Below are 72,089 nucleotides of genomic sequence, written 5' to 3'. Positions count from 1 at the left end.
TGGAAATTAGACCATCACCAGGATATTACACAATTGAGAAGTACTTCCTCTTGTGTAAATTATTTACATAGAGATAATGTATTATATCAATGGGATTATCTTACATAAAACAATTTGTAATAAGAGGTATGGCGCAAAATTTACCTGCATCGAGGTTATGAGGATAAGAGATTCACTGGGCTGTGCTGTCCTAGAGACAGGATTGTTTCTCTTACACTCAGGCATTGAGCCCACGTCATATACATTGCCCTCTATATGAAACATAACCAAATAAATAAATCTAGCTTTTGGAAACCAAATCATACAAACATTGATTTTTCTACCCAACACAGTTATTTAGCTTCTCCAATTTTTTTAAACTATTATTAAACTCTTATTTACAGTTCCTACTATTTTTGACTGGCATATGTCAAAAAAACCTCTACTCTCAAAGACTATATAGTATCTTAAGTAAAAATGAATAACTTCTATAAGGCAGATATAGACTTATCATGTGCTATATGCCATGAAATTTTATTTATTTTTATTATAAATAAAATGCTTATATTTTAATATAAGTTGGAAGAGAAAGATTGATTCTTTCCTGAGCAACAGCAGAAACCATTTTAGAATAGGCTTTACCATAGCTTAATCAGGGAAGTTGAGTCGGATTGTGATAGGCAGAGGTAGCAACAATGTGTTTTAGGCAGAGAAGATATTAGTGGGCAAAGTATTAGAAGAGAAAAATGAAGATTACTCATGATTTTAGTGGTTTGAGCCTCTGCTATTTGGCAAGGACCCTGGGAGATGAAATTGAGACAGAGATACACCAGATCACAGAAGAACCTTGAATCCCTAGTTAAAAACCCTTTAATTTTGATGATGACAGCTTTGTAATAGAGCTTGAAGTCCGGAATTGTGATGCCACCAACGTTGGATTTCTTTTTCAATATCCCTTTGGCTATTTGAGGTCTTTTCTGGTTCCATATAAATTTTAGAATTATTTGTTCCATTTCTTTGAAAAAGATGGATGGTACTTTGATAGGAATTGCATTAAATGTGTAGATTGCTTTAGGTAGCATAGACATTTTCACAATATTTATTCTTCCAATCCAGGAGCATGGAACATTTTTCCATTTCTTTGTGTCTTCCTCAATTTCTTTCATGAGTACTTTATAGTTTTCTGAGTATAGATTCTGTGCCTCTTTGGTTAGGTTTATTCCTAGGTATCTTATGGGTTTTTTTGTTTTGTTTTGTTTTGTTTTGTTTTGTTTTGTTTTATTGGTTAAGCTTTGTTAAGCAGGAAGGCACTCGCACTTATTTTTCCCTTGGGTAGCTGCCCCCTCTCCCCCGAAATGGTAATCTTGGGAGACAATGCAGATAATGGAAATAATGGGATTGTAGAATTTAGAAGTAAAAATCTTGCAGAAGCTTTCCCCCCAGATTTAGGGCAAACCAAATAATGATTTGTTTGAACTAAATCACTGACCCAGGCAAAACTGCTTCCTTGTGATTTTAAGACTTTGGCGAAATTTCCCCTCCTGTTGTACTGTTACCAAACATTTAAGAAGCTTCTCCTGAAAGTTATAATTAAGCTTCAAAGGAAACAGGCACAGCCAGACATTTAGTTGGGCTGAAACTGTTTCTTTTTTTCCATTGTTACCAATATGCAATTCACCCTAGCTTGTTTTCCAGAGGGTGAATGTTTCAATTTAGGGTGGTAGGAATAGTCAGTGTGCCAGCAAGAATTTTTATTACTGTCTGATTCAGAGCTAGCTCTAAATCACCTTGGGCCACCACACACTCTGAAAACACCATGACATTCCAGGAACTCCTTCATCCTGGCCCCGTTTTCTGTGCTCTTCAACCATCTTGATCAGGGAGCTTGTGTTTCAGCCCACAGAGCTATTTGGTGTTCATATAGTCAATAGCCTTCCCACACTCGTGTGTTTTTGCCTGCGTTCTAGTTCAGTTGTACCCCTACCTGTGGTGTCCTCCTCCTCTTCTTCAGCATCCCATGCCACTACCCCCCACCCTGCCCCCAGTCTTAATTTGCCACAGAACTCTTTTTAAAAAATTAAGTGTGCTTTCTACATCTTCATTGAAGTTAGTTATGAAAATACTGACTGGGACAGTACTCTATTCTTCCCAGGTGTGTTAATTCATCCATCAACACCTTTTGTTCCGTTGTTGAACCAGTCGAAGGAGTCTGCTCTAAAATCTCTGTCCCTTCACAATTACAGCCTGAGAGACTCTCTCGCGCCTTGCCACTGTTCGGTCCACTGCGTCTACTCTATCCCCACATCTACCAGTCTACTTACCTGTCAAAGAAGGAAACAAGATGACCCTGACCTTTTTTTAGGATGCCTAAGGAATAGTGTCACCCTTTCAGCATTCCGGAATTCAGCATTCCTGAATTTATGCTATGGTAAACTCTTCTTGAATCTTCTCCAAATGAATGTGAAACTATAATACTTAAGTTAAAAAATAAGACATTTGAGGAGGCTTAATATGAAAACACGTGCAAAATTGAACCACAGAATTGAATTCTATGGAGAAATATACAAAAACATTAAAAAGAAAGAAGATCAGGAAGACAGAAATCTTTGAATGAGATAGAAATTTTCCTGATACTATATTAAGATTCATAACATCAGTTAATTTCTTAAAGTATACTTGATAACTTAGTTTGACTTCTCTTGCAGCCAAAGTGATATAAAAAACATAATAGCAGGGGCACCCGGGTGGCTCAGTCAGTTAAGTGTCTGCCTTCAGCTTATGTCATGATCCCAGGGTCCTGTGATTAAGCCCTGCTTCTCCCCCTGCTCGCTCTCTCTCTCTCTCTCTCTCTTTCTCTCTCTCTCAAATAAATAAATAAAAGCCTTAAAAGACAAAACAAAACAAAACATAATAGCCTTGGTCATAATGAAATGGGATATGAAGGGAGTGTGGGTGGTAGAGCAAAGGCAGTGACTGGAGATGATATGAACTGAAGAGACAATTGCCATTCAAGGATCTGCAGGTTACAAAATCTGACTCCCAGTTATGTGATTGGCGGGCTATGTATTCTTGCGTGAGAGTCAGTGAGTATTAGGATGTAGTTCCTCTATCTTATTAGGAAATAGGTAAGTATATAGGGGTTTATAAGTGAGATTACAGTCCTGTTGAAATATATCTGTAGGGAATCAAAAAAGTGAAAGAAATGATAGGAAACTAGAGAGCAAACATCTACATGTGTAAAGGAAGAAAGAGGATAGATTTTGAAAAATGTTGTCTACAGGTAATTAATGATCTCTGATGAATATATAACACTAACTTTTAAAAAACCTTACTTGAGGGTCCATATCTGGGCTCTCTACTCTGTTCCACTGGTCTATGTGTCTGTTTTTATGCCAGTACCATGCTGTCTTGGTGATCACAGCTTTGTAGTAAAGCTTGAAATCAGGTAATGTGATGCCCCCAGTTTTATTTTTGTTTTTCAACATTTCCTTAGCGTTTCGGGGTCTCTTCTGATTCCATACAAATTTTTGGATTATTTGCTCCAGCTCTTTGAAGAATACTGGTGGAATTTTGATCAGAATGGCATTAAAAGTATAGATTTCTCTAGTCAGTATAGACATTTTAACAATGTTTATTCTCCAATCCAAGAGCATGGAATGGTCTTCCATCTTTTTGCATCTTCTTCAATTTCTTTCATGAGTGTTCTGTAGTTCCTCGAATACAGATCCTTTACCTCTTTGGTTGGGTTTATTCCCAGGTATCTTATGGTTCTTGGTGCTATAGTAAAGGGAATCTATTCTCTAATTTCCCTTTCTGTATTTTCATTGTTAGTGTATAAGAAAGCCACTGATTTCTGTACATTGACTTTGTGTCCTGCCACGTTGTTGAATTGCTGTATGAGTTCTAGTAGTTTGGGGGTGGAGTTTTTTGGGTTTTCCATATAAAGAATCATGTCATCTGCGAAGAGAGAGAGTTTGACTTCTTCATTGCCAGTCTGAATACCTTTATGGGCAAATAATCTTCGACAAAACAGGAAAAAATATACAGTGGAAAAAAGACAGTCTTTCAATAAATGGTGCTGGGAAAACTGAGCAGCTATATTTAGAAGAATGAAACTCAACCACTCTCTTACACCGTACACAAAGATAAACTCAAAATGGATAAAAGACCTCAACGTGAGACAGGAATCCATCAGAATCCTAGAGGAGAACATAGGCAGTAAACTCTTCAATATCAGCCACAGCAACTTCTTTCAAGATTTGTCTCCAAAGGCAAAGGACTTCATCAAAATCAAAAGCTTCTGCACAGCAAAGGAAACAGTCAACAAAACAAAGAGGCAACCCACGGAATGGGAGAAGATATTTGCAAATGACAGTACAGACAAAAGGCTGATATCCAGGATCTATAAAGAACCCCTCAAACTCAACACACACAAAACAGACAATCATATCAAAAAATGGGCAGAAGATATGAACAGATACTTCTCCAATGAAGACATACAAATGGCTATCAGACACATGAAAAAATGTTCATCATCACTAGCCCTCAGGGAGATTCAAATTAAAACCACATTGAGATATCACCTTGCACCAGGTGGAATGGCCAAAATTAGCAAGACAGGAAACAACATGTGTTGGAGGGAATGTGGAGAAAGGGGAGTCCTCTTCCACTGTTGGTGGGAATGCAAGTTGGTGCAGCCTCTTTGGAGAACAGTGTGGAGATTCCTCAAGAAATTAAAAATAGAACTTCCCTATGACCTTGCAATTGCACTCCTGGGTATTTACCTCAAAGATATAGATGTAGTGAAAAGAAGGGCCATCTGTACCTCAATGTTTATAGCAGCAATGGCCACGGTCGCCAAACTATGGAAAGAACCAAGATGCCCTTCAACAGACGAATGGATAAGGAAGATGTGGTCCATATACACTATGGAGTATTATGCCTCCATCAGAAAGGATGAATACCCAACTTTTATAGCAACATGGACAGAACTGGAAGAGATTATGCTGAGTGAAATAAGTCAAGCAGAGTGAGTCAATTATCATATGGTTTCACTTATTTGTGGAGCATAACAAATAGCATGGAGGACATGGGGAGTTAGAGAAGGCAAGGGAGTTGGGGGAAATTGGAAGGGGAGGTGAACCATGAGAGACTATGGACTCTGAAAAACAATCTGAGGGGTTGAAGGGGTGGGGGGGGGTGGGAGGTTGGGGTACCACGTGGTGGGTTTTTTTTTTAAATATTTTATTTATTTATTTGACAGAGATCACAAGCAGACAGAGAAGCAAGCCAGAGAGAGGAGGAAGCAGGCTCCCCGCCAAGCAGAGAGCCCGACTCTGGACTCGATCCCAGAACCCTGAGATCATGACCTGAGCTGAAGGCAGAGGCTTAACCCACTGAGCCACCCAGGTTCCCCAGGTGGTGGGTATTATAGAGGGCACGGATTGCATGGAGCACTGGGTGTGATGCAAAAATAATGAATACTGTTATGCTGAAAATAAATTTAAAAATAAGAATTTAAAAAAAGAAATTAAAAGAAAAAAAAAACCTTACTTGTATTTTGAATAAATGCAGAGTAATTGCTAAATACAAGACAAAGATTTGGAGGATAGAAGATTAATAAGATTCCAATTCTGTTCATAAGGAGCATCTAGACAAATAGAGATGTCAGATGAGCATAATTTTAAAAAGAAGAACGGTTTCACAAGAAAAGTAAAGATAATGCCAAGAGAATTCAGAAGAATAAGTAGTATTACAATCAAAGGACGTGATTCTCAAACTCAAATGCCTTCTAGGGCCAGCAACAAGTAAGTGAACCAATGGCATGTGCAAATGAAACGGTCACCCCTAAACTTCAGCTGACTTTACCCTGGCAGTGAAGGGCCTCAAATTTTCAGAAATCTTGTGCTTAACATTTTATTATATATTCAAATTTTAAAAGCTGTAGACTAATTTAAATTTTTAAACCATTAAAATACAAATAAAATACATCAATAAGTGAGAGTCCATCTTCATGCTACCAGTTTAGGATGTCTACCTTAAGGATTAAGATATGTTCTGTAAGGGGCACCTGAGTGGTTCAGTCAGTTTAGTGACTAACTCTTGGTTTTGGCTCAGGTCATGATCTCAGAGTCATGAGATCGAGTTCCATGTCAAGCCCTGTGCTACATTTGGAGCCTGTTTGGAATTCTCTGTCTTCTTTTCCCTCTACCCCTACCCACTTATGTCTCTCTGGAAGGAAGGAAGGAAGGAAGGAAGGAAGGAAGGAAGGAAGGAAGGAAGGAAGGGAGGGAGGGAGGGAGAGAAAAAGAAAGAGGAAGAAAGGAAAGGGAGGAATGTCCTGTGAAGAGTATTATAACTTGGACTTATTGTATGATATGTAAAATTTGGACATGTAGCAATTAGGGAAAAGAACATCCCAGGCAAAAGCAACATCATGACTTAAGTTAGGAAAATACAAATGTAATGCAAATAAATGAGAAACCATGAAGAACTTATTTTGAAAGCTGTGCCAAATCTGTGACAGGAGGAGCAGGAAATATGATATAATATGAGCATTTAGGAAAGAAGGGGAGGATGACCAGGAGTGTACATAGATTCTTTAAAAGCAAGTCATGCCCAATAGCCTCACTGTATTTCGTAAGTGTGAGAGCTTGATACCATGCCAAAAACATGAACATCGACTTCAGTAGAGTAACTTTGGAGAGAAGTTGGTGAAATAAATATCTTCAACCCTGTTTTGTTCAACACTTTGTCAATGAGATTGATGAAGATTGAGAAAACATTTATTAAATCTGTAGTTGACACAAGGTTGAAAGGGATCACTAATATGACAACAGACTCAAGCCTAAACAATTTTGAGACGGAATGAAAATTTTTGACAAAACTTAAACGTGTTTCTGAGCCAAGAAAGTGAAAGAAATAAGTGCAAGATGCATGAAAAGAACAAAGAAATCCATCTTATTAAAAAATATCAAGATTCGGAAAAGTTAATTAACATCAATAATTAATTAACCTCAAATAATACAGTGCATGGCAGAAGTGGAAAGTGCATTCTGGGCTTATCTGGAATCAAACTCTATCTCTTTCCCTCCCATCACAGAACCAGTAAGTGTAAAAGTACTATGTACTTCTCTTAGGAGAATGTTAGCTTGAATTTTGTATTGAGTGGGAGATGGAGGTAAATGTCCTTGAAGATCACCCTTAATTATAAAATATATTTTTTATTTTCTTATAATAAAACATTAATGAAGTTTGGACCTAACATACTGAGTAAAGTGGATTCAATTTTATATAAGCTGAGATTTCTGTGTCCAAGAATGAAATTTTATTTTTGTTGTTGTTTTATTCATGTCACAATAATAGCAGAACACATTGGTCTTGCCATTTAAAGATAATTTCATTCTCAGTTATATATTAAACATTTTCTGAGCATATATTAATTGCTAAGAATATTTGGAAGCCACAAAATTTCTTCCCATGAAGCATTCAAGAAAAATTTAAATATAGTTGTTAAGGTTGTTGATTAGTTGTCTTTGAAACTTTTAGCGACCCATCTGACCCATAACCTTCTGCAAAGGACTTCAAGATGATGTATATGTGAGTATATATGTGTCTATACGTGTGTTATACCACACTCCTTAGAAAGAAAATAATGAGTACTCTGGGGCACCTGGGTGGCTCAGTTGGTTAAGCATCTGTTTTGGGTTCAGGACATGATCCCAGGTCCTGGGATTGAGCCTCACATTCAGGTCCTTGCTCAGTGGGGAAACTGCTTCTCCCTCTCCCTCTGCCTGCCACTCTCCCTGCTTGTTCTCTCTCTCTCTCACTCTGTCAAATAAATAAATAAAATCTTTTTTAAAAAAGAAAGAAAATAGTGAATACTCACCAACCACCTCTCTTTCTTACCTGTACTCTCAACCCTCCCATTTCCTCTACCCCTCAAGTTCACATCTTTCAAAAATGGCAGAGAAGCAATTAAAAGAAAATAATTCTCGGGGCACCTGGGTGGCTCAGTGGGTTAAGCCACTGCCTTCGGCTCAGGTCATGATCTCAGGGTCCTGGGATCAAGTCCCGCATCGGGCTCTCTGTTCAGCAGGGAGCCTGCTTCCCTCTCTCTCTCTCTCTGCCTGCCTCTCTGCCTACTTGTGATCTATCTCTGTCAAATAAATAAATAAAATCTTAAAAAAAAAGAAAAAGAAAATAATTCTCATTTTTATTACGGTCATGCTTCATTTCTTATAAAACAGCAATATTTTATTTGATTACCAAATTCAATGCAATATGTTCACACTATTCTAATTTTTGACAGAAAACACATCCTAAATTCTGAGATGCATCATATTAATACTCCTGCCATCCAAGTACTAACCAGACCCAACCCTGCTTAGCTGCTGAGATCAGATGAGATTGGGCACGTTAGGGTGGTATGGCCAAAGACGCAAATTAATATTCCTAAAAATGTGTAAATTTCCAAAAAGAAAAGAAATATCCTGAAATAAAAGGAACAATATATGAACTATGTATATATTTTCTCAAAGTAATTACTAGAAAAGGAAGCCCATTGTTTAGAAGTATAATTTCTGAGCTATTTGTACATGTAACACATTAATCACTTGTGTTTATTTTTGTATTCTTTTGATTTTTTTTTGTTTGTTTGACTCTAGTTGACATACAGTGTTACTTCGTTTCAGGTGTACAAAAGGGTGACTCAGCCTCTCTATACCTTACACTATACTCACCACTAGTGTCTGTTACCATGCAATGCTGTTACAATGTCATTGACTGTTCCCTCTGCTGTATCCCTTATTGCTGTGATTTACTTATCCATAACTGGAAGCCTGTACCTCCCATGCCCCTTCACCCATTTCGTTCAACTCCCCACCCCGCTTCCCATTGGCAGCCATCATTTTGTTCTCCATCTTTATAGGCCCGGTTCTGCTTTTTGTTTGTTTATTCATTTGTTTTGTTTTTTAGATTCCATATAGGAGTATTTAAACTGGGCACATTTTGCATGTTCTTCCAACAATTTAAAGTGCTATATTTTTCTTCATGGTATTTTAAGTAACTGTTTGTGATTTGAGACAGATTTTCTCATTATCACTATAACCATTGCTTATATTTGTTGTTGTTCCCACAAAGAAAGCTGTGGACATCCCATCCTTTGATATCTTTTGCAAATGAATTGGCCATGCTAGTTAATGATTCATCAATGTATATTAACTATACATATATACTATATATATATATATATATATATATACACTTATAAGATTTTATTTATTTATTTACTTGACAGAAAGAGAGAGAGCACAAGTAGGCAAAGTGGCAGGCAGAGGGAGAGGGAGAAGCAGGCTGTCCGCTGAACAGGGAACATGATGTGGGGTTCCAACCCAGGACTCTGGGATGTTGACCTGAGCCAAAGGCAGCTGCCCAACGGACTGAGCCACCCATGCACCCCTGAGCAGTATATTTTCAAGGAGCTAAAACAAAAAGTTGTATTATGACTACTTTTCTACTTTACAGAGAAAGAGAAAATAGTTAATATTCCTTATTTTAAATATTCCTTGATTCAGTCACTTTTAAAAATAATTTTTTAACTTTTTATTTAAATTCCAGTTAGCTAACATACAATGTAATATTAGTTTTAGGTATACAATGTAGTGATTCAGTACTTCCATACAATATCATCAATTAATGAATGGATAAGAATAATTTTTTTACAAATAAAAAATACATTGACTCCTTTCTTCATTTTGACTTCAGAATTGAAAGTTACATATGATATACTATATGTTGGCCAACTGAACAAAATAAAGAAAAAAATTTAAAAAAAGAATTGAAAATCACTAGCATTTGACTACAGTAATAATTTTTAAAATTAGCAGGCTGATTCCTCCCCAGAAAATGCTTTTGCTAATGCAGTTCTGGTGACAATGTAGAATACCTATTTCTTTGGGGTACACCTTGGATGACGTGGACTTTGAAAATCCAAGTTACACCCTAGATTCCATTCTCCTGTGGTTACTCATCTGGACCACAGACATGCAGGACCTGCCTAAAAGGGACCTAGGTATCGAGCGGGCTTCACCAATGAATCATCCCTTTAATGTAGCAAAACCTTAGAGGGAAGAGTAGGGAGGATATATTGGTTGTTAGGAAAACGTAGACTACAGGTAGAAAACGTCATCCTCAGTTAATAAGATCTAAGGTCCGACTCACATAATTGTTCTAATTTTTAGGAATTATGGAAAGCATGAACCATCTCTTTAAGTTGGTAAGAGGTCCCAATAAATGCCTAAATTGTATAGATTTGCATATGGCTTTAGAATGTGATTTATAAAGAAGGTGGAGATCCCAGGTCCCTTGATCATGTCTATATATATCTCCCAGTATGTGTTTTAGTATCCTGGGAAGTGTCTTGGCACAGAATCTGAACTGGACGAAGGAGCCTTAAGCTGAGTGAACTAACTGGCACCATGAAAATATTGAGTGTCTTTCTGCTCCTCTCTCTGGCTCTTTTCAGCATTTTCTCAGGTGAGTTCTTTTTTTCCTTAAAGTTATAACCCAGTATTCATTCAGAATTGGAAATAAGGATATTTATCTACCATATTTCGAAATCCTAACAATTTTGAGGTCACCATAATGGTGATGATTGTGAAGATGAGAATGGTGATGGTAATGATAAAAATAATTTTTGTTGAGCATATACTGTATTCTAGACATGTACTGAGGGCTCTTCTGCAACATCTCCAATACACTCAGCAAGGTATTCATATTTATACTCTACGTATTAAAAAAAAACGTGGCACAAAATACTTAAGAAAATTGCCAAAGGACCTGCAACCAGAAAGTAGAATTTGGAATTCGAATCCACACTTCTGAACATTACAGATGCTTGTTTCACAGAACTAGGCTGGATGATGGGTGATTGTTGTAACTAGTAGTTCGGCTTCCAAAACAAAAGAAAGATTTCCTGTCCTCATTATTCTTACACTTGGGATTCAAAGAACTGAAACTGAAACTAGGAGGAAAAAGGCAACTCAGCGAATGCTTCAGGAAAGCTATGGAATCTTAAAATGCTGAAACATATATACTGGTGGTGAATTCTTCAAGCAGGAGAATATCTTCGGCCACTTTAGTGAAGAGAGTCATATATTCTATCAATTCACGTTGTTTAAAAGGATAATTACAGTTCAATTATTTTTTACCGCAGCGTCATTTGAATGAACAGGTACACTGTACCTATTTCTTTCCTTTATTATTCTACTCTTTGCTGTTGCAGTGGACAAAGCCCAGGCTAAAGACTCTAGACCTAGCACCTAGGCCCACCTCTTCCACTAATGACCTGTGTCACCTGGAGAAACAGCGCAGCATTTCAAGATCTCTCATTTGTAGAATGCCAGAAATGAGATTGTGTCCTGGGAACTTCCACGTCAAGATACAGCACTTTGGACAAAAGTAGTTGAATTTTGCAGCTGTCAGAGATTTTAAATGGCTGAACATGTAAAAACAAGCATTTTCCATTGAAACTGAGCAGATGCAGAGGTCATTGTTGGGAACTAGTCCTCTTTACATAACAAATACAATTGGAAATATCTTTTTTAAAACTGGAAAAAGTTTTTTTTTAAGATTTTATTTATTTATTTGGCAGACAGAGACTACAAGTAGGTAAAGAGGCAGGCAGAGAGAGAGAGGGAAGCAGGCTCCCTGCCGAGCAGAGAGCCTGATGCGGGGCTCGATTCCAGGACCCTCGGATCATGACCTGCACCGAAGGCAGAGGCTTTAACCTACTGAGCCACACAGGCGCCCCTGGAGAAAGGTTTTCAGTGATATTGTAGAATAAGTTTGACTGCTAAAATCAAGTAACTTGCATGAGTGGTTCAGTCAGCTGCTGAGGTGCCATAAAAAATAGATCTATAACATTAAAATAAAATACCATTAAGCTGCCCCTGGGTGGCACAGTCAGTTAAGTATCCAACTCTTGATTTCAGCTCAGGTTATGATCTCACCGTCATGAGATCAAGCTCTGCATGCTTAGATTCTCTCTCACCCTCTCCCTCTGTCCTTCCCACCCCCACCCAACCCCACTCATGCACTTGTGTGCACTCTCTCTCTCTGTCTCTCAACTAAACAAATAAAATAAAAACATTATATTTTACTTGCAAATATAGTCTTAGAAATTAGCTGATATCCTCTTACTGCTTCTCTTTACAAAAGCTAATGGATATTCTAATGAAATCTCCTTGACCAATCCCAAATATTAATACAAAACAGGATCCTTCACAGACATATCAGTATTGGGGAAGGCACAGTGCCCAAGAGCCTTAATGTTGAGACAAAGAGAAAAGAATTTAAGTTCTGTCATTTCCATTTTATAACTGTGAGATAACCTTTTTGTCTTTCATTTTCCATGTCTGTAAAATGGAGGTATAAAAGAACTAGCCCTATATGGGGAAGTTTAAATGAGAAATTGCCTGCAAGATACTTAACATAGTGGGTGGGACATAGTACGAGCTCAACAAACATCTATAATATTGCCATTATTAAAGTTTAATGATAAGAATACTAAATTGTACTCGGACTTTGTAGATATTAATTCTGCTTCTGCCCTGACATTTCTTACCTATGGGACTTTGGGCAAAATCCCTCCTCTTTCGATCAAAAATTTATAAAGTGGAGAAATGACTAAAAGTTGTAATGATGTATTTTCATAAACATCACTTGATCTGGTTATAGAAATAGAGGCTTCCAGGTCCTGTTTGATCTTTTCTTTTTTATAAATTATTTATTTATTTATTTAGAGAGTGTGTACGGGAGAGCATGAGGCAAAGCAGGTGGGTGGGAGGGGTGGGTAGAGGGAGAGAATCTCAAGGATCCTTAACTCCCCACTGAGTGTGGAGCCCTAGGCGGGTCTCAGCCTCATCACCCTGAGATCATGACCTGAGCCGAAACTAAGAGTGGAATGCTTAACTAACTGAGCCACCCAGACATCCCAGGTCCTATTTGATCTTATAGAATGAAGTTTTTGAGTGATTGTCCAAAGAATCTGTATTTTTTTGTTGTTGTTGAAATTGTGATTTTTTTTTTTTAGTGCAGAAATCCTTTTTTTTTAAAATTATAGTTGACCCGGAGTGTTACATTAGTTTCAGGTGTACAACATAGTGATTCACCAAGTGTATACATTCTGCTGTGATCACCACACATGTAGCTCCCATGTAATAACCCAGATGGCTGCAGTAAGTTTGGGAATTACTACAGCAGATATTCATTAACTTCCTTTTAAATTCAAAAGCCTTGTCTCTCCTTCCCCCCCACCTTTTTTTTAGATTTTATTTATTTATTTGACAGAGATCACAAGTAGGCAGAGAGGCAGACAGAGAGAGAGGAGGAAGCAGGCTCCCTGCCAAGCAGAGAGCTTGATGAGGGGCTCGATCCTAGGACCCTGAGATCATGACCTGAGCCGAAGGCAGAGGCTTAACCCACTGAGCCACCCAGGTGCCCCTCTCCTTTCCCCTTGAATAGAGAGTGCAGTTGAAATATTTCCAGGTGTTCTCCCGCAAGTGCGGGCCAACACAAGAGAAGGATGGCAACCATGCAATTCTGTCATCAAAGCACCCTTGGGCTTACACGTGAGAAGTGTTGTTGGCACTAGGTGTTCTGCAGCCATGGCCAGATAAGATTCAACAGCTCATACCAGAATTCAACCCAAGACTTTTATTATCAGTATTTTAAACCACTGAGCTAATTAATCACAACTTAATATCACATACATAATCCTAAAGATGGAGGGAGAGAACCAAGACTCTATTTATGGACTTTTTTCTCTTTCAGCAATTTAGAAAGATGTAGCAGGAGAAATAAGTCATAGAAAAGAGCAAGAGTTTGTCCTTATGAGTCGTATTTGGGCCAAGTCTTTAGAGCTGGTTGAGTATAAAGGGCAGAAGAGCACTTTGGGGCTCAAAGAACAAACAACAAATGTAGTGTCTTCCCCAGCTGGCTGGGACAAAAGCTTTGGGGAGGGTCTGCATGTGCTGAATCCTGAACACTAAAGTGAGAGGAAAGTTTCCAACCCAACTTCTCTATTGAAAAGCTAGAGATGACCTGGTCATTCCCATAGTAAATTCGTGACTCAGCCAGGACTATCACATGAATCTCCAGATCCTTAAACCATTTCCTCTAACTTCTCCCCAAACTGCCAAGAAATATTACCCATCATGGCCCCTTATATCACTTTAGAAGTTTCTGCTGTGCCCGGAGAAGTGAACAGGTGTAAACAATAAAACTACCAAGCCATGACTTACTTGTTCAGGCAACCAAGAACAGAGAAAAGGTATCATTCCTAGATTGGGGCGGGGTGGGAGGGGGGAGGTGTCGTATTTTACAAATCCTGCTTTTTGCACATTCAAAGACTACATTGTTTAGATTTTGTGCCTTTTTTTTTTTTTTCCAGGTGTCTCCAGTCAAGGAGTACAGGTCAGTGTATATTTTTTATCTGTTCTTCAGACCTGGGTGGCATTTGGCACAGAAGTTCGCCTATGGGTGAAACAGCAAAAACAACGAACAAAGGGCCCAAATGCAGAAATCAGAAGTAATTCATTTTCTTAACTACAATATCTACTTGAGTATACTTTTTTCAGTTTTAAAGAGCCTAAATGCCCATTCTCAGATTTTGTTAAAGTGAAATGAGTATAAACAAAAATCAGGCAAATCTATGATAGTGTTAATGCTTGGTCACTGATTTCACTGTGTGATCTTGGGGGAGTTACTCAGCTTTTCCAAGCCATCATTTCCACAACTATAGAAAAGGAATAATATTATTCACCTCACAGAATTAGATTTAAGTTATATAAACTATGTAGGAGCATTTGGTAACTACAGGAGGATGGCTTATTGATCCATCATGAGCAGCTTCTACAGGAGATAGTAAGCCAGAGGCTCTTCTTGCTTAGAGAGCAAACCTGTTCAGTGTCTTGGGCTGAGTATATACAAACAGGTTCACTCAAGCTTAAATATACTTGGGCTTGAAAATTGGAAAAAGCACAAGTTATCTTCTTTATTTAGCTATTCTTTTTTTCCAAATCAATTCACCACTTTTTCTCCAGTTTTCTCATTCTACTAAAAGACAACACAAGTAAGTGGGGTTTGTTCTGCCACTCTTGCCCCTGTGTCTATACCGAATGTGTTTACTTGACTTTGGCCTTGGTTCTTGGTTAACCTCATTGTGCTAAGGAACTTTTGGCATCAAAATTTCCCAGACACTACTGCCAACTAATTGGAGGTGGCAAAGGAGCTGAAAAATATTTTCCAGTCATAGTATACAGACCACTTGCATAAGACTTTTTTTTTTTTCAAATTTTAACATCTTAGAAATTGAGATGCATCTCCCAATGAATGATACCTTAGAATTAGCTATCAGTGTTTTGTGTGCATGTGTACACGAGGGCACACATGTGCACTTGTGTCCCAGTACATGCACACGTGTTTGTATTGCTATATGTAATTATACATATTAAAATTGATTTATTCTTATGTTTAAATGTATATGGTAGCCTAGTCTATGTTATATATCAAAACCAACAAAGAACATAAAATCCAAACAAATATTCCATATTCCACTAAGTAGTAAAATATGATAAAGCCATTATATAGAGATTTAAAACAAATGGAATTTAACCCCAGTTTTCTCATTAACACACAAGTTCCTTTTCTTCCTTCAGCTTGGGATTTCAGATTGGACATTTAGTGTTTCCTAGGGTTCATTGACTATCTGCTATTTACTGGTTCTGTTCCTCGATGGACCCAAGTCATAGAGTCTGCTTGCCTGAGGATTCTGTGGGCTGCTTCCTCAATATGCAGAGCCCCAGGCACCATGCCAGGCTTACTGAGTAATAATCATGCAGCTGGGGAATTTTGAATCTACATTCTAGGTAATTTTCTGATGCTGGGAAGCACTGACTTTGGAATGCTCCAGCACCCTGGAGATAGTACAGATGAGTCCTTGTTTGAATATTTGCTGGCTGTGTGTTCCAATGGGTGTCTCTTCCTTTCTCCTTGCCTCTATTTCCACATTTCTAAAATGAAAATATGGATTCAAGGATCTCCAGAGCCCCTTTCTGGCCTTAGGTATCTAGATTCTTATGAACCAAGCCTGCCTGGCCAAGACTGCTATCTCTTTTGCACTCAAATATCAAGAGCCAAGAGAATGCCTCCCATCTTTCAGATGGCACAAAGCCTGTGTTTCTCTTCTGTGTGTCTGGAGGGCTGATGGCAGTCCCAACAAGAGGCAGAAGTTGCAACTATCCTTGGAAACATGCCTGCTCAAGTCTGACCCAGCCAGTACAAAAGTGAGAGAGTTTTCTCTAACACCAAAGTCAATAATCTCATGCCAGGAAGTGTCTCCATAATGGAACAGCTGAGGGGAAACTAGAGTGAGCAGTTTAAATTATTGATTTGTAAAAGCTTCACATTCTTTCAAAAAGAGTGTTAAAACTAAATAAAAAGCATGTTCCTGGACTTAAGGGATTCATAGTCCTGTAAAATTTTCCCTGTAAATGTAAGTGACTAATAAGCTGCCAACTTTTAAATTTGCCAAGTTGGAACATTAAGTAATATAAAAATTAAGATATAATAACAATAATTAAAAATGAAACTACTATTTACCATCATCAGTCTTTATTAAAGAAATTATAGTATAATACCAAAATGCTTGAAAGACATAATCTCCAAACAAGGATAGTTTTTTGGTCAAAATATTCATTGCTTTCTCTTTCTTTTTCTTATTTCTCTATCAGGCTGGGTATTTGGAAACCACACCCTTAAGGAGCTGTTTAAGCTAATATTCCAGTTTGTAATTAATATAACAAACTGCTCAAAAATAAATAATTGTCAGTGGTTTTCTTTTACAATAATTTTGAGATATCTAAGTTTATTTTCATTAGTATTTTAAGGTAAAGGCATGGTAGATTATAGTATAGTTAGTAAAATAATGCTCCATGGCTAAGACATGTTTGGGGCTCTTCATTATTCCTAACTAACTTGCATTAACTTTTAATCAAGATACTTACAGGATACCTAAATACAGCTTGGCCATGTTAACCAATATCTACACTTTAACTATAGATAGGAAAACTCAAGCTTCAGAAAGAGGACCTACCCAAGCTATACAGCAGTAAAACTATGTAGTCACCACCTCAGGACGCTTGACTCCATGTTGAGTGACCATATGTGGCTCCATGTGTCTTCTTTTCTTTTTTAAAAAATATTGGGGGTGTGTGGGCAGAAGGAGAGTGAATCTTTTTTTCTTTTTTTTTTCATTATTTTATTAACATATAATATATTATTTGCCCCAGGGGTACAGGTCTGTGAGTCATCAGGCTTACACATTTCACAACACTCACCGTAGCACATACCCTCCCCAATGCCCATCACCCAGCCACCCTATCCCTACTCTCCCACCCCATATCAACCCTCAGTTTGTTTCATGAGATTAAGAGTCTCTTATGGTTTATCTCCCTCTGGATCCCATCTTGTTTCATTTTTCCCTTCCCTACCCCCATAACCCCCTCCCCTCCCTGTCTCTCAAATTTCTTATATCAGAGAGATCATATGATAATTGTCTTTCTCTGACTGACTTATTTCACTCAGCATAATACCTTCTAGTTCCATCCACGTTGTTGCAAATGGCAAGATTTTATTTCTTTGGTGGTTGTATATATATCTATCTATCTCTCTATATATATTCTATATATATGTTATATATACCACATCTTCTTTATCCATTCATCTGTTGATGGACATTTAGGTTCTTTCCATAGTTTGGCTATTGTGGACATTGCTGCTGTAAACATTCGGGTGCACATGCCCCTTCAGATCACTACTTTTGTATCTTCGGGGTAAATATTCAGTAGTACAATTGCTGGGTCATAGGGTAGCTCTATTTCCAACTTTTTGAGGAACCTCCATGCTGTTTTCCAGAGTGGCTGCACCAGCTTGCATTCCCACCAACAATGTAGGAAGGTTCTCCTTTCTCAGTATCCTTGCCAGCATCTGTCATTTCCTGACTTGTAATTTTAGCCATTCTGACTGGTATGAAGTGGTATCTCATTGTGGTTTTGATTTGTATTTCCCTGATGCTGAGTGATGTTGAGCACTTTTCATGTGTCTGTTGGCTATCTGGATGTCTTCTTTGCTGGAATGACCGTTTATGTCTTCTGCCCCTTTCATGATTAGGGTCTTTGTTCATTGGGTATTGAGTTTGATAAGTTCTTTTTAGATTTTGGATACTAGTCCTTTATCTGATAAGACATTTTCAAATATCTTCTCATTCTTTGGGTTGTCTTTTGGTCTTGTTGATTGTTTCCTTTGTTGCACAAAGGCTTTTAATCTTGCTCAAGTCCCAGTAGTTCATTTTTGCCCTGGCTTCCCTTGCCCTTGGCGATGTTTCTAGGAAGAAGTTGCGACAGCTGAGGTGGAAGAGGTTGCTTCCTGTGTTCTCCTCAAGGATTTTGATGGACTCTTGTTTCACATTGAGGCCCTTCATCCATTTTGAGTCTGTTTTTCTGTGTGGTGTAAGGAAATGGTTCAGTTTCATTCTTCTGCATGTGGCTGTCCAGTTTTCCCAACATCATTTGTTGAAGAGACTGTCTTTTTTCCATTGGACATTTTTCCTGGTTTGTCGAAGATTAGTTGACCATAGAGTTGAGGGTCTATTTCTGTGCTCTCTATTCTGTTCCATTGATCTATGTGTCTTTTTTTTTTTTTTTTTTTTTTTTTTTTGTGCCAGTACCATACTGTCTTGATGATGACAGCTTTGTAATAGAGCTTGAAGTCTGGAATTGTGATGCCACCAATTTTGGTTTTCTTTTTCAACATTCCTCTGGCTATTTGAGGTCTTTTCTGGTTCCATATAAATTTTAGGATTATTTGTTCCATTTCTTTGGGAAAAAATTCATGGTATTTTGATAGAGATTGCATTAAATATGTAGATTGCTTTAGGTAGCATAGACATTTCCACAATATTTGTTCTTCTGATCCATGAGCATGGAATGTTTCTCGATTTCTTTGTGTCTTCAATTTCTTTCATGAGTACTTTATAGTTTTCTGAGTACAGATTCTTTGCCTCTCTGGTTAGGTTTATTCTTAGGTATCTTATGGTTTTGGGTGCAATTGTAAATGGAATTGACTCTTTAATTTCTCTTTCTTCTGTATTGCTCTTGATGTATAGAAATGCAACTGATTTCTGTGCATTGATTTTTATATCCTGACACTTTACTGAATTCTATGAATTCTATGTATGAGTTCTAGCAGATTTGGAGTGGAGTCTTTTGGGTTTTCCACATAAAGTATCATATCATCTGCAAAGAGTGAAAGTTTTACTTCTTTGCCAATTCAGATGCCCTTTATTTCTTTTTGTCTGATGGCTGAGGCTAGGACTTCTAGTACTATGTTGAATAGCAGTGGGACAGTGGACATCCCTGCTGTGTTCCTGACCTTAGGGAAAAAGCTCAGTTTTTCCGCATTGAGAATGATATTCGCTGTGGGTTTTTCATAGATGGATTTGATGATATTGAGGTATGTACCCTCTATGAGGGAGAGTGAATCTTAAGCAGTCTCCACGCCTACCACGGTGTCCAGTGTGGGGCTCCATCTCAAAACCCTGAGATCACGACCTGAGCTGAAATCAAGAGTTTGACAGGTAACCACTGAATCACCCAGGTGCCTCTCCATGCTACTTCCGATCAGCAACAGAAAGCCATTGTGCAGGGCATGTGAATGCATATTGAATGGCATGAATTTCTGAGCAAATAAATACATGTTAGTGTTCACTATCCTCACTTCTTAAGCAAAGAAGTACTATAATGAAAACAGTTATTTAGGGGCACCTAAGCTAGCATTTTTTAGTAAAGGGGAGAATAGGTAAAGTACTACACTCTAGGGTATTTTTGTATGATTGTGTGTGTGTTTGCAAATTTTCATTGGCTTTATTTGTAGAACTGAAGTGCTAGACTAAAATATCAATGATCCTGACTCTTTGTTGATTGAGTTACTGTACAAGCTCATTTTCCAGACAAGTTAAATAATTTGGTAGTCCCCATTAGCAAAAACAAAACAAAAAACAAAAATACAACAACCCACTGATTAGGGTACTAAGTGTCCTCCTATTCCAGAATATTTCAGAAGGCACAGTTCTTTGAAGAACCACAAGAGGTCAGGCTGATACCAAACACTGGCATCCAAATGCCTAGACATGGTCTTCAGAAGCTAAGCTCAGGAAATAAATGGAGGTGCTTGTTAAACCCAACGACAATTATAAAAACATCAAAAAAATTCACTAAAATAGGATAATAAATAACAGGCGCCAAAAATTGTAGATTGTGATATAATTTCCATTGTTACTATTCATAGTAGCAATCTTGCACATACTTGGAGATTTACAAAGTGTTTGCAAAGGATTTATCACTATGATAACCTCACAAGATAGGCATGGCTAGCCCTGTTAAAGATGAAGAAAGTTAATCTTGCAGCAGTCAAGTTTTTGCACAAGGTAATGAGCTAATCAGTGAAAGAAGCAAAATTCAGAGGCAGGTCTGTCTAATTGCATCTACAGGACAGTGCCCAACATGACAGAGCAGTAGGGGATTCTAAAAGATTGGAGGAGGGGAGAATTTCAGCTCTCCTTGGTGTCCTAAAGCCCTCACAGGGGAAAATTTCAAGGAGGAAAACACAATCCCACCATCCCCTTAGTATAGACCTGCTTTGACCTCCACTGAGAAGCCATTAGTTTGGATGCCATGTATAGAAGTCGAAAATAAAAACATAAAAGGGGAGAGGAAATTTAGGCCTAAGAAAGGCAAGATATTCAGAAATCTTAGCCCACTTCTCCGCCAGTTGTGAGAGCCCTGGCCTCTTTCTAGTCCCAGCCCTGCTAGGCCCATGCCTTGCTCTTTGCCTCACAGAAGGGACTTCTGGCTGTCCCTGCAAAAGCATTCTTTACCTTCCCTGTCCTCCAGGGCTCTCAGAGAGTGGTCCTTTTCTGTCCTTGGTCACCATGCTAAAATTTCACACATACTGAGTGAAGAGGGTCCTCATGATATAAAAGAAGAGGCATTTGGGTATAAGTTGTTTCTCCCACCCAATGGAAGAACTAAGGACTTAGCTTTATTTAAGCCACTTTATTGAGAGAGGTCACTCCTCAAACTTAAACCATCCAAGGTGGAAGGGTCTTCAGAGACCATCTAGTTCGATGGTACAGTTCAAGCAGGCCTATAATCGGAAGCTTATTTTCCACACTCCTTGCCTGGGACTGTTCAAATATTCTATCCTGACTTTCTGCAATTCTTCTATGATCACCTTTGATCTTCATAACAATGCTCGGAATGAAGCATGGAAGGTGTTATTTTTTCCAAGTCTCTAGTGAGCAAATTGAGGCTTTGAGTACTTTGTCCAAGATGACACAGCTAGTTAATGGTATGTGGCGGAACAAATTCCCTAACAGGATTCCTCATCTCCCTTCAGGGATCCCTGGAGGCCTGGACAATGAAAGAATGCAAAGTATGTCTATGTTGTGAAGGAGTCTGTTCCTAGGCCATTTGACTGTTTGGGTTTTCATTGTTGAAATCTTATATTCTGCCTAGTCATTCCCAGGGGAGCAGAGGAAGGGACAAGTGGGCTTGAGGAGGGAAGTGGCATCTAAACACTCTCAACAGTGAACCATCCCCAACTCCCTCTTTCATATCGGCTTTCTCAAGGGCAAAAGAGGCTGGATGGCAAGATCAGAGGGCCAAGGGCGCCTGGGTGGCTTAGTGGTTTAAGCCTCTGCCTTCAGCTCAGGTCGTGATCTCAGGGTCCTGGGATAGAGCCCCACGTCGGGCTCTCTGCTCAGCGGGGAGCCTGCTTCCCCCTCTCTCTTTGCCTGCCTCTCTGCCTACTTGTGATCTCTGTCTGTCAAATAAATCAAATTAAAAAAAAAATAAAAATAAAATAAAATACATTAGCTTTGGGGAAAATTATCCTGTGGGGTTTTTTTTAAAGATTTTATTTATTTATTTGACACAGAGAGATCACAAGTAGGCAGAGAGGCAGGCAGAGAGAGAGGAGGAAGCAGGCTCCCCACAGAGCAGAGAGCCCGAAGCGAAGCTCGATCCCAGGACCCTGAGATCATGACCTGAGCCAAAGGCAGAGGCTTTAACCCACTGAGCCACCCAGGTGCCCCTTATCCTGTGATTTAAAAGACCCCAAAGATTTTCCAGCCTTTTTCCTGTTTGGAGACCTAAAGGAAAGAGTACTGTCTGGGAGATAGGAGATATCTTGAAGAACTGTGGGAAAAAGTAGAACTTTAGCTGGAACTATGAGAAGCCTATCTTCTCGAAGCCAGGCTCTAAGATCTCTGGTAAGTACCACACCACCCAACCTCAACAGTACAAGTGTCAAATTTCAACAAGAATCTATATTTAATAGTCTCAGGTGCCCTAAACCTGAAATATGTGATAATACTTTTAAACTCAGCTGTGTGATTCTTTTGCTGAGGCTTTCTCCATGCACTGTCAGAGGACTTTGTCAATATATAATCATTTACTGATATCTTGAACAAATGATTCATCTCACCTATGCCCATGCATGTCTCTAATAAGGTATTTTAATGAAGTCTACAAGTCGTGACTGTAAGTGTAGTCAAAAGTGCATGGTGGCCATTGATCTTTATTTCTCTAATGAGGATGTGTTGGAAATCAGCCATCATAGATTGTGGGATATTCTAGACCAGCAATGAGGAGGAATATGTTCAAGCACTGGTTTCAATGGTGTCTGCTCTTGCGGCATTGATAAGCCACATAAATTTCCCAAGGATCACTATTCACATCTATAAACTAGTAAATACAACATCGTTCACTGTATGTTTCAGGGTTATTGTGAGTCTCAACTCAGCTAATCCATATAAGAGTAGTTTAAATATTGTGAATTAGTTCATAAACATGAGCCGGTGTTGTTTTAATGGAACTGGGATGGAGTAAAGTGTGGTCTCTGTGCTCATGTTTAAATGTTACTTTATCCCACACAGCTGATATCTGGAGGAGTTCAAGTTTACCTATCACATATTGCCTGTACTCTGGAATAAAATGCCTCAAATGTCATTCGCACACCAAGTATTTACTCAGCTGACACTGAATTGAAAAGAATCTTAAAACTCCAGTCTACTGCTGAGAGACCACTAAAACTAAGGAGAAATATTAGTGCATAGGTGCTACCTTCCCTTCTACAGGACCTGTGATGATAATTACTAATTAGTCATAGCATGTGTACTCCCCAAGGCTGGATGCACCTTCAGGATCCTTCTAAATAGAGCAGCTTAGGCAGCCATTACTATGTTTTTATAGTACATGCAAAAGTTCGAATTCTACAAATAGACCCTCAGACAGAGTAAGTTAATAATAAAAACATTAGACCTTTGTTTTCAAGAGATAGTAAATAGATGTCGCAGCCAACAGGGAAAACTAACAAGCCATCGGATAACATATGGGAACTCCTTGCAAGAATCTTCTGTATCTTTATAGCAATGCAGAAGGAGTGCAGTTAGAGTTAAATTAAGAAGAGAGAGAGGGAAGGAAGAAAGAGAGGGAGAGAGGGAGGGAAGGAGGAAGGGAGAGAAAGGAGGGAAGGGAGAAAAGAAAAAGCAAGCAGCACTTAAAGTTGAAAACCTACTCTCTGAATAATTAGGTGTTGGAGCAAAAAATCATACCTATAGCACTTGTCTCACTCCTTATATAAGGAGTAAGCATCTGCCTTCCATCATTAACTTACTCCTGAATGCCGTAACTACAGAAATGAGTTTCATGTGTCTCAAAGAAAAAGTCTCATTTACATTTAATAAGTTCTGGTTAAGCAGATAAGGAAAGTTGTGTTTCTATTTCAGGAAGCTTTACATCCAGAGGGCATGTGTGTGTGTGTGTGTGTGTGTGTGTGTGTGTTTAAGCCTGCTGCCCGAAGTTTCTGTTCTGAGGGACAGTCCACATAGACTAGGATGCATTAATGTTGATGTGGCCATGCTTATGTTGGTAGATTGACTGTGGTGAGTTCCAGGATCCCAAGGTCTACTGCACTCGGGAATCTAACCCCCACTGTGGCTCTGACGGCCAGACATACGGCAATAAATGTACCTTTTGTAAGGCGATGGTGTAAGTATCATACTCATCAAAATCAGAAATATGAAAAAGCTGGGGGAAAATTTATCATCACTGAAAGTATTATTTCCAGACATTTTCTTTTATACCAAATTACATTTTACTAAGGTACCAATTTCCATTCATTCCTCTTTTTTTTTAAGATTTTTATTTATTCATTTGAGAGAGAGAGAGAGCACAAGCAGGGGGAGAGGTAAAGGGAGGAGAAGCAGACCCCCTGCTGAGCTAGGAGCAGGACTCCTCTCAGGAACTTCTTAGGAGACCTGAGCTGAAAAGGCAGATGTTTAACAATCTGAGCCACCCAGGCTCCCCCCTCTCATTCCTCTTTTATTTTGATGAAAATAAGCCATTGAAAAAAAAACCCTTTATCAAAGAATAGAGGAAAAGATTATCCTTTAGAATGCAGTCTAGTCAAACTTTACTAGGATCCTAGGAAGATTCCTTCAAAGACCATATGTATTGATTGAATTTACACGTTTGTAAGGAACAGAACAGATGCTGTAGATTTTAGACACTAAACTGTGACCTTCCCAAGGGATCAGTTTGTAATTAATAAAAATTTATCCAACCAAGCAGTCTTTTAGTCTAATTGATTGCCCTAAAACCAAGGATTTTAACCCTTGTTTAAGCGAGAAAAAAGTCTCATACTCACCACGGTCTTCATTTTCTGATATTAGAGTTTCTTCCATGAATGTCTTAATTTCACTCAACTTTGCTGTAAAATGACTAAACACAGGGATTATATAACTCCCTATTAATAATAACAGGGCCAGGCACATAGAATGAAATTAATACATTAATATGGGCCAACTTGCTTATGTAACATATCTGATGAACACCAAACTTTCCCAGAAGAAAGGCAGAAGGGTAAACAGAGGTTTGATTTAATGGGCACTTACTGCTGAGGAGAAATGAACATATGGCCTGCTATAAAGTACCAAATGGCTGAATATCTGGTTCAACCTCTTACATCTTCTCATGAGGACTATGACACTGGAGTCCCTTTGCCATTATCTCTGTCACTTTAACCTTTTCTGGTTGTATGCATATTTCCTCTCAGAGAATGAACAATTGAAACCAGGATGTCAAACCTGGGTAAAACGATGAAATTTGTTTAAGATTCATGTTTTCTATAATTTGTCCAGATGTCATATCTGAGTACATTTAATTAACCTCTGCCAAATGATAAATGTGGATACCTGTAGAATCAAAGGATTGCAGGGAACTTGCACTGTCAAAGCTTTTTCCAACCTTTGTAATGAATACTAATGATAATTCACTGAGCACACATTTGTCTTTCTCTTTTATAGGAAAAGTGGTGGGAAGATCAACCTAAAGCATCAAGGAAAATGCTGAATTTTGTGCAGTGTTTGTGCTGACTTCCAGCCACCTCCTTTCTCATTTCTATTTTTCTCTAATGGATCCCTTAAATTTATAAAGATGTGCCTTCTACTCTGCTGCCTGGCTTTTGGGTAGTTCAGTATGTATCAATTTCCCTGGATTTGCTTGTCATTAAAGTAAATTCTGTAGAAGCATTGCTTGGGTTTCTAATTTGAGATCAAGAAGATACACGGATACATTATGGAACAATTGACCTGGCACAAACTTGGATAAAAAGACTTGTTTTTTGGATCTAAATCAACCAAGCAGTCATTGTGGGATCTTGGGAAAATCCCTTCCCCTTTCCTGTTTTTGGAGTTGCCATATAGATGATGAGAGATTTTTAACAATGTGACAATACATTATGTTTATCATTATTTTACAATACCTATTATTTAGGTGGTAGATCCCGTGATACCACTTCTTCCTAAATTCAGGAAAAGTGCTTTATATAAAAATAAAACATTCATCCTCCCTAGACCACAGTTTTCTCATCTCTTTGGAATGGTAGAGTTTTGTACATAGATGTTACCCTTTGTGTATACAATGGAATGGGACCTAATCAAACTGGGGTTGCATCTGAACTTTAGCTCAAGAGCCAGGGAGATTAGGTTACATTAGTCAAAATATACACCTTCTACTCTTTGAAGTATGGGATTTGTGCTCTTCCATGGGTAAAGACTATTCCCCTTGCAGGAGAAAAATGCCCACGAGATACATAGTTCAGGTAAGGCAGCTAGAAGAGGGTGGACCGTGGAGTCACACGGACCAGAATGCGAGTCGTGGGCTCTCACATAAGCTATGTGTCTTTGAACAAGTCATTTGACTTCTTTCCTTTACAATGTATTCATCTGTAAAATGGGGGGATTAGTATCAACTTCCTAAATTTATCGTGAAGATTAAGAAAGTGGTATATGTAAGCAGTTAAACAATCTCTGATGAGTAAGGAGAGCTCAAAAGTCAGTAGCTTACCCCACTATGTTCATTCATCCATTTCAGCATGACACAGTCTTCACCATCCAGGATATTTTTTTTCTTTTTCTCAGTATTTAAATAGTTTTTTTTTTTTTACATGCCTACCTTCCATTCTTTCAACATTTTTGAAAATTCTTGTCATGTGGGGTTTTTCTCTGTCCTGTTTTATCTGTATACTAAGTGCCCTGTTCATAAGCAAAATTATGCTCTTTTCTCCTCTTCAGTTTCTACTCCCTGGTATAATTTAGTTACTTCTTATGTAGACATGTAGGCACTGTGTGTACTTTGGAAACTGAGTCATTATGAGTCTTTGAACATATTGTCTCTTGACGTGGTCCACTCGTCCTTTCTCCTGTTGGAACTGTCCCCTCCAGCCGGACCAGGTTCCTGTTGGCTGTCCCAACAAAATGTCTATTTCCACCACTGTTCCCGACCCTGCTGGAAGGCCTCTTGAGCCACCTTGGGCCCCTCCAGCCACCCTTCCTTCCTTATACAAATCTCTTGCCTACCTTACCTCTTAAGACTACCATTTATTTCAAGGTTTATTTCAGGTGCCATAACTGGGTAAATAATTCAATTATTATCTCTTGAATAGTTCTGAACTATTCTTTGGGGGTGGAAGAGAACCCCCAAAAAAATAAACCACAGAAGGCCAGAGTAGTATATTTCTTAGAAAGAAGAGGCAAGTCACATATAAAATAATCAATGACCAGAATATAGGAGTTTGGGTTCAGAGATGTATGTGTTTGTCAAACCTCGGTGAATACACACTTAAGATTTCATATCATAGTTTGCAAATTTAAGATCCAAGGAAAAGAATGTAAACATGTCATGTAGTCTTTTCTTTACATGTAGTGTGGTCTTAATTCCAATATGCATAGTGAAGTTTTTCAGACAATGATACTGAGGTCTGCAATTTACTTTGAATTGCATCAAGGATGGATTAATGGACAGATACATGACAGAACTAGCATAGTAAAAGAGCAATGGTACAATCTAACACGTAGGTTTCAGGGGATTCACTCTAAAATTATTTTTGTATTGCTGTACGTTTAAAATTTTTTCAGTAAAAATGTTTCTTTAATGAATTTTAAAAACACAGAGTTTCTTCCAACAGAAGCAAATATTCATAATTGTGTCTCTGTTTCTCATTATGGTGAGAGCCAGGACAGAACACACTGTTTTGAGTATGGCTTGTACTCTTCTCTTGAAAGCATAAGAAAATAATTCCTTTGATCTGAACACTCCTATCTGTCATTAAATCTTCAAATGACCATGGGAACATTGTCAAAACCGGACCATACCAAATGCATAAGCACTGAGTATCCTCAGGCGTTTTTCTTTCCCTGCCAAGCATTGCCAAGTCACATTTCTCTCATCTGTTTGCCTCTTCCTGGTTTTTGGAAGCCAAATTCACTGCAGAAATGATGTTCTGTGTCAGTAAGTAGGCTGAGTGAGGGGGCTTTGTCTGGAGGTTTGTCTGTACCTATGTAAAGTTTTCTTGAAGTAGTACACATAAACATATGCACCCCCACACACATCCTCTAAAATTGAGAGGGAAGCAACAGGGGGGAAAAGGGGCCAGAGAAAATAGTAACTAAGATAAAAGACTAAAATAACTCCCCACAACAAATTAGGTGAGGCAGTCTATTACTGATTGCCCAGGCTCCCATTGATCAGCACCCAAACATGATCACATTTTAATTTAGCTATGGTCGTGAAGTTGCAGCTCCATTGTCTGAAAGAGGACGCTGAGGTGGAGGGATATAAAAGATTCATCCACAATCTTGTAGCCATAGAGCTGTGGAGTCTCTACTCGAGATGGTCACTTCCATCCCATATTCCTAAACTACTTTTCACGTAATTTAGATAATTTAAGTGACTTGGATATAAGTGTTGAATTGGAGGGATTAGTCCTGTATGTTTCGAGACACCAGAATTACAAATATTCATAAACTTAAAAAAGGCTTGAAAGAACATGCAAAATAGAGAGGAGAAGGGACTTGGGGGAAATTGGAAGGGGAGGTGAACCATGAGAGACTATGGACTCTGAGAAACAATCTGAGGGGTTTGAAGCTGAGCGGGGTGGGAGGTTGGGGGAACCAGGTGGTGGGTATTATTAGAGAGGGCACAGATTGCATGGAGCACTGGGTGTGGTGCAAAAATAATGGATACTGTTATGCTGCAAATTTAAAAAAAAAATTTTTTTTTAAAGAACATGCAAAGAGGGTGACAGTATCTACCATAATTCCTAACATGTTAACACTGATGTTAATTTCATGATGGGGCTAGAGTTGTAGCCTGAGAAATCCTGGTTCAAAGGGGTTACTAACCCTGAACCAGGCATTCTCTGAAACGTTCTTGCTCTTTCTCTGACTTTCTTCTTTTCTTCCTCAGAGCTGGTATCTGTGACTTTACAGAATTTGAGTGCATTTCAGTTCTGTAGTTCGGCCTAAGGGAAAATAAGCAGAACACATGTCTTCCGCTTTTGTGTGAGAAGGTTTAGACCTAAACTAATAAGGGAAGGGAATCCTTGCATGGCCCCCATTTAGCTCACGAGTTATCCTTTAGATTTGATAAGACATGTACACTAAAAGAAGGCACATCATAAAGCACAATTCCATAAGTTTTGGTATATTGTATTTCCAGTTTCATTTGTCTCAAGTGGTTTTTGTTTTTGTTTCTGTTTTTGTTTTGTTTTGTTTTTTAATTTCCCTGTTGATTTCTCCCTTGTCTGCTGGGTTATTGTTGTTTGTGGAAACGTGTTGTTTAATTTCCACATATTTATGAGTCCTCCCATTGTCCTCTCTTATTGATTTCCATTTTCATAAGTTTGTAATTGAAAAATATATTGATATGACTTCAATTTCCTTAAATTTGGTAAGACTCATAGGGCCTAACAAATGATCTGCCTAGAGAATGTTCTGTTTGCACTCAAGAAGAATGTGTGTTCTGTTGCTGTTGGATGCCCTGTTCTGTTCCACTTCATCCATCAGGCCTAAAAGTAGTTCAAATTCAACATTTCCTTTTTAATGTTATATCAAGATGATTTATCTTCTGTTGAAAAGGGGATATTGCTGTGTCATTGTCTGTTTCTCCCAACAGTTCTATTAGTATTTGCTTTATATATTTAGATGCTCCAGTATTGGGTGCCTATATATTCACAATTGTTTTATCCTCACGAATTTTATCATTATATAATGACCTTCTTTGGCTCTTAGTAAAGTCTTCATGAAAAAAAAAGTATAGAAGGTAAAAATAAATGGGAAAATATCCTCTGTTCATAAGCTGGGAAGAAATAAAATGGTTAAAATGTCCATAGAACCCAAATTGTTCTGCAGATTCAATGCAATTTCTATCAAAATTCCAATGGTATTTTTTACCGAAATAGAAAAAAATAATCCTAAAATTCATTTGGACCCACAAAAGAACTTAAATAGATAAACTATTGAGAAAGTCTTGAGAAAGAAGAGCAAAGCTAGAGATATCACTCACACTGATTTCAGATCATATTATACAGCTAAAGGAATCAAAGCAGTATGGTAGTGGCTTAAAAATGGACACATGAACCAATGGAACAGAATAGAGAACCCAGAAATAAATTCACACATTAATGGTTAACTAATCTTCAAGGAAGCTGCCAAGAATACAAAGTAGGAACGATAGTCTTGTCAATAAATGGTATTGGGAAAACTGGATATTCCTATGCAAGAGAATGAAGTTTATCTTATACCATATACAAAAACCCTCTTGAAATGGATTAAGGACGTAAACATAAGACCTGAAGTTGTAAAACTGTTAGAAGAAAACAAAAGGAAAATCTCATTACTTTGGTTTTGACAGTGACTTTCTGGATATGGCATCAAAACACAAGCAATAGGTGCAAAAATAAACAAGTGTGACTACATCACACTAAAAAGGCTTCTGCACAACAAAAGAAATGGTCGACCAAATGAAAAGGCAACCTACAGAATGGGAGAAAATATTTGCAAACCATGTATCTGCTAAGGGGTTAAAATCCAAAATACATAAGGAACTCATACAACCCAAATTTTTAAAAAATTGGCTAAAGAATGGGTAGAGGAACCGAATAGATATTTTTCCAAAGAAGATGTGTAAATGGCCCATAGGTACATAGAAAGAAGCTCGACATCATTGACCATTAGGAAAATGCAAATCAAAACCACAATGAGGTATCAGCTTACACCTGTTAAGATGGCTATTATCAAAAATTCAAAAGGTAACAAGTTTTGGTGAGGTTACGGAGAAAAAAATTTTATAACTTGTTGGTGGGATTGTAAATCAGTACAGCCATTATGGAAAACAGTTTAAAAATTTCTCAAAAAAATTAAAAATAAAACTACCATGTGCTTCAGCAATCCCACTGCTAGGTACGTCTCTAAAAGTAAAAAGATCCTGGGATGCCTGGGAGGCTCAGTTGGTTGGACGACTGCCTTCAGCTCAGGTCATGATCCCGGAGTCCCAGGATGGAATCCCACATCCGGCTCCCAGCTCCATGGGGAGTCTGCTTCTCCCTCTGACCTTCTCCTCGCTCATGCTCTCTCTCACTGTCTCTCTCTCTCTCAAATAAATAAATAAAATCTTAAAAAAAAAAAAAGTAAAAAGATCCTGATGTCAAAGAGATTTCTGTGCTCGCGTGTTCACTGCAGCCTTACTCACAATAGCCCAGGTATGGAAACAACCTAAGTGGCTATTGACAGAGGAATAAAGAAAATTTTGTGTATGTTGTTAAAGGATAAACTGAGGATCACTAAAATTTACACATTTATTTGGGTAAACGTTGATTCAAATCAGGCAACACCAAAGTTAAAATGGTTAGGAGCACAGACAGAAGCTAGAGGAAAGGCTTTAACACAGATATAGAAGCAAAGCAAAGCAATTGCTTGGTTGACCCTACCTGTAGCAGTTGGCTTATTTGGGAGAACCTATTTGGCTATTTGCAATTGGTTTTGCCTACATTCCATTTCCTCTGATTCGAGCCTATTGACTTTGGTTTAGTTTGGTTTTGCTTACTATATAGTCTGCCAAGGCATTAGAGCCACTTAGTGCAGTGTCCTCCTACCTTAATTACTTTAAACAGTATATACAATTGAATGTTACTCAGCCAAAAAAGCAAACTAACTAAAACAGAGGAAATCCTTCTTTTTGCAATAGCAAGGATGAACCTAGAGGACATTATGCTAAATGTAACAGCCAGACACAGAAACACGAATGCTGCCTAATGTCATATATATGTGGAATTTTAAAAAGTCCAAGTCACAGAACCAGAAAGAAGAATGGTGGTTTCCAGGGGTGGGAGAATAGGAGGATGTTGGTCAAAGGGCATACATAAGATAAATAAGTTCTGGTGATCCACTGACAGACTGGTGACTATAGTTAATAACACAGTATTGAGAAAGTAGGAAAGACCATCAGCTGAGAAAAGGAAGAAGTAGTGGGAAAGGAAACCACACAATTCTCAGGTTAGAAAGACAATGGCAGTTACTGAATTATTCTATTTTTTAGACAAATAGTTTGACGTCATAAATACAGTCCTTGAGTTCTCTTTATACAGAAAACTGTTCACTTAATAAAATCTAACCCATTTTGTGGTCATAATTTTGATAGATGTGCAATGCTTTGAAAACAGTTTTATAGATTTAAGCAGACACCATTAAATATTTTCATACTGAGTATTTCAAGAGGCACTGAGCCACTCCTACAGGTGTCATAACTAATTATAGGTTAATTTCTGAGACTTACTGAGAACCTTCATACTCTTTCATGTAAGTGAAATTGGCATGATCTCAAGAACACATCACCACATAAGACTTCACGCCCGCCTCCTTAAGGACACCAACTTTCCGTTTCCCAAATCCTAGAATCCAGGAAGAGATTTGCCTCTTGCTAATACACTTTACCTGGCTCATTTCAAGGGAACTGTTGAGTTTTAAGAGATTTTTTTTTTTAAATATTTTATTTATTTATTTGACAGAGTGAGATCACAAGTAGGCAGAGAGGCAGGCAGAGAGAGAGAGGAGGAAGCAGGCTCCCTGCTGAGCAGAGAGCCCGATGTGGGACTCGATCCCAGGACCCTGAGATCATGACCTGAGCCGAAGGCAGCGGCTAACCCACTGAGCCACCCAGGCGCCCGAGTTTTAAGAGATTTTTTTGGTGTATTTTAAATATGGCATAAATTTTCCCTCAGTTAGTGGCTTTCAGCAAAGAAATTTTGGATTTTAATGAAGTCTTGAGACAAGGAAAGTGAAGCTCTCCATTAAAAAATCTGCTTTTTGTGTCTTTTCCTGCTTCTATTCTTGCCCAGGTCCTGTACCCCTAGCCATTTTACATAGCATATGTCATTCCTTGCAAGGGACAACGAGTTAATGATTCTCTAGGATAAATAATATCTAAAGAAGGACCAAATGAGAAGGAAAACAGGATGCAAAAAAACTGAAAATAGAAGGCAGAAGCAAGGAAACATGACCTTGAATCTGGAAAAATATCAATCATATAAACAGATCCAGCAATAACATAAATGATATAATTGACAGATGAGGCTATCAAATCAGTTATCTCTTCAAGAAAGTAGAAGAGCATGTCTAATAAGGTAAATGGAAGATAAAAGAAAGAATGATAGAAAAAAGAAGAACCAAAATGTATTATGAAGATGACAATATCAAAATGTCTGAGGAAAATAAACCTTATGTTGTTAATAGCAGATTAACTAGTACAGAAGAAAAGACTAGCAAACTTGAAGATATGTATAAGAAATGAGCAAAAATAAAGCAAAGGAAAAAAATTTATATTGAAAAGAATACCTGTAAGTTGTAAGACAACTTCATGCAGTGTGGGAGAAGGATGATGAGGGAATGAAAAAATATTTAAAAAAAAATAATAGTTAACAAAATTTCTAAGTTGATGAAAACTATAAACCCATAGATCCAGGAATCTTAACGAACCTCAAGCACAAGAGTTATGACAAAACTCAGCATCACCTATAAACCTTTCAACTTAAGGCCTGTCTCTGCATTTGAGTCTAACTATTTCTCAAATTATACCTTATTTCTTTTTTATATTAATTTTTTATTTTGTATTGCATTAATCTTTATTATTAGAATGCTGGTTAGCATTTTATGTGCCTCCAACTTTCTTATGTCTGAAGGTCAAATCCTCTGTGATGGCTGATCCTGACCACCCTTCTCAGCCTTTCCCCCACCACCCCTCACTGCCCCCCAAAATGTGCTCTCCTCAGGGGTCCCCTACTTATTTGTATATAACATTAACCAAATTGCTTTCTTCTCCTCCTACCTGTGAACCTCTCTTACTCATCTTTTCTTTTCTTTTTTCCAAGATTTTATTTATTTATTTGAGAGAGAGAGAGAAAATGAGAGGGGAGAAGGTCAGAAGAAGAAGCAGACTCCCCGTGGAGCTGGGAGCCAGTGTGGGACTTGATCCCAGGACTCCGGGATCATGACCTGAGCTGAAGGCAGTTGCCCAACCAACTGAGCCACCCAGGTGGCCCTCTTACTCATCTTTAAATTTGCAGAATCTAATAAATTTCCTGGAATCAGTAGGTTCCACCCAACAAGTGTCTTCTGAGAAAAAAATGAAGGTAAGCTCTATGAATCTGTCTTTGTTTTCACTACATTTTCAGCATCTGGTAATACTTGAAATAATGGGTGCTCAATTATTATTTTTGAAGGAAGGAAGGAATTTTTATCAGTTAGCATTTGTAAAATTAGTATCATTCTACAGGCTTCTATGGGCAAGACCTTATTTTATGCATGGAGACATGGAGACACAGTAGTGGGAAAGAGCCATGAGCTCATATCCTAGCATGTAGGTGTGTACATTTGTGCGTATGACTGTGTGTAGATATGTATTTCCTTGGTGGGAAAATATACAAGTAAATACTTAAATGAGGAAGATAATTGTAGATATTAATAAGAACAAAGAAAGTGGTAAGCACAATTAATCTGATGAGGGGTGGGTGTACTTTGAATTGTCAGAGAAATCTTCACTGGTGAGCAAGTAATATGTAAACTGATATTTCTAGAAAAATGAACTATTCAAATCTTTCAACCAAGATTTTTCCTAGCAGAGGAAAGAGTAAGTACAAGAGCCCTAAGGAGAAGGGCACATTGTGTATTTGAGAAGGAGAAAGAAGGTAAGTGTGGATGGCATTTATGAACAATGACTGAAATCCACCTGTGAAAAACTTGCTAGAATAAAAATATTGAATAGGAACCAATACACACGTGCTCCCTAAAAGCAAGGGGTTGAAAGACAAAGTCTCCAATTCACATTCACCTTGCATGTCTGAATCTTTAATGTAATGAGTATTAGGGTTATGTCCATAGTCAGCCTAGTGAATTCCTCTACCTCAAAATCCCTCACATCAGCATTTTCACTGTCCTAGTACCCATGACACAAAATATTATTAATGTTGTACATATCTTATACAGGTTACCGCCAGATGGAAGCTTTCTGGCCCAAAGTTCTGCTGGGGGCAGATAGATCAAAATAAGCAAATTAGAACAAAATGACTTGATTGCAATTATCACCATGTGCTGCTGATGGGGGCCAACTGTGTGTGTTACATGGAATTCATTTCATTCTGTCCAAACATCACTTTTGGCCATTGTCCCTGATTGTTTGCAAAAGGCATGAAACAATCTTCTTTGGTTTCTGGTGTCTTTAATCGCTGGGAAAATAGATTACACAATCAGGGTGAAGAATCTGGCTGGTTGAAAATGTATATACTTCAATGCATACATACAAATCCACTTAAAAATACAGCCCATAGAACATCTACGGTGGTGGACTCTATTAACACTTTCCCTACAGACCTTGCAGGCCTCACCGACCATGGAGCCATCAGGCAGCTTTCTGCTTTTGGTCAGCATGGCCTATCTGTTCATCTTCACAGGTGAGTACTATATATATGATAAAAGACATTCTGGACCAGATCATTTAGTGTCAGCAGTCTTGATGTGATGTGATGCTGTTAATGATGACATTGATAATGATGATAATTAGGATGGTTAATGATGGTAGCTGCCCATCACATTTTTAATGGAGAAGGAACTTTTATTTACAAATTGACTACTTTAGTTATTAGTACAATGCTACACCAGAGATGGTTTTATCCTATTGAAAAAAAAATGTTACATCTCGTAGGATGAGATGGTCTGTCCTGGGTCATGTGGGCTCCAAGTGGGTAATCTAGGAGTTCCAGGCCAATTAATTGTGTTCCCTTCAGCAGACCACAATTAACAGCAGAGGCTTCATTCCTCAAGGAAACAATTTATAGTGAAATCAGAAATTTTCATTTAGAATCACCTTTAAGAAATTCTTATCTAGGGGTGCCTGGGTGGCTCAGTGGGTTAAAGCCTCTGCCTTCGGCTCAGGTCATGCATGATCCTAGAGTCCTGGGATCGAGCCCCGCATTGGGCTCTCTGCTCAGGAAGGAGCCTGCTTCCTCCTCTCTCTCTGCCTGCTTCTCTGCCTACTTGTGATCTCTGTCTGTCAAATAAATAAATAAAATCTTTAAAAAAAAATTCTTATCTAAGGAGTTCAACTGCGAGAATTTTTCGGAGAAGCTTTCGTTTTACAGAAAGCTGACTCGTTCTTACTCACCCAAGCAAAGTAAAGAGATTATTAGAAAGAGAGACTCCTAGAGAGAGAAGTAAAAAGTGCCTACAACTGGGATGCTAAGATTTCACTTCTAATCCTCATTATGTTCCTATCTTTTTTTTAAATAAGGAGCAACTTACTCCTTTTCTCTGGCTTCTATCTCATCACATTAAAATATAGAGTGTGAACTTCACCTGCTCTAAGACTTCTTTCAATAAAAGATTATGCTTCACTACCTTAGCTCTAAAGTCTGGAAGACCTGGGTTTGAATGCTGGCTCGGCCATTTACAAAGTGTATGTCCTTAGACAAGTTATTTTTTTTTTAAGATTATTTATTTATTTATTGACAGAGAGAAATCACAAGTAGATGGAGAGGCAGGCAGAGAGAGAGAGAGAGAGGGAAGCAGGCTCCCTGCTGAGCAGAGAGCCCGATGCGGGACTCAATCCCAGGACCCCGAGATCATGACCTGAGCCGAAGGCAGCGGCTTAACCCACTGAGCCACCCAGGCGCCCCTTAGACAAGTTATTTGCCCCAGAACTCAACTTCCTTCTCTCTGGGATAATTGGAATGACTTAATGTATATAAGATTTAATATAGTGCTTAAAACATAGAAATCTCCCAAGTACATGGTAGATAGTGTTAATGGGAATGATGGTGAATCACGTGACTTTTTAAAGTGCTCTTGAAATTCTTTTATATTCTATTATTATGTTACCACTTGTTTGCCAGTTATCTTGGTTATCCCTTAATCAAATGACTTCAGAATTTTGGAATTCTCAACTTCTTTTCTGGTTAAATATATGCTTCTTTGATAAAGAATAGATCTAGACTGTGCCTTCCTCCCTTCAGGAATAGCTCAGTTTTTTTGTTGCTGTTGCTTTTTAAGATTTTTTATTTATTTCACAGAGAAAGAGAGGTCACAATAGGCAGAGAGAGAGTGGGGGAAGCAGGCTCCCACTGAGCAGAGAGCCTGACATGGGGCTCGATCCCAGGACCTTGGAAGTCAAAGCCAAAGGCAGAGGCTTTAACCCACTGAGCCACCCAGGCTCCCCAGAATAGCTCAGTTTTAAGATAAATCTTAAGGAAGTGAGCCACATGTTTGGATAAAAGCCACATAGATCATAAATAGCAAATGAAAGGAAAAGAGCTTTGTACTGAACATTTGTAATCTGTCATCTAGTTCCATTGTGTGGCTAACAGGTTGTGTGTCCTGAGAAATCTTCTTCCCTTCTCTGGGCCTCAGTTTTTCCTCCATAAAACAAGACAGTTGTAAGGGACTATCACCAAGGATAATTTTAGCTGTTAAATTCTGGGATTCTTCTGAGCTGTTGTGATTTATCAGTGTGTGTTCTCTTACTGCAGAGGCTGTAAGCCAAGGAGGTTCTCAGGTATGTACTCTCCCATGGGTCCTCTTCAATCATAAGAAGTTGCCTTACAACAATAGCAGATCTAGAGCTGAAGGGTACATGGCTGTTCTGTTAAGATCTTCAGAGTTCATTTGGCTAGCTTGGTGAGAAGACAGAATGGTGGCCTGACACACTGACATAGACAAAGGATCATCACTGATGCAGATCCACCAAAGGACTTGAAACTCACCTCCCATCCTCCTTAAATTAGTCAGATGTCGCATTTCCATAGAAGGCATTTATAGGCAGTATTTATTAAACCGTGGCGTGAATATCATTTATTTTCCAAATCAGGATAATTTTGGAAGTGGAAGTACTGTGTACAGTAGTTCTAGCAAGAAGATAATAAGAAAATGGAGAGCATCCCAGGCAACTCAGGACATCCGGTAACTCTGGATCTGTGTACCTTATTCATAACATCCCTACAAGTGCTTCATAAAAACACACATTCCTGCTTCTTATACATCCATATTACACTATCAATTGAATTAGGACATCTAGGGATTTTGAGGCCAAGGAATTTTCATTTTAAGAAGTCCCCTGCCATTTTGGCACATTAAAATTTGAGAACCACAGCTCTAAATTTCAGTATTTCAGTTAGTCTGCTTGAGTATACACAGTGAGTCTATGCCAGACTCATAAATGGGGAATCCGCTGCAGTTTGTGTTAGCAAGTAATAATTACAGGATCAACATTCTTGAGAAGGTCTACAATGAAAGTAATAGTAACAATAATAATAAGACCTACGTTAAAAAATAGATATATATCTTCAAATACAAAAAAATACAGTGGAGCAGTTTATCTTATTTACTGAAATATGACCTTTGTGAAAGAGAATATGTAGGCTCCTATTCCAGCCCTATAACTCCCTAAATGTTTGATTTGAAGTAACGTATGTCAGTGTTCTGTGCCTCAGTTTCTTTATCAATCAAATTCAGCTAATAATAGCACTTACTTCAGTATTATGAGTTAGTTTATATACAGCCCATGAGAGTGTTTAGCACATAATAAATGCTAAATACAAATTATTATTAAATGATGTTTTATAATTACATTTTAATAATTAAGTTACATTTATAATTTTGCCTTTCTAATTCAATATTAAATATTTTTCATAAAATGATTATAAAGGGATATAAGGAAAAACAACTTCAGTGCTTTTGAAACTTTAATCCACTCATGAAATATCCTGCACACTGATACCAAAGAATATTCTAATGTTTAACTTCTGTCACTTGATCCTCTATTTTAAAATCATATTTTTCACCTGCTCAGAAGGTAATATCTAAATTCTTTAGCTTTGCATTTCAGTCCATTTCTGATCTGTGGGCAGTGTCCCTGTTTCCCCTCATTCATTCTTTACCCCCCTGCAACCAGGGCACTGCCCATACCAGATGGCCCACAGTCTCTCCCTGGCCAAGACCTCTCAGATGCCTTTGCCGATGCTACTCTTTATCCGAAAGACAACCGGCAGCTACTGTCTGTGCCATCATTAAATTGTGCCCATTCTCTCAAAATGTAAGACTATTCCATGTGAAATTTCTACTTTCCAAAAATTAGCCTATTACCAAATTGTGAGATGCGCCTTTTTTCATCTACATATCTAACCTACAAACTTAGTTTAAAATATGCTGATGGAATGGTCTAAGTGGACTTCTTTGTACTTATTTTTTAAAGTTTTTATGACCTTTTCATTTTGAAATAATTTGATTTAAAGAAAAAACAGTAAAAATAGTTTGAAGAAATACCTTCTTAATATTTTACATAACTTTAGCACAGTCATCAAAATCAGGATCTTAACATTGACACGTAACTGTTAACTAATCTATCATCTTATCCAAATTTCACCAGTTGTCCCCCAAAATACCATCGTTCTAGTACGGGATGTAACCTAAAATCACATGTACTTGTCTTATCTCCTAATCTCAACTCTTTTTAAGCAACAGTTACTTTCTTGAGGAAAAATTTGATTGTAAAATTTTCACTAGAAATTTAGACGACCTTGGAAATTCAACTCACTGGCACAAGGTTGGCAACTCAATCAATGTTTATTGAGTACCCAGTAAAGAAATTAAATTGCTTTCCTTATGGAATCATGCAAAAGGTAATTAAAATGGAAGCTAAATAGCAATAGGAGAAATCTTTTAAAACAAAATCATGATAAATAAGAAGGAAAATAAAAGGAGAATTTGATTATTTAAAATATATATATACAACAATGGGGAATTAGTAAAATAAATCATTTCATGTCTTTAGAATGGAGTATTACACCACAAAAATTGTGCTTTCCAGGATGTGCATAATGGTACAGAAAAGGTAAAGTGATAAAGAATGAATGGGGCATATTTATAGTGTGATTCTATTTTTTTTAAGATTTTATTTATTTATTTGACAGATAGAGATCACAAGTAGGCAGAGAGGCAGGCAGAGAGAGAGAGGGGGAAGCAGGCTCCCTGCTGAGCAGAGAGCCCGATGCAGGTCCGGATCCCAGGACCCTGAGATCATGACCTGAGCCGAAGGCAGAGTAACCCACTGAGCCACCCAGGCACTTCTGTGATTCTATTTTTAATATAAAACTGGAAATGCAATGCATACAGAAGAAATGGCAAGAACAACAAATGCTTGGGGTACCTGGGTGGTGCCTGAAGCCTCTGCCTTCAGCTCAGGTCATGGTCCCAGGGTCCTGGAATCAAGCTCCAAGTCGGGCTCTCTGCTCAGCAGGGAACCTTGTTCCACCTCTCTCTCTGACTGCCTCTCTGCCTGCTTGTGATCTCTGCCTGTCATATAAATGAATAAAATCTTAAAAAAAAAAAAAAAAAGAACAACAAATGCTTGCAAAGGACATCTCTGGGTGCTTGGACAGCATGTAACTTTTACTACTTTTTATTTTCTACATATATCTTCATTGGAATAATAAAATATATGCTTTTTCAAAGAATTTCTAAGCATAAATTTAGCCTATCTTTTCGTTCCATGAGTGAACTAATGATGTCAATGGCATTATTCATGAAGTAAAAAAAGCCTTTCATTTAAATTCCAGGCTTTTTGCAGCGACTATGAGAAACTAGCTACAGGGAGAAAACCCTGTCTCGAGATCCAAAAACCAGTGTGTGGTTCTGATGGGCAAACTTAACCTCAATGGCTGTGAATTCTGCAAGGCAGCTACGTAAGCACATAGAAGTGGCTTCTAGAAATGCACGCTTAGTTTGGGCCAGTGGGGAATAGGCCTGAGAAGGTACTGGTTAAGACTTTCCTGTTCTAAGTATTGTACAGACAGCTCTTAATTAGAATTAGACAAACTAATTATCCCCAAGGAGACCTAGAAAGTGTTAAGTATCCTTTCCCATTTCTACTACATTTCATTCTGAGCCCCATCGCTTTTTTTTTTTTAGTTTTATCTACTTTTATTTTTTTGAGTGATTAAATTTTTTTATTTATTTTCAGCATAACAGTATTCATTATTTTTGCACCATACCCAGGGCTCCATGCAATCCGTGCCCTCTCCAATACCCACCACCTGGTACCCCAACCTCCCACCCCCCGCCTTCAAACCCCTCAGATTGCTTTTCAGAGTCCATAGAAAGGAGAAGGGAGTTGGGAAAAATTGGAAGGTGAGGTGAGCCCCATCGCTTTTCTTTCAGGGAAAAAAAAAAATGGAAAACTTGGTTTCAAACACAACGGGAAATGCTGATTCCTCTGACCCTGCAAGCTAAGAATAGTGTTCCATTTGTCCTTGGCATCAGAAGATTTGGTCCCTGTTACTCACTACCTTTTGTGGGGTATTTCCCACCTGTTATCATGCATGAAGGACAACAGTTTGAGTAAAGTTACTTGGCAGACTTTCACCATTGGTGTTCTTTGGTGTTCTTTTTGGGTCACAGTGGAGCCACCTGTTTGATTTAGTTAGACCACCTGAGTCTGAAATGCTACCACTTGAAAACAAACACCGGGCATAGATTGTTACTACACTTTTCAAACCCAGAATTCACTCACCAGCACTTTGAATCTCGGCTCTTCAGACTTATGCAGATGAGCTCAAGGTAACAAAGCTTGGCCCAAGAAAATATATATTATCTGACCCAAATTAGCGTTCTGTAGTATATCGTATAGTTGGGGAAGTATTTTGCCCTAAGAGGCACACTGAGTGGCTTTTAGAGCTTCTCAGCTTGTATGAGGAGACAAGAAATAAGTACCACATTGGACAGACTGTGGGTCCCTTTGGTCATCGAAGCAGCTGAAGAGGTTCAGGAAAAGCTGAAGCCCAAGGACAGTTGTCTTGGGTTGTATCAGTTTTACCAGCTTTATCAGTTTACTCCACTGTTATCTAAAATAGCGTCAGCTTCTATGAGTGGTAGAATGTGAAAAACCTTGAAAGTATACATTTATTGACATGTTGTAGGTACTTAGAGATCTAAAGATGGACAGACAAGCTTGGCATCTTCAGACTGTTTATAGACTACTTGGAGAGACAAATGTATCCCAACTAACTAAAATGTAGTTTGATATGCTTCTGTTTTTTTTAAAAATCGCAGTGAATGAATTACTCCTTTTGTTAATTACCCAAATAATTTTTCAATACTTATGAGATACCAGCTACCATCCCAAGAATGGGGTGAAGTTCTCTATTTTAAAGTGTCATGCTTTAAGATTTAAGTGGGTGCACAAAAAAAAAATTTTTTTAAGATTTTTTTAATTTATTTGACAGAGAGAGATCACAAGTAGGTAGAGAGGCAGGCAGAGAGAGAGAGGAGGAAGCAGGCTCCCCGGTGAGCAGAGAGCCCAATACGGGATTCGATCCCAGGACCCTGAGATCATGACCTGAGCCAAAGGCAGCGGCTTAACCCACTGAGCCACCCAGGTGCCCCACAAAAAATATTTTAAAAACATATTTTCAGGGAGTGCCTGAGTGGCTCAGTCAATTGAGCATCTGACTCTTGATTTCAGCTCAGGTTGTGATCTCCAGTTGATGAGATTGAGTCCTGAGGCAGGCTCTGCCCTGGGCATGGAGCCAACTTAGTTGGGATTCTCTCTCTCTCCTCTCCCTCTGCCCCTCCCCCCACCCCTCCCTCCACCTCCCCCACTTGCATGTTCTCTTCCTCTCTCTAAAAAGAAAAAAAAGGGATAACAGTAATTTTTCCGTTATCAATAAATTGGTAAAGGAAATCAAATTGAGACCTGAGAGGGAGAAGGGCGGGTACAGTTTAGAGAGAGGAATTATTTGAAATTGGTAACTCTAAACTGAATCTTGACAGCTTAAAAAGGATTTAGTCCCATGCAAATTTGGAGGCAGAGTATTCCAAGCAAAGAGAAAAACAAACAAACAAACAAAACAAAACAATCTGAAAAATAAAAATAAAAAATAATAATAATTTAAAAAATAATAACACACAATTCAAAAATCAAAACTCAGAAATGGAAATCGAAGGTTGGTGTGATCAATGATGAAAGGCATCAGTTCATAAAGAGCCTTGGGAGCCAAGCTAAAGAAATTCATAGCCTAAGAATTATAGGAAATTACTGCCGTGCGTTAATAGAAAACCTCATTGCAGGGATGGCATTTTTAGCTGATCAATGACATACAAGAAATTTGCTGGGTTGAAAAGAATGGAATACGTAGGTGATGGATCACTAAATTCTACACCTGAAATCAATTTTACCATTTATGTTAACTAACTAGTATTTAAATTTAAAACAAACAAACAAACCTCTCACACTAAACCTGTACCAGGCATATTAATGGGGCAATTCATGTATAAAGATAGTTTTAAAACATGAGTTTCTTGTGAAAGAAGTGTTTTTCAACTAAAAGCAGGAAGGATTTTCCAACGAGTCTTTTTTTCAGAGTCACGTTGCATACAAACTGAAGATTGCCTCTTGTATTGAATTGTATAATAAAAAATCAATTTAATGGTTGACAAACATTGGCATTCAAATAAAGATGCTGCTGGTATTTTGGAAGGAAGGAAGGAGAAGGGGGGGAAGCAGAAGAAAAAATCCAGAAACATTGTGAAAAATGATATATTAGAGAAGGTTGTTTCCAAAGTCTCAAACTGAGTATGCAGAAAAACTAAGATCAGCACTGAGGGAATGCCAGTATCACATACTTTTCAGCACACTGTTGCTAGTGTAAAAGGTCTCCAACAAATGGAAAACAAGGCTTCAGGATTTTCCTAGCCCACACACAGTCACTTCTTTTCGTAGATACCAATATTTGAATACTAAAGAAGTTCACATAAAAAAACTGGATTTCTAGAAACTCTGGAAAAGGGAAAGGACCTGCTGACATGGTGCCTGTGCTCCTTAGTAACAACAAAGATTAACTTCTGACTTCTTTGGATGAATTATTCCCACAGGGCCCCGCGACTCGTTCTCATTAGCTCCTAGTTCCTGATGGTATATGAGCTCTGCATCTCACTTTAAGTCACAACAGTTTCAAGCACCTCATCGAGTACTCTTGGTTTTGGAAAATTCACAATAAAGAAGCAGCCCATTCTATCAATAGAGAATAATTTTGAGGGGATTTTTTTTTTTTTTTTAGATTTTGTTATTATTTGAGAGGAAGGCAGGGGACACCCGATCTAGATGAAAAGGTCGGTCATATTGTTTGAGTTTTAACCCAGGCAGAAGATATTTTATAGCAATTAAGAGAGATAATTTAGAAGATGGGCTCTGTCACAAAATTCCATAACAATCTCTGTTTCTTTCATCGGAATAATGAAGAAATACCTATAAAACAGGTTGTTTTGAGAACTGAATGAGATAATTCATATAAAGTTCTTGGCACAGAGTCTGGTCCTGGGTGTTTACTAAATATCTGTTATTATTCTTAATACAGGGCATACAAGTTGGAAGTCAAATATTTTGAAAATATTTGAATCAGTATACTGGTGTGACAGAGATGGTATGTGAACAAATAAATTTATGTCTTTGGCCAATCTATTTTCTCTCCTGTGGGAAGTTATGGGGGTACACATAGCCTGGGCTCACAATTTCAAGGTTTCTGAGTCTTTTCACAAAAGGTCTAGAAAGCAGCCTTAAGTATGTTATGGTGTAAGATGTCACAGGCCGTCTCTATGTGATTGGGCCACAGACAATAAATGGCCACATATACTCATAATATATGTACACATAAATGTGGCCAGTTATATCTGTATATAACTGTATATAATGTGAAATTAACAAACACATGAAAGAGTCATGGTTCTAATCCCAAATACTCCCACAGGTATAGTAACAGTAGGTGACATCAATGGTACATTTTAGTGTGGGTATCAGATATATGCATCATCTCAATAAATAATGATAAAATTAAATATATCTGAATTTCAGTTTGTATCAAACTGATGAGCACTATGTGCTGAGTGCAAAAATTGACACCCAAGAGAAGTTGCCCAAGATTCTATCTCAAGCATCTGCTACCCTGCAGGACTCTGTGTTCTGAAACTAATGCCTCTATGTGGGCGAAGATTGGGTGAAATGACCAATTAATAAGTCAACCGAGAAACGGTAAAGGGCCTTCAGTGATTATCTAGTGCCTTTAGTGATTACCTAGTGCCTGAGCTTTTGGCTCTTTCTAAATATTGTGAACTATTTAATGAGACTTGGTAACCAGATGGCAAGCCTCCCTCTGACTCTGAATTTAAGAAATGTTATGTCTTCTATGCAATATGAATTATACTTCAAAAACCCGACCAAATATTCTGCTTTTCTGCTGAATTCAGTTCAACCTATTTGCATCTATGTCTGAATATTCTAGTGAATGCTATGTAGCTGCTGCCTTCCATCTTGTACTGTGCTCAATCTTCACACATGTGAGGTTCAAAGAACAAAACCTGCCATGTGCTATTCCCCTGAAGGAAGAATTGAAAGGAAACACAGTGGCTAAAGTATTCCTCAGAAGAGAGCTAGTAAGGATCTCAAAGCTTCCTTCCCTTTAGCTGCATGACAGATGGCTTCTTGGATCTGAATCGGGTAACTGGACATGGGATGTTAGAAGACAGCTCACAATCAGAAACCGAGATCACTAAACTTCAAGAATGAACTTTCTCCTTCCAAACCACAACAAAATACTTTGCAAAATTGGACTCCTTCAATAGGGTATTAGTATCATGAGTTTTGAAATAAGAGGAAAGGGAGATAGGAAAAGAGACAGATGGAGAGACAAAGAGACAGAGAGATTAACTTGCAAAAGATTACACAACTAAAATGAGGAGTGACAGACACCTTAGGTCATCTGACCCTAATGTTCTTGTTATTTCCACCCAAACACGAAGAACACTACAAAAGTAGCCTTGACGTAGAATCCCACTCCAAGATATGTGGGACACCCCTTTGCCTTCACTGGTAAATGGTCATGCCCTCATGTCGTGAGCCTACTCCAAGACAAAATTTTGACATGACTCCCAACTGTATAGGAAGATGACAATGGTAGACAATTCTAAAGGTGGAAGGATTCCCATCATTAAAGAAGAAATTAAATATTCCATTTAAGAAAATTAGAGAATTAAAAGCAATTATCCAAAACACCCTTTGGCATGGCTTGGAGAACAGTGACATAGAAAAAGCACTGCCTTACTCAGTGCAACCAGCAATAGCTTCTATTAATTAGTGAGAGGGTCTCCAAGACCTTGGAGCAGAGGTTTCATGAGACTTCATCTTCTTGCTGCAGTATCCGCACATGATATTTGTTTTTTACATATGCTATTCTGAAGTGCGTTAACACCGGAGCTAGGAGAAAAGCATTGGTAGACCAGCCGATGGCACTAAGTCTGTACAAAGCAATTGTTTAGGTAAAAATGCAAATGCAGCTTTTTGGGAATTCACTGAATTGAGGTCTCTAATGAGTATCTGGATATGAAAAAAACTTATATCAGATTTACCCATTTTGATCAAAACATCATAGAGAAAGTGTACCAAAATATTAATTGAAGAGTCCTGGTAGTGTTATATGGGTTTTCACAGCATAATTCCTTCAACTTGTCTGTGTTTGGAATTTGCCATAATGAAATTTTGGTTAACTTTATCTGGTCTTCAAATATGTATATTAATGACATGGGGTATATTATATGGAGATATCTATCTATATATCTATATCTATATCTATATATCTATATCTATATATTTCCATATAATCAGGCCTTCTGATTCACTGAGCCTGTTCTGACATTCAACTGAATCTCAGTACAGAGAATAATTGTGGAGAGGGAAACAAACTTGCCTTTTACTATAGAAAAAATTAAAACTTGTCCTTTTAGACGCCCTAACATTGCTGGCTTGGTTAAAAGAAACCACTCATCATTTTCAAAATTGCCCTTGTAAAGAAGCTGAAATGAAAATCAAAAGCAATCCAGAACCACTAAATCTGAAGACTTTTTAGAATGAGAAGGAATTGTAAGACTCACCTATCTCACCTCCCTTCCCAAAGCTGAAATTTTCTTTAGAATTCAAAAATATTTATCCTGCACTTCCTTATATTGGGATGAGTTCTGCCATCCGGAACTACACAGATCACATAGTACCTTCCTCCTCCATGCTAATGCCCTTCACATGATGAATCCAATGGCAACATCATCACTCCTAAGTCTGTCTTTACTCAAGCTTACATTTTCTGCTACAATTAACCAACCTTCTGCTATGTGTTTTTTAGATCCCATTTTATCAAGGTCATTCTGCTTTATCCAGGCCTCAGTTAATTCAAATTTCTCTTATATAGGGCAGCCAACCTTGAACATAGTATTTCACTGTTTCATAATATTGACTTTATGACTAACTAAAAATCTCAAGGCAATTTTCGCATGAGCTTCTGTTTGGCATAATAGCTTAAGGCAAGGTCAATGGTGTAATGTTATTCTCAAACAGAAGATCTCTTGTTTTTTGTTTCCTCATAAAAATACATTATACATCATCATTCCCACTGGAAAGGTTCATCACTTCTTAATGACTAATACCTGATGCATTTTACTGGCTTTTTAAATTATAATTTGAGGTAAATAATTGGTACATAATTTATCTGTTGGAAAATGTCATGGGAATGTCTGATGTGGACATACAAACTTACAAGGTCAGTCACAGTACTAACTGAAGATCAGTCATCTCTTAACAATAAAAAAAAAAAAAAAAATTGAGCACTGAATTTACCACTCTCCCAGATGGATTTCACCATTTTTATTCCTTTCTGTGAGATGGGTTTCTGATAAAAGCATATTACATTTTGGATATTTATGGGAGTTGGGGTGTAAAGCTAATTTTAAAAATGGCAATCCACTCAAGAAGCAACACCTTCCAGTTTGTGAGAGTTACTCTATAATTTTTTTATACAAAGTGACAGTGTTTAGCAACTAGGGTGGAGGATTTTTCAGATATATAACATGATGGTGATCAGGATGGTTTATTCAGAAAGCATCTACTGAAGAGTTACCCTTACCTCCATCCAACAAAGACTTCAGAAACAGCGGACTCTAACATGAAGGCTTTCATTTTCCTCCCCTTCGTGTTCGTGACCATGTTCTCAGGTAAGAAAAGTTACATTCAAAGACTTTCCTTCAACTCTCAAAGAATTAGAAACGTTGAGTGACTTAGCAATACTTTATCAGAAAATGTTAAAGTGACAAATATCCATCAGACAGAGAAAAGGAAGAGGGTCATTCCCGACAGCATAAAGATAGACCAAAGGCATAAAAGTAAGGACAAGGTAAGACAACAGAGAATAATGGTTTTGTGCAGCTGAAGAGAAGCAGAGGCAGGGGAATGGGAACAGCGATACATTACACTAGAAAGATAATGAAATCTAAAGGGGTTATGAGAGTTTGTGAATACTCTCAAGCTCACATTCCCTAAAAAATACGGCTTTGTATGATGATCTAGGGCTATGTCGTCAAAGAGAAATGGGTTCTAACCTTGGCTTTTCAATTTCTTATTTATGTCATTTGGGGCAACTCACATAATGTTTTAATCTCTGTTTTCTCATTTATAAAATGAAAGTAAATATCCATTCCTAGATGCTGTCATAAGGATCACATTTGCACTGATATTAGCTACCATCACTTGAGCTCTCTGGTGCTTGTCATTGAGCTCCATTCCTTACCTCAATCCAGTTACACGGTCTGTTTTCAAAGATGCAATTTCCAGCTAGGGTTGTAAATTTCTCGAGATAATAAGTGACACAGACATTCTATATTTTTATAATATATGTGCCAGAGAAAAGAGGTATATTATACATGCATTTATTAGGATTATATACGTTTTAGAGGAAAAATCCACATCGATAAAATCACTTCTAAAACATACATGTTCCTTAACAGCAGGTACCATATCTCTTTTGAACTTCAGTGCCTTGCCCGGTGACATTTTATAGGTACTGAGAAGGCATTTGTTGATGGAAGAAAGTACACAAATACCAGATGCAGTGGTTCTGTGGATTTGGAGGGTGAAGAAAAGAGAGGGGTCAGGAATATGACTGTTACAATATAAAGCAATGCCTAGAGTGTATTTCGTTTGTAAAATCAGAAGAGATAAATATGAAACAATAAGTGAGGATAATTATTTTGTGAAAGTTTAACTTAAAAAAAAAAAAACCATGATTAAGCCACATTCTGATATTTGAGTTCAGTTTTTTACTCAAAAATCCACCCTCGGTTTTTACTTTACAAATTTAGCCATGTGAGCAAGGATATTTTAATTAGATTTTCATTAGATCATTGTGAGTACTAGGAAAAGAGAGAAATACCATAGTTACTCATTGCCAGAAGACTGTTTAAATAAATTATGGTAAATTGAACAAATGAAATAATATTCAGCCCTTAGGGAAAATAATAAAAGTGCTCTACACGTACTGATATAGAGAAACCTCACTGTACTGCCAAGGGAGACAATAAGGAGTAGAACAATGTGCTAGTAAGTATGTGGAAAAATATATCCCCAATATGTTTGTAAATATGTAAAACATTTCTGGAATACTACCAAAGAACCTGGTAAATGTAATTTTGTCCAAGGTGCTTTGGGACAGGAAAGAAGGGAAAGTTATTTTTAACTATTTACCTTTTTCTATCTTGGAAATTAAACGTATTTGCTTGTAGGAACTTTTAAAAAACCAAACATAAGTAACAAAGAAAATAGGTCAGCTGATCTAGTTTTTATCATTTCATCCACTTCTTTATTCTAATTGATTTCTTCTCAATGTTAGTGCCTGTTAAGGAACACTGTTTTATTCTTACAACTCATGCCTCTACTCATATTAATGCTGAAAATAATTATTTTCTTATCCGTTTTTCTGGCTATAGCCTATCCTTCTTTTTTGTTATTATTATGTTATGTCATAGCCTATCTTTCTCATGTGTCACCTCCTCCAGAAAGGAGAGATGATGCCCTACGATCACCAATCTTAATTCTGGGTCTATTGTCTAATTTACTTCTCACCTTGATCATACTACTGTAAATGTCTGTCTGTTTGTTTGTACCCACTGTTAGACTTCCCAGCTTCTTTGGAGGCAGAATAACAATGTCTTGTTTGGGCGCCTGGGTGGCTCAGTGGGTTGAGCCTCTGCCTTCAGCTCAGGTCATGATCTCAGGGTTCTGGGATCGAGCCCCGCATCGGGCTCTCTGCTCGGCAGGAAGCCTGCTTCCCCCCGACTCTCTACCTGTCTCTATGTCTACTTGTGATCTCTCTCTGTCAAATAAATAACTAAAATCTTTAAAAACAACAACAACAATGTCTTATTCATGGCTGTGTGTCTAGATCTTACTATAGTTCCACCATAGTAATGGACTCTTGAAATATACTTTTTGGTAGATTGAAAGAACGGCTATATCATACCCACATGCTCCAGCCCACACTATACCACCAGTTAGTAAGCCAGGTTTCTGAGTGCCAAGCTCCTGACCTGGGTCAGACCTGGGTAAGACCTTAACCACCAACAATATGGTATACCATTGCATGCTCAATGGATGATAATCAACAAAGCATTTGATTTTAGTCAAGTTTACCTGAAGGTACAAATGTGTACGCTTATGGAAATATAAATTGAAAAAATTACCAAGGAAGCCTGTGAAGAAAATGCAAGCCTGAAGACAGCTTTTGAGGAAACCCCAGTTGAGAAAGGATGGGGAACAGAGAGTCATTAAGCAGAAAAGGTGAGGAAACCAAAAAGAAACACTCTTGTACTAAACCAAGAACAAGAAACATAAGACCCAACAGAATTCCATTGCACTCAACAACTAGAAAGCCATTCCACACATTTATGGATTGCTTATGGATTGTTGTCTAATCCCTGCTTATTTTGGAATAGAATTTGAATAAATTTTATAAATATATAAATATAGTATATATATTTAATATACATATTCTATAATATAATATATGACATATAATATATAACATATATTTTATAACATATAATTTATTCAAGTTCTATTCCAAACATATATCTATTTATCAAATATACATATATATGTTTTTATCTTACAAATACATATGATGTGTATATGTGTGTATGTATATATATGTATAAGTTATATATATATATATATATATATATATGTATATAGTGATGGATAAACTTCCAAAATCAATTTGAAAGATGAAGTAGAAGAGCTAAGATACTTAGGTATTAAGAAATAGTCACCAAAAATAAAAAAGAAATAGTCACGTAATATCTACCACCTCCTCCAGTAGTTTGAGCACAAAAGAAAGAAACAAATAATCACCAGGGAATAGGGCTGATTGACTGATGCTACGGCCCTTGTGGGAAATGGTGGACATAAAGCTGATGTTCTGAAGAAGGAAATCACCACCCTTGGAACAGGGGTAAGCGGCGAAGAAAACAGCTACAGAAAGCATATATGGAGATGGAGAAAAGAATATGTAAAGAGGGTTCATGCCTGCCTGGCAGGACTTATGTCTGGAAAATTGGTGATAGCATCTTCTGTAGCATGAAGTTGGGAATACAGGAAAGGGTTCTGTGATGGAGAGAAAGTTTATAATGGTTATAACTCAGAGTCTTTTGATTAATTAGGAAATCATTAAAAGGAATTTGTAGTATGAAATGTGGATAATTCAGCTCAAGTAATTCAGACTGATTTAGAAATGGGACAGACTGGTTTGGACCCATGAGTTTTAGAAACCATGTGATAGAGTTAAGGAAAAAATGGAAGAATCAAAACATTAAGGTTATGAGAAGTTATGCAAAGCTTCTGTCTTGAGGTTTGGTTAAAAAAGAGGCATGAAATACATACTACCTCTGGGGATAATGCTGTTGATTTTGAATTGTTGAAGTTAAATAACATTATTTTACTTTTGTGCTTATGGTATCATTCCAGCGTCTTCAACCCAAATTTTGAAAACAAATGTTTTTAAGCCACAGGAGGGTCCAGAACCTGCATTTATTCTTGAAGGAAAAAATGAAGATAACCATCGAGGAGAACAACAGGAATCTAATCAGCAAGGAGGTAGCAACACACAAGGAAAACAAGCAACATTTAGCCTGCAAGGACAAACAGGGTATTCTAACCAGCCAGGGAAACCAGGGAATTTTAATAAGCAAGAAAGGCCAGGAATTCTCCATCAGCCTGGGAGTCTGCAAGGGAATTCAGGAGGCTCTAATTCAAAAGAGAATGCTGAAGCTTCTAATGAACAAGGAAAACCAGGATCTTCTAGCCAGCACGGGCATCCAGGGTCATCCAACCATCAAGGGCATCCAGGGTCATCCGGCCAGCAAGGGCGTCCAGGGTCATCCAACCATCAAGGGCATCCAGGGTCATCCGGCCAGCAAGGGCGTCCAGGGTCATCCAACCATCAAGGGCGTCCAGGGTCATCCGGCCAGCAAGGGTGTCCAGGGTCATCCGGCCAGCAGAGGGGTACAGGGTCGTCTAGCCAGCAAGGGGGTGCAGGCTCATCTAGCCAGCAAGGGGGTTCAATTTCATCTGACCCACAAAGAAGACCAGGATGGTCTAACCAACAAGGGAAATCAAGGTCTTTTTACAATCAAGAAGAAAGAAAAAATGTAGGCAACCCTTTGAAAGCCAATATAATGGAGATTCAGGTTAGTGTTCATCTCTTTGTTTTTTCCCTCTCCTAACTTACCTCAGCCAGGGCGCCTGGGTTGCTCAGTTGGTTAAGCGACTGCCTTCAGCTCAGGTCATGATCCTGGAATCCCAGGATGGAGTCCCACATCAGGCTCCCTGCCTAGCAAAACAAACAAACAAACAAACAAAAACTTACCTCAGCCATTCTATTTTCCAAGACTTGAAATAGTTAACAAAATATACTGTACTAATGACAGATACTTTGTGGTGATAGTGATTCAACAAAATGAGGAGGGATCTGGAGGTGGCCATTTTCATATACATCGATGATCATTGATGAGTCATCCTTCTCCATTCCATTTCTCATTCCCTTCTACTTCCACACCAGGCTTTCTACCTATACTGGACAAAGTCAGGCCTCCGTGAACTGAGTCCCTATCCCCACCAGATTTAACGTTTCATGCCTTTCTCCGTCCCATCCATAATCTACAAGCCACTCAAGGTTTATTTCTAAATCATAAATCTCATCTGCCCTATCACTGCCCAGTAGGAAATTCTTCGGTGGCACCATACTGCCTAGAAGATAAGACCCAAACTCCTGAGCATGGCATTTAGGATTTTTTAATGATTGGAACCCATGTCATGATTAGTTATGATTGGACATTTCATGTCACTCTTGGTCACACATCATCCACATTTTACAGAACCCTTTGATGTTCTACAGTTGTATTCCAAATATCGATGATATTCTTTCTCATAGAATGTACCATATCGCTTTGTAATTGATTGTATGTTCAGTTGGAATGTGAACCCCTCTAAAGAAAGTATGATTTCTTTTTAAATCTATGTCCCTAAATTCTAGAACAAGACAGGCATACAATATGTTCTCTTGGACTGCTTGTCAGACGAGTGAATGATGATGTTTTTGAGATATCATTGCAAACAGCTGTACATCCATGACTCCTGTGTTGCCTCTGAGTCCTGCTGTGCTTCGGGTTTACTTGCCAGTTTCTCTCTCTCCCAAGTGCCAGCCTCCTATTTCCATTCAGCAATGATCCTGGGCACTCCACTTACTCCATCCAAAACAGTTTGGTAGAGCACGCCCTCAATCTCGTGATCTTAATGGGAATTTCATTTTTTTACCTCAGATTTGTCATTCCTCACTCGGCACCCTTTCTAATGAAAATTGCCTGTCCCTCTCATCCTTATGTCTAGGCTGGCATGAAGTAGTGATCTTCCAGGGACGCTCCCACCAACCAGAACTTACTGTCACCACCAGCATGTTTCTGAGTGTTTACAGTGTCACTTAAGCTTTCCCAATGTCACATTCTTTTTGGAAACAGGTGTGCTAACCCTGTCCATTTCAGAGCATGTGTGAAGGAAAGAGATGGATTGAAACAAAAATGGGGGTTGAGTCAGAGAAAACTAAGCTAGAGGTTCACCTTCCTTGGTCCTAAGAAGACGAAACCTCCTGCTGAAGATCCTCACAATTTCATTTAGTGTCTCTGTTCTCATCTGCTGTCAGAGCTCCTTTCTATTCATAGGTGTCTGTCATTCTGTGATTCCCTTCTAAGCTAGTGCCTCAGGTAGTACTTAACTCTGCACAATCCTACCTCCTGCCTCATTTTCTTTCATGTGATTTGACAAAAGAAAGTTTCAGTTAATGAAGACCACATGTGGAATGCCTTTGTGTCCGTCAGTTAAGTGTCTGACTCTATTTCAGTTCAGTCCATAATCTCAGTGTCTGTGAGATGGAGCCCTGCTCGTGGGGAGGTCTGCTCAAGATTCTCTCCCTCTGCCCCTCCCCACACTCTTGTGCACACTCTTTCTCTCTCTCAAATAAATAAATAAATCTCTAAAAAATATATACAACCACATATGTTATTTGCCAGTATGACTTTTCCATAATTATTGTTTTCTCAGGCAAGGGAAGACTTGCCTACAAGGAATTAAAGTGGGGCAGTCTGATGTGTAATAAGAGGAGGGGCTCTGGAGCTGCATTAATTCAGGGTCTGCTCCCCAACTTGAGTATTTAATCCATATCTGGTCTGGGGCTTGTCACTTAAACATACTGTATGCCTGTGATTATGCAACAGAGCAAAATCTACTCTTTTTTCAGTTTTGTTGTGTAATTTAAATTAAAATAAAAGGATTAACAAAATGATTGCTTTAGAGCAATGCTTAATCAATAATTAATTAGCAAGAACTCCTGGTTTAACTACAATATCAGAATTAAATCGAGTTCCCTTTATTTGCCTATTGGTCTTTGACATTACTGCAGACTGGAAAAACCAGCAGCAAGAACCCAGCTGGAAATACAAAATGTCCATCTGTCTACAAGCCAGTCTGTGGTTCTGATGGAAAAACCTATGGGAACCGCTGTGTATTCAATGAAGCTAAAAGGTAAGATGACTCTTTGTGTCTTTGTATCAGGAAGTATTATTGTGATCGAAAGGGAGTAAAAGAACATTTTTCTCTGTGTCTTTGTAGTTTTCTCTGAATAGTGCCTTGGGTGTTTTGTCCAAGGAAACATGAAATATACTGAACCCTGAAACAGTAAATTCAGGCATTTTCTGAGAGAATGTGCTAATTCAGCTTTTGAAGTAGGAATAAATTGATTATTGAGTCATTCATTTACCAAATATTTATTAAACTTCCACTATATACCAGGCATTGCTTGTGTGGAAGGGAAGGTGGTGAGCAAAACACAGAATTACTTCCTGCTTCCATGGAACTTTTCTTGTAGTTGAAGACAGCAAACACAATGTATCAGAGGATAAACAGGACTGTGAATCCCATGGATTACTTAATCTTGACTATTAAAACGTATTTTTAATTTAAATAACAGTATTAGAGAATGGATTTGGTGAGCCAGGCAAACATTTAAGGGTTGCACGCTTGTCCATCCACACAAAACATAAGGATTATAAGGCTGCTTAAAATGAGAACACATGGCTAAGCAAGAGTTACGTGACTCAGCTTTCAAAATCAATGAAGGTTCAGCCATAAAGATAGTAATGAGGTAAAAATTATACCTCTCTTGTTTTTGATAGTTGATGTATTAAAGACTCAATAAATCATTCCTGCAGAAATAAATAAATGTTAAAGGTAAGTATGCCCTAGAGCTGTAAAAGTTAGAGCAGGAAGAAACACAAGTCCCTTGTTTTCTCATTTTATACATAAGACACATGGCCCAGGGTCAAGGAAGGACTGGCACATAGTCACATTTTCTCAGAGCACTCAGTGTGAAACAGGTGAGCCAAAGCTTAGACCTGCTCTTTCCCATGTGATTTTTAAATAATCTCATTTGCTCTCTCTGTTGGTACCACAACTTCTTGATCCTTAATTTCTTTCATTAACTTGATTGCAGGATGAGTAATGGAAAACTGAATCTGAATCATGAAGGGAAATGCTAAGCATTGACAGCAACCAAATTACCTGGAACCTCAAAATCTTACTTTCGTTTCTTTTAAGAAATGGATTTCCTCAGGCATTCCACTGAGGTCAGCAAGAGTCTAACTGATATGATGGATCTTACCTTATTTTCAAATTTGTTCCACTACAAATAAAGTCAGTTCCAGAGTTGCTACTGATTTCTGGGATTACTTGCTTTCTAGACTTTCCCCAAACTTGCGGATATAGAACACAATTGATTTTTTGCCTAACATGGGGGACTAGGATGAGAAAAATAGGTGAAAAGTTTTTTAAAAATAATAATTAGTTTTACTTTAAGTTGTGTTTATGAACACTTCAAAAAATTAAAGGCATTGATTTTCAAGGGATAGAGATAGAAATTTTAGCTAAAGAGTCCCCTTAGATAAGAAATTGTCCAGGACTGGGGTACCTGGGTGGCTCAGTGGGTTAAAGCCTCTGCCTTCGGCTCAGGTCATGATCTCAGGGTTCTGGGATCGAGCCCCTCATAGGGCTCTCTGCTCTCTCTCCTCTCTCTCTCTCTACCTACCTCTCTGCCTACTTGTGATCTCTGTCTGTCAAATAAATAAATAAAATCTGAATGAAAGAAAGAAAGAAAGGAAGAAAGAAAGAAAGAAAGAAAGAAATTGTCCATGGTTAGGTAAATATATTTAACTGCCTAGATTATATCCCCCTGACTTATTTAGAAATGGTACCATCTTCCCTATGACATCACTACTCCCTGATTAAGTCTCTTGAGGATAGCTAGAAAAAATCCCAAAGACTGGAAGAGACTTCAGTGTGATCCATTGTTCTACATTATCCCTATCACTGTTGTCCTGAAGAGCCCCAGCCCCTAGACTGCCACCTGAAGATTACCTTGTACAGTATCAACTGTACCACTTCCAACCACCTGAAGCTTTCTATTTCTCAGGGCTGTTTGATAAGAGCTATCTGGGAGCAAATGACAGTCCAGGCTGGGTAGGGTAAAGAGGCAACCTCTTGTACAAGGCCTACAGTCTTGCCACAGCTGATGAGAAATGAATGAACCAGCTCCATAAAAGTTTACTTCCTAGTAAAAGGACATAGGAAGATACCGTCAGAAAGACGAAGGAGTAGGGAAGGGAAGGAGAGTAGGAAAAATCCTTCTTTACCATATACAGAAGAAAGGGAACAAAAATTTTCAGGCAAGTAAATAATATGAAAAAAGCCCTTGACCCATAAGGGGCATGGGTTCTGTGATATGGTACATCTTTTCTGGGATCTGACAGTAATTACAGAAGCACCAAACAATAAAGGCCAGAGCCAGTTGTATGACCAATTTTCAAGATTTATTACAAAGCTGTGATCACCAAGACAGCATGGTATTGGCATAAAAACAGACACATAGACCAGTAGAACAGAGTAGAGAGCCCAGATATGGACCCTCAACTCTATGGTCAATTAATCTTCGACAAAACAGGAAAAAATATACAGTGGAAAAAAGACAGTCTCTTCAATAAGTGGTGCTGGGAAAACTGGACAGCTATAAGTAGAAGAATGAAACTCGACCATTCTCTTACACCGTACACAAAGATAAACTCAAAATGGATAAAAGGCCTCAATGTGAGGCAGGAATCCATCAGAATCCTAGAGGAGAACATAGGCAGTAATCTCTTCGATATCAGCCACAGCAACTTCTTTCAAGATACGTCTCCAAAGGCAAAGGAAACAAAAGCGAAAATAAACTTTTGGGACTTCATCAAAATCAAAAGGTTCTGCACAGCAAAGGAAACAGTCAAGAAAACAAAGAGGCAACCCATGGAATGGGAAAAGATATTTGCAAATGACAGTACAGACAAAAGGTTGATATCCAGGATCTATAATGAACTCCTCAAACTCAACACACATGAAACAGGCAAACATATCAAAAAATGGGCAGAAGATATGAACAGACACTTCTCCAATTTTCATGATATTTAAATGACTTTTATTTCCTTCTAGAGGCCATGGAAAAAATTAGATCATTCTGAGCAGGAGTGAAATAAATAAATCCCCATTAATAAATATGCTTAAATTAATACTTACATAATGCTAGAAGCATCATATAGTGTTTTTCAAAAGAATAAACTAATTTATATAAAATGACATTAAAATAAGCTCCACAGATATTAAGTAAATAAAAGTCATGGCAGAGCAATTTATAAAATGTTTTTATTAAATACAAAAGCTCTGGTTTGGAACGGTGGGAAGTGGTTGGAATGAAGTCCCAGAGGTAGTTCTACATCCCTTATTCTGTTACCCACCCCCACTGGAGCTGCACATTTATCTTGGTTACTTCTAACCACCCCCCTCAAAATACCAATGCCCAGGGTCTAATGTAGAACAATCGAATCACCATCTCAGGGAATGAGCCCAGATGTCATTATAAAGCTCCTCAGTGATTCTCATATCTAGCAGTTATTTAAAATACTGAGGTTCTGGTCGTATTTAGTGATTACAGATTCCAAAAGTCTTCGTTTCTTATCCTAGTTTCTTGGAGCCTGTAAAACTCCCTTGCTTGAACAGATTGTACATAGCTATAACTAACTACACATCATTTTCACCCCTCCCAATTCATGTGTACCTATTGGATCAAAAACATTCCCCTACTCTATGCTGCTTGAATAGCTTTGATGCCATCTGTAGAAGGCAAGTTCTCAAAATCTGGGCAGGACAAGAGGAACTCCAGTGTCTTATCATTAACATTTCTCTTACATCTAGTTTCTTATACAAAGATCTTTAGAGGAGATTTCTCAGCATAGTGAAGCTAGCTGAGGTGGCAAGAGCGAACAAGATGGTCACAGCTGTCTTTTGCCTTTACTTCTTTTTTTTTTTTAAAGATTTTATTTATTTATTTGACAGAGATCACAAGTTGGCAGAGAGGCAGCCAGAGAGAGAGAGGAGGAATCAGGCTCCCTGCTGAGCAGAGAGCCCTATGCGGGGCTCGATCCAAGGACCCCGGAATCATGACCTGAGCCGAAGGCAGAGGCTTTAAACCACTGAGCCACCCAGGCACCCCTGCCTTTACTTCTTGAAGGGACAATCTGTGTTGGGTTTTGGTGGCTTTCGTGTATAAGATGGCTTTCCTTATCAACAATAGAAAAATTATGGAAAGAGCCCAAATGTCCATCAACAGATGAATGGAGAAAGAAGTTGGTGTGTATGTATACAATGGAATATTACTCAGCCATCAAAAAGAATGAAATCTTGCCATTTGCAACAACGTGGATGGATCTACAGTGTATTGAGCTAAGCAAAATCAGTCAGTCAGAAAAAAGACAAATACCGTCTGATTTCATTCATATGTGAAATTTAAGAAACAAGCACATGAACATAGGGGGAAAAAGAGAGAGGGAGGCAAACCATAAAAGAGACTCTTAACTAGAGTGAACAAACTGAGGGTTGCTGGAAGGGAAGTGGGTGAGGGATGGGTTAAATGGATGATGGGGTTAAGGAGGGCACTTGTGATGAGCACTGGGTGTTATATCAGCAAATTCTGCTCTTTGGTTATTGCCTGAGACATCTTCCCTCCCCCCAACCACCATCACTTTAGGAGAGAGAGAGAGAAAATAAAGAGCAAGTGAGTGCAAGGAGGGGCAGAGGGAGAAAGGGAGAGGATCGCAAGCAAGCTCCAAGTTCAGAGCAGAGCCTAATGTGGGGCTTGATCTCACAACCCTGATATCATGACCTGAGCCAAAATCAAGAGCCAGACACTTAACCAAGTGAGCCTCCCAGGTATCCTCTGAGACATCTTTCAAAAGCATGGCATATGACATCAAATCCCTTTGGTTTCTTCTGAAACAGGTGGTAAACTGGAAGAACTCAGTCTTTCATGAAATACTGGTAAATGTGGACTTCTCCTATTCTCTTTTCAACAGTATGAAGTTTAAAAAACCATACACACGCATTATTCAATGACCCGGGAGAAGTTCATGTATCAGTCCAGCTGGTGTTTTACATGTTCAGGCAAAATTCAGGTAGCTTACTGTTATTGTCCAAAATGGTGGATTTCTTTGCCCACAATTTATGGGGCAGCGGCACTGAGGCACTTCTCATTTTTTAGAAGTGGCACTTTTGATTTTTTTCCTTCCTTCTCTCTTAATATCTCTATTATTTGAAAGATGCAGTCTTCTTATCTTTCCTCTGAGGCAAGTTGAATAATATCTTCATTTTTTTCTTCATGAAACTTTCATCTCACACATGTAAACATTCATGCTGAATAATTTAAAAAACAGAGAATAAAAATGCATGTGGCCAGCTGGGATTCATAGGCTGCCTCTCCTGCTCGTAGACTCTACTGGTGAGAACAAACAAGAGAAGTCTAGGGTGGGAACTATGGAGGGCTTCTCAGTAATTTCAACTCGAGACTTCAGTTTTCTTCTTCCTCAAACGTCCTGTATCAGAAGAACTGATCTGCTACAGAAGCCTCTGATGGTGTCTGTCAATAATTCCAAGAGTTCCTCTAGGAATAATATTCACTGAACTAGAATAATGAAGCGCTTTCTGCACACAACAGATTTTGTATTCTTCCATAAAATTGGAGTTGAATGGTGCTACCCTCCGAGTTTCCCACCTGAGTCCTAGCTGTTCCCACTGCTGGTCAAAGGCAAGTTACATTAGGGCGGCAAAGGTAAGCCCACCACTCAACTGTGAATGCAAACCGCATTTCTATTTTATCCCTGACATCTAAGACACAGGAATTGTTATGCCCACATTTAAAATAAAGAAGTTACATTAGAATATCGAAAGATTGTGTCAATATGTCACTCAGTGGTAGATGAGACTCGAAGTCAAGTCTTTCAATTGCTGAAACTCCAGATATCAGACTGTAAAGGAGGTTAGTTAATTAGGGAGACATAGACTGATGATACCGTACCCTCCTTCAAAGTCTCTAATGTCACCCGCTTATTTAACTTAAGACATTGCCCCATGTGGTCTCAGTCTCGTTTCTGTGAGTCTTCTTTAGTTTTTTCCAGGTTTATTGAGATGGAATTGACATATAACATTCTGTAAATTACAGCCATACAGCGTGATGATTGGATGCACATACGTATCAAGGAAGGATTAACACTATGAGTTGGTCTCTCTCGTGCCTACTATCCTTTAGGCTAGGTTCCAAAGTTGGCTACGCTGATACCCACCTGGGAGTTTTGCCAACATACCACTACCCAGTCTTTATGTACAAACCACTGATGCACAATCTTGGTAATGAGAGCAGACACGAACCAGAGGTCTCCGCTCATATCAATTCCTGGCTGGGAATTTGCCCTCTAGTTTTTTTGTTTTTGTTTTTGTTTTTAAGATATTTATTTATTTATTTATTTATTTATTTGACAGACAGAGATCACAAGTAGACAGAGAAGCAGGCAGAGAGAGAGGAGGAAGCAGGCTCCCTGCTGAGCAGAAAGCTGGATGTGAGGCTCGATCCCAGGACCCTGAGATCACAATCCAAGCTGAAGGCAGAGGCTTTAACCCACTGAGCCACCCAGGCGCCCCTGCCCTCCAGTTTTACAAGATGCTCCCAGTGGGAGAAACTGGCTCAGGGATGCCGGACAGCTCTGTGTCATTTCTTAGAACTACATTGAACCTATAATTATCTCAAAACAAAAAGTTGACATTGAAACTGTAAGGAGAGTTTCAATCTAAAACAAATCTCCGATTGAGTCTCTGCTCTGGCGTTGTGAAGCCCAGGGTCTAGGCCTGTCTCTAATTACACTTCAGCGAACTGCTCTTCTTGGCTGGTTTTGATTCTCTTGTCCTTTCCAACTCAATAGCTTGGAAAGATTACATACATTTTCCCTATCTTAGGATCTATAGTTACCCTGATTACGCTCTTCCATCTCATTCTTCTGTACTCATCGGATCAAATTGTCCCCAGCCTCCCCCTGACAGAAAAACTAGGACGTCTTTTCCACACATAGCACACGATACCTCAGCTTCTTGTCTGCTGCCGTCAGGCTCCCCACTGATAGGCCAATAAAGGAGGCACCTCTGCTGGGTGGGAGTGACCAAGAGAGACAGATGAGCAAAACAGACGGAGTCAGTCCCTAAAGCTGAAGGCCTCACTCTCTCCACTGCCATCTCTGTCTCAGGTCAGTGAGGAGGACTGTCACAAAGGTGGCCCTGGCACAGAGCATCACTGTGAGGACTGCTCAAGGTCACTCCTTCCAGAAATAACCATTTCTGTGTTCTGTGGCAAAACGGGGCCTCCAAAAGGCCTATTTCCTTCTGTGCAGCCAGGAGAATGAGCAGCTCCTTGAATGTGCTGAGAGGACTTACCCTGGGATTACTCTCACATCTCTAGGAGCCCTTTTGTTCATATATATGTCCTATTGAATCTGAGAGCTGAGGGAAGAAAAATGAGAATACGTGGTCTACCTTAATTAGTTATCTGTTAAGCACTCTAGGATTTGGGACTTTACCAGTCAAAAACCCTCATGTGGAAACAGAAAATTTGTACATGTGCCATGTGTTCTAAACACACCAAAATTTCTTTCCACAGACTTGATAAAATGTCTCTCCTTTCGTCGTGGATCAAAACTATTTTCATCATTGCCTTGGTGTTTCCTCTTTATTCTGGTGAGTAAGTTTTCCAGTTCAAGGTGAGATATTTCCTGTCCAAGGCGAAATATATCTTAGAACATGCAGGAAGCCACTGCAGCAATCCAGGAGGGAGGAGCTCCTTTGCAGCTTATAAACTGGTAAAGTGATAAGAGGCATAGTATGGGTATATTTAAGATTTATTTATTTGTTTTAATGGAGAGAGAACAAAAGAGCCATGCCTGAGCTGGGGGAGAGGAGCCCGGGGCAGGGGGTGGGGGGTATCTTAAGCAGACTCCCAGCTGAATGGGGAGTCTGACACAGGGCTCAATCCCAGGACCCTAAGATCTGACCTGAGCTGAAATCAAGAGTCAGTTGCTTAACTGACTGAGCCACTCAGGTGCCCTACAAATGTCTTTTTAAAATTGCATCAGTGGATTGCTTTTTCTCGTTTCCTTTTTTGGACAAGTGGAGACAGAGCAGTGGGTTAGAATGGGCAGCAGAACTTCGTTGTTTGTCCATCTGTGACTAAAGAACATTACTTAAATCCCCCGCCCTTTTTTTTTTTTCTCCCCCTTTTTGGAGGTCAGATCCATTGTTGTTAAATACAAACCATGGGGAGGAATGATCTCTTCTGGGTCTGCTGTTGGTTAATATTCTGGCTGCTTGATCACCCAGTGAGGTCCCAAAAACAGGCCTCGAAGGAGAGACACATTGACTCCTCTGACAAAAGTTATCTTTCTTAGAGCTGAAGGGGGACCATGAACTGCAGAATAAGTCATCTGCATCGTATTGGATAGACGTTCCCATTTAGATTAGGGAACTGATTCTCATTGATTTCTTCATATGTAAGCAATGTGCTCAAAAGCATGGTCTTCTCAGTTTTAGATGTCTCACCTACAAAAAGAAGGAGAAAAAAAGAGCCTATCTTCAAAGAAGGGCATTAGGGATGATTAAAAATTATACATCAAATTATATTTCACAGAGTGAGAATAATTGGGATTTCAAAAGATTTCCAAATTTGATAGTATTCAGTGAGTGTTTGGTTTTGTTAATGACACAAAGCCCCACCTCATTACTTGCCAATGTTGAGGAACAATTCCCATAGGTTTATTAAGAGATGGGTTCTATTTACCAAAAAGACCATTTTTCCTACTCCTCCCTATCCTACTCCTTTTCTTCGTCTCTCATCTCCTCCCTCATTCCTCCCCCTCTTCCTCCTCCTCCTCCTTCTTTCTTCCTTTCTCTCCTTCTTCTCTTCCTCATCTTCACTTTTAATGATTACATCAATCTGTTGGTTGCAGAGACATCTTTCGGACCTCCGACTACAACCGATCCTCCGGTAAGTCAATAATGATGGGAGTTGGAAAAAATAAAATACTTGGCTTATTTTATTGTAAATTTTAACAGTGGAATTTACCAAACAAATGTACAATGGAGAAATCTTTCAAAAATTACAACAAAGCAGTGGTATTCTTACACTAAAGTCAAGGAATAGAAACATAGCAGCTTTAAAAAACCATTTGTCATTATCTAGACAACATAAAAATGTACATATCCCATTACACAAAAATGTAGTTAAAGGGCACAAATATGTCATACAAGCATCTGAGAGAGGTCAAATGGTGTTTATAGTGTTCATTTTAGCAAAACAAAAGGAAAAGTGAACCAACAGAAATACACACTTCAGGGATGGATGGAATACGATCATTTCCATATATACACAGAGAGGTATAAATTAAAGTACCTATTTGAGTATCTGAATAAACAGAGTCACAGGGAAATTTCAGAAGCAGATAATATAAGCATGCATACATATTATTTATGAAGATTACCAACACTGTCAACACCAAACAAATTGCATTTATATCTATATGCTTATACTCAGACACACACACATATACATTGTGAAATTATCAGGAAAGCTAAGGGAATGATAAACAGAAAAACTCCAGCTTTATAATTTCTTCTCAAGTTTGGAAGTAGAAAGATGTGAAGGGAAGTGAGGATGGTGGTATCAAATTAGAAAAACACAGCTAGTTCTGTGACCTTTTACAAAGTAATAGCAGGTTTCGTAAAGACATTTTTATGTCTTATTTTTTAAGGGATATATGTGTTCATTTTCTAGGTGTTAGTGTTATAGATACTACCTTTTACAACTACATATAGACTATGTTTCTCCAGTTTGACACATAGCATTTCAGAGGGAGATTCAAGAAAATTCTAGAGTTTCATTCCCTGACGAATTTTGTTGTCTCTCTGTTGAGACGGTGGACTGTACACGATTTCCTCCTGGGAATAAGTTCTGCACCAGAGAATGGGATCCAGTCTGTGCAAGCAATGGAAGAACTTATAGCAACCCATGTACTTTCTGCAGGGGAAGGGGGTAAGCACACAACAGTCTATTTTTATTCTTCAAGAGTATGAGAAACTATCACAAAGTGATGGCAAAATCTGTGTTATAGATAACCTCAGCACAATAGATGGTAATGGTAAGATGTCTGTAAAAACTTAGGGGCCACACTTGCACCTTTCCCCAAAGTTCCTGTTTCTGAAAGTTGTTTTGTGTTTGCACTCTCACTATAATTTTGCTTGATACTGTGCAAAGGCAGAAATCAATTCATTGAACTTAATTGTGAATTACTAAGGGCAGACTAGCAACCAGTGTGACATAATGCCTAAGCCCTGATGCAGAATGATAGTTCTCCATGGTGGCCATGATCCTGACCCCGGCAGACCTCTGTTTGCAGAGGGCCTACTCATGTGTGAACCTGAACTGACCTTTGCAATTTGAAATCCATCATAATGGGCCCATTCATGCTAGAAAGGAACTCCTCTGATAGTCCAGTTTGTCTCATAACATCCATGACAGTCTCCAGATATCCTCCGTGGGCAGTAGGGCATTCTTGAGTACTCCCATCAAATCTCCCTTCCCCTGTCCCCTTCACTCTGAAGGAGTTTGTAGTCTAACTCTTTGGCCAGCCTTCCCACCTCCTTCCTCATTTTCTCTCACAGGTGTTTCCTTTCACAAATCCTTGCACATTGAATCCCCCAAATTGGCCTCTGTTTACAGAGAGCCATTAAGACCATCTCCAATAACTCCTCTCTCAGACTGGGGTGCATCCCAAGACTGAGTCAGAACTGAGCACGTGGGAAGAGTCATGTAGCCTAATAGGGGACAAGCACAGCACAAGGACATAAGCCACACCCGAGGAACAAGCTGAGCCCAACTGCTTCCATAGTGGAGGACAGCCTCCCCACCATGCGCCACCTTCAGATCCTCCCTGTTGAGAAGCGCTTTAATATCATCATGTATCTATCCAAACTGTATTCTCCATGCATACTATCTACGTTTCTGCACCACAGAAATGGATCCAATCTGTGCAGCCAACGATCAAATTTATAGCAGTGAATTTACTGTCTACAGTGAGTTGAGCCAGGGGTTTAAAAGATCACGTTTTTAAATAAAATTTTTATTTTTAAGATAACTTTTGACTTTCAGAAAATCTTAAGAGATAGTACCAATTTTCCATGTCCTTTATCCAGTTTCCGCTAAGGTTATCACCTTATAGTACTCTGGCACATATCTCAAACCTAAGAAATTAACATTGGTATGTTAACTAACCTATAGAATTCATTTGGATTTCACCGAGTTTTCAACTAACATCTTTCTTAGCTTTTTTTTAAATGTAGCAAACTTTATTTCTTCCCTATAACTCTTTAATTTCCTTTTCTCTCTCTCTCTCTTGCTTTCTTTACAGGGCTCATATATATTTTTCACATTTTGGTACTTGTTGAATATTGATCGAACAGCCCTTCATATGAATGTGTCATCATATTTTGTAGAAGAGCCCACAGACAATTAGAATATTCTCGATCAGAGCCTGAAATTCATAGATGGCCAGGTACATCCTATGAACAGAAGACAAAATATAGAGAATTTGAAAATTTTTTTCCAACTCGAATTTCCTGTGATTTCAGGTTTTTTAATTCTCTATGTTCAATTATTCAATGGTAATTTGAAACACTAATGTCTTGATTGCATGTTTGATAACATGAAAAGTAATGTGATTTAAAATAATAAATATTTCATTCATTAAAATGTTAAATTGTTGTCATCTTTATCAAAATACCCTTTCTTTAACTGGGTAGTGAGTTGAGAGATGTGCATACTTTGGGAGAGGATAATCAAAGCAATATATTCAGAGGCAAACAAGTAATATGTTACTGGGGTGTTTAACAAAAGTGCAGATTCTTGGGTCTGCTCCATCCTAAACAATCAAATTTTCCAAGGAAAGGGGTGCGGGAAACTGAATTTTGGAAGTACCCAAGACTAATGTGATAATCACGAAAGCAAGGCAATAAGAACTTAATGAAGTAGTTTATTAGTAAGAGCTTAAATTTTATAATGGAATGAATTAAAGAATGTATTCAAAGATACTGTAAGGTTTCAAAGGCTTGGGAAATATTTATTGTATTATTTATTTTCTCACAAATAAGTCAAGAGGTAAGTGAGTGATCTAATGGCAGGTGACAGTAGGATATCTATTTGTGATGAAAGTCTGATGCTCTTCCATTTCTTCCCATTTCCCAACTAACAAGAAGCAGCTTTTAGCTGAGTGGCCAAATGTTCATTTAAAGCTCAATTTTAATGACAGAAATGTAGATTGTCTTACCGGAAGGTAAGTATAAATCTGCCATATATAATATATCAAACATGCTCATTTTTGGCTAAAAAAAAATTTCTCCATTTTTATGGAAGTGTGGGATCGATGTAGGGACTATTTCTTTGTATAAAATTTCTACTCTTGATTCTTAATGAAAATATCCATTGGACTATACATTTTTTGGAGTCATACTGTAAAAAAGCATTCAGCCTGTGTCATGACCTTTATCCTTATAGAAATGTTATATTAAAAATGTTCTCAAAAAGCAGATAAAAATCAAAATGAGATATCACCTCACACCCATTCAGATGTCTACTATCAAAGCAGAAAGTAACAAGTTTTGGCAAAGACATGCAGAAATCGGAAATCTGATGCTATGTTGCTGGAATACAAAATGGTAGGGCCAGTATGGAAAACACTATGCTGATTCCTCAAAAACCTAAGAATAGAATTACCATAGGATCCAGCAGTTCCACTTCTGGATATACACACAAAAGAACTGAAAACAGGGACTCAAACAGATACTTGCTTACCCGTGTTGAGAGCAGCATCGTTCACAAGAGCCAAAAGGTAGGAGCAACCCAAGGAAACACCAATGGACGAAATGAGAAGGGAAATGTGGTATAAGCATATCAAGGGATATTATTGAGGATGGAAGGTCTGACAGCAGCTACCAAATGGATAATCACTGAAAACAGTAAGCTGAGTGAAATGAGCAAAATTTGTTCGTGATGGAACAAATACTGTGCGATTCCACTTATATGAAGTACCTAGAGTAGTCAGATTCATCAAGACAGAAGGTAGAATGCTCTTTTCCAGAGGCTGAGTGAGGGAGGAATGGGGACTCATTATGCTTAATGAGTATGGAGTTCCAGTTTGGAAAGACAGAAGTCCTGAAGATGGATATTCGTGAAAGTTGCACAACAATGTGAATGTATTTATTACCGCTGAATTGTACACTTAAAAATGGTTGTAATGGCCAAATTTACGCTACATATATTTTCATTTACTGCAATGAAAAAAATCCTGCAATATTTTTCAAATTTTTAAAAATAAAGGAAAGATGGGCACCTGGGTGGCTCAGTGGGTTGAAGCCTCTGCCTTCGGCTCAGGTCATGATCCCAGGACCCTGGGATCAAGCCCCGCATCGGCCTCTCTACTCAGCAGGGAGCCTGCTTCCCTTCCTCTCTCTGCCTGCCTCTCTGCCTACCTGTGATCTCTTTCTGTCAAATACATAAATAAAATCTTTAAAAAATAAACAAATAAAGGAAAGAAATCCTGTCCCATGCAACAACATGGATGAATTTTTTCTGAAAAATGTTGTCCATTACGTTGCTCAACGTCCACCCTGCTGTGCAGACTTCGTTACTGGAAAGTAGCATCTAGAACCTGTGAAAACATTTTAGCAATAGCCATCTGGGGATGCCAGTGTTCCCCCCATCCTTCCTCTAAGCTGGCCCACACCCAAGGTCTTCCTCATGCCAGAAGAAAGACAGTGTTAGATCCAAAGAATGGAAAACTTTTGCTTTAGTTCTTCCTCTAAGAAACAGTTCACTTGCAGTTACTTGTTTCTTGTGTTTGTGAAAGGAGTCCACTTAAAAAACCAGGCCTTTCAATGTCCAGAAAGAGTTGGCAGTCTAGGTTTGCCAAGGGTGTTTGTGTTGAGGGTTGGTTCACCAGCCCTTTCCAGAGTGGTTATCAGAATCCATTCAGGAAACCATCAAGGAAGGGAGTCTTCAAGTTGGTCTTTTGACTGACTTCTCTCCTTGGCAGGGTCCCATGGACTCCAGAACCAGAGGTGGTTTGGATCCCTAACTCCTTTTCTCAGTAGTACTAATTGAGGCAAGATTTAGGCCTGATGCTGTCTTCCACATGCCTTATTCTTGAAGGTATGGAGGTGGGGGTGAGAGGAAACTCTTCCATTTGTACCCAGTAACCTCATGCTCCTGCCAAACCAAACAGCTTGCTATTCCCCCAAACACTTTCCACTTTCCCACCTCCCCACTTTGATGCTGGAGGCTTCCTTCCTTCGTGCTCTCTCTCCAATCCCTGCACGTCCAAATCCAACTGTCTCCCCCATGATTCCTTACCTGACCTTCACAGCTGCAGGTACTTTCTTCCTCTTCCAGAACCCGATAGTGTTTAGCAAACGCCATTTTTTGCACTTAGCATTTCCTCCCTGTATTGACATTTCTATCTTATCTCCTTTTGTAAACTCCTTCCAAAAAAGGTCTCTTTCTGATATGCTTTGGTACCCACTCCAGCCCCATAGAATGTGAGGTCGGTGTCTTTCTCATCATGGGAAAGTCAGTAAATAGCTCACAAACGAATGAATACATGAATAAACCAATGAATGGATGCATGAAATCCTGCAAGAGAAGCCCAGCAAGACTGGGAAAAAACTGTGCCTCCAACCATTCGTTTTCAAATGCTTCTGGCCCTGTGCCTGTCACCTCTGCGGGAAAGAGAGGCTATCACGGGAGGATATGTCATCAACTTTAAATCCCTGTCTCTATCCCTTGAGCCTTGGAAGCAATAAGAAGGTCCATGGCCCCTCTCTGAACATCCATCCCCATGCCTTCCAGTCACTTCAAACATGAAAGTCCGGATTCCACCAGTGAAGGAGCCTGAATATGGATCACAACTTTTCCAGGTCCCTGGGGCCCTGTGGTTCCAGAAGGTGAAGAGACTATGAAGAGGAAACTGGGATGGCAAGGTCTTGGAAACACACACACACACACACACACACACTCCCGCACGCCACAGATGCTGGAATCCAAAGGACTAAAGTTCTGTGTCTTTCGCAAAACAAACACTAGATGTCTCCGTCACCCGGAGCTATCAGCCATACCCAGCCTCAGAAGCTCTGTCAAGTGCCCTCCCTCAGGGTAATTAGCCCAGGAGGTCCATCGTTGTCACCCTGCATGAAACTCCCCTACAAACCAGTCTACTGGCCAGTTTCCCCACAAGACAGAAAGTCAGGCTACTCAGGGCTCTCCAACCTCAGGCAGCTGCTAGCCAGTTGCCTCAAGCAGTTCCTCCCTGTCCCTGTGCCCCGGATCCCCTCCACACTTTCTCAGAGATCCCTTCACTACGACCAGAACAAAGTCCCCAAGAAAATAGTGGTGAGTATATATTTGCCCCAAACTACATTTCACAAGTTAGTTGTGCAAGGCATTCTCCTAGCCTCTGAGGTGGTACAAGTACTTTAAGTCTAACTATTCTCTTACCTAAGAGACAGAAATAGTAGCTGCCAAGGAAAATAAATGCATCACAGGGGGGCAATCCCCAGGGACTGGGAGAGTCAGGGCTGGAGTCCAGACTCTGCAGCTCTCTGCCCACCAAACTCGGCTAACGGTGGTTAACCAGCTCTTTCGTTAGAGGGACATAGTTCCAGACGTCACTGCTGTGTGGACAGGCACTCCCTTATGGACATCACCCTGGCCCAGACTCCACTGTCACGCATCCGTCAGCTTGGCATCCACCTCTCTGTGGCATGGATATCCCTGCTACCCCGTGGAGAAGAAAATGGGCTCTGGAGTCCATCTGGATTTGCATTCCAAGTGCACAATGAACAAGGTTTGTCAAGTTCCTTAACCTCCCTAATCATCAGTCTCCCCCTGTATAAAACTGGTAGTTGAGAAAATGCTAAGAGATCATCACAGCAGTAGCCTTCTACACATACAGTAGCTTTGTTGTTGTTGTTGTTGTTGTTTAAGATTGACTGATTGATTTCAGAGAGAGAAAGCACTAGCAGGAGGGGCAGGGAGAGAGAGAGAGGGAATCTTAAGCAGACTCCACCCTGAACCAGATGGGAGGCTTGATCTCACAACCCTGAGCTCATGACCCTGAGATCATGACCCTGAGATCATGACCTGAGCAGAAACTGAGAGTCCAACGCTTAACTGGCTGAGCCACCAAGGTGCCTCCATATAGTAAGCCTTGTTAAAGGTGAGTTCTTTCTCACATCTCAGCTATATGATAACTGCTGTTCCATCTTACTCTTAACAAATAGTGCGACGCTAGAGATGTGCCCATTTCACATCCAAGTAAAACTACCTCATTGGTTGTTTTCTCAGCTTCGCTGACATTTTTTCATTTTAACTAAAGACATCTTAATCAAGTCTTTGCATTCATACTTGGTCAGCCTATTGCACACACATACACATACTCACACTCTACTCCTCCTACTGTGCCCCTGCCCCCTCTGCCCTGAGCACTCTTTCCAGATGTCAGTTAAGGAGAGAAAGAAGTCTCATCCTCCACCCACCCTCAAATACCTCTGGAGAGGTAATTGAATCTAACCTAATAAAGTAACCTGGTAGACAAAGAAAAAACTATCACCCAAACTGCTTAGTGCCCACAGGAGCCCTGCCCCCCGTAATTAGCTCTATTCCCCACAACAGAAGATGTGGTTTTCAGCCTCCAAACACCTACTCTAGTAAAGTGAGGTGTGCCTAACTCAAAAAGCTGGGGAGCCACCTCTTTCTGCCCAGCAGCTGTGCTTTCAAACAGTCCAGTACACAACCACAGAACTGTGTCTGTCTTGCTCTCTGTAATGCTATAAAAAGTTGGACATACATATAGATTTCTTCAAATTCACCCAGACCAAAACAAAACATAACAAAAAATCAGCTATCTCACAGACGATCAATAAAACAAATCAAAAAAGGCCAAAGAAAAACCGTAAGCATTTAAAATATGCCAAAATGAAATTTAAAGATTTGTTTTTTACATTATAACTCATTGTGGTTAGCCAAATCCTTTTACGATGTTCATATGTGCTAGTTGTTCTCTGGTCAAGTTCAACAATCTGATGGTAAGAATATACCACCAGGTCACTCTTCTGCCAAGGTACAAGTAACACAGACAGCAC

At 38.8% G+C, this 72,089-nt stretch overlaps 2 protein-coding genes and 1 pseudogene across 3 annotated transcripts; all 3 read left to right on the top strand.

The window, feature by feature from the left end:
• Nucleotides 1-10,346: 10,346 nt before the first annotated feature.
• Nucleotides 10,347-25,690, top strand: LOC309860898 (serine protease inhibitor Kazal-type 6-like). Its single transcript, XM_082723351.1, has 4 exons — nucleotides 10,347-10,515; nucleotides 14,432-14,454; nucleotides 24,034-24,149; nucleotides 25,466-25,690. Exons 1-4 carry the CDS (start codon nucleotides 10,458-10,460, stop codon nucleotides 25,509-25,511), a joined length of 243 nt encoding a protein of 80 aa, XP_082579477.1. The 5' UTR covers nucleotides 10,347-10,457; the 3' UTR covers nucleotides 25,512-25,690.
• Nucleotides 25,691-35,381: 9,691 nt separating this feature from the next.
• LOC309860934 (serine protease inhibitor Kazal-type 12-like) lies at nucleotides 35,382-40,726 on the top strand (annotated as a pseudogene). Its single transcript has 3 exons — nucleotides 35,382-35,442; nucleotides 37,513-37,538; nucleotides 40,597-40,726. The product of its transcript is annotated as a serine protease inhibitor Kazal-type 12-like (transcript).
• A 7,292-nt stretch (nucleotides 40,727-48,018) lies between these two features.
• Nucleotides 48,019-66,391, top strand: MARCOL (MARCO like; the record flags this gene model as incomplete). Its single annotated transcript, XM_082723360.1, has 7 exons — nucleotides 48,019-48,067; nucleotides 51,870-52,406; nucleotides 62,066-62,098; nucleotides 62,509-62,585; nucleotides 63,851-63,888; nucleotides 64,814-64,932; nucleotides 66,308-66,391. 7 exons carry the CDS (start codon nucleotides 48,019-48,021, stop codon nucleotides 66,349-66,351), a joined length of 897 nt encoding a protein of 298 aa, XP_082579486.1. The 3' UTR covers nucleotides 66,352-66,391.
• Between the last annotated feature and the right edge of the window lie 5,698 nt (nucleotides 66,392-72,089).

Source organism: Mustela nivalis (assembly GCF_964662115.1).
Source record: "Mustela nivalis genome assembly, chromosome: 3".
NCBI lineage: Eukaryota > Metazoa > Chordata > Mammalia > Carnivora > Mustelidae > Mustela > Mustela nivalis.
This window is presented reverse-complemented; position numbering and strand designations above follow the sequence as displayed.

Excerpts from the sequence above, each read along its gene's own strand:
- LOC309860898 (XM_082723351.1), top strand. The coding sequence starts at position 10,458 with ATGAAAATATTGAGTGTCTTTCTGCTCCTCTCTCTGGCTCTTTTCAGC. Across the intron at positions 10,516-14,431 it reads TCTTTTCAGCATTTTCTCAG|GTGTCTCCAGTCAAGGAGTA; the intron begins GTGAGTTCTTTT and ends TTTTTTTTCCAG. Across the intron at positions 24,150-25,465 it reads ACCTTTTGTAAGGCGATGGT|GAAAAGTGGTGGGAAGATCA; the intron begins GTAAGTATCATA and ends TCTCTTTTATAG.